At 38.2% G+C, this 72,089-nt stretch overlaps 3 protein-coding genes across 4 annotated transcripts; 2 read left to right on the plus strand and 1 right to left on the minus strand.

Annotated features, from left to right (window-relative positions):
• The first annotated feature begins 7,236 nt into the window (after positions 1–7,236).
• On the plus strand, positions 7,237–9,308 carry LOC141708818 (uncharacterized). Its single transcript, XM_074512999.1, has 3 exons — positions 7,237–7,374; positions 7,939–8,049; positions 8,841–9,308. Exons 1-3 carry the CDS (start codon positions 7,237–7,239, stop codon positions 9,306–9,308), a joined length of 717 nt encoding a protein of 238 aa, XP_074369100.1.
• A 14,198-nt stretch (positions 9,309–23,506) lies between these two features.
• LOC141710127 (leucine-rich repeat receptor protein kinase HPCA1-like) lies at positions 23,507–27,680 on the plus strand. Its single transcript, XM_074513152.1, has 14 exons — positions 23,507–23,591; positions 24,144–24,267; positions 24,375–24,446; positions 25,108–25,182; positions 25,308–25,379; positions 25,625–25,786; positions 25,898–25,972; positions 26,064–26,135; positions 26,232–26,303; positions 26,395–26,463; positions 26,553–26,627; positions 26,702–26,773; positions 26,872–27,006; positions 27,203–27,680. The coding sequence occupies exons 1-14, from the start codon at positions 23,507–23,509 to the stop codon at positions 27,678–27,680; spliced, it is 1,638 nt and encodes a 545-aa protein (XP_074369253.1).
• A 1,354-nt stretch (positions 27,681–29,034) lies between these two features.
• On the minus strand, positions 29,035–35,030 carry LOC141659810 (uncharacterized). Of its 2 annotated transcripts, none has more exons than XM_074466737.1 (5): positions 34,166–35,030; positions 32,108–33,134; positions 30,473–31,841; positions 30,296–30,364; positions 29,035–29,777 (listed from the first exon to the last, which is right to left on the minus strand). In XM_074466737.1, the coding sequence occupies exons 1-5, from the start codon at positions 34,773–34,775 to the stop codon at positions 29,178–29,180; spliced, it is 3,675 nt and encodes a 1,224-aa protein (XP_074322838.1). In that variant the 5' UTR covers positions 34,776–35,030; the 3' UTR covers positions 29,035–29,177. The 2 variants fall into 2 exon arrangements, with proteins under 2 accessions (XP_074322838.1, XP_074322844.1); XM_074466743.1 differs by having other exon boundaries at positions 30,296–30,361; positions 34,166–35,029.
• Positions 35,031–72,089: the final 37,059 nt, after the last annotated feature.

Raw genomic sequence — 72,089 nt, forward strand, 5'->3', positions numbered from 1 at the left:
ATGAAAAGAATGAGCTCATCCCTACTCGAACAGTTACAGGATGGAGAGTATGCATGGATTATAGGAAACTGAACAAAGCCACAAGAAAGGATCACTTTCCTCTTCCATTTATTGATCAAATGCTTGACAGATTGGCGGGACATGAGTATTTTTGTCTTCTGGATGGTTATTCCGGGTATAATCAGATTTGTATTGCACCAGAGGATCAGGAAAAGACTACCTTCACTTGTCCATTTGGCACATTTGTTTTTCGTAGAGTTTCGTTTGGGTTATGTGGCGCCCCGGCCACCTTTCAGAGATGTATGATGGCTATATTCTCTGACATGATTGGAAATAACGTCGAAGTGTTCATGGATGACTTCTCCGTCTTTGGACACTCATATGATGAATGTTTAAATAATCTGCGCGCCGTACTCAAAAGATGCGTAGAAACTAATTTGGTGCTTAATTGGGAGAAATGTCATTTTATGGTGCGTGAAGGCATTATCCTTGGGCATAAGGTCTCTAGCAAAGGTCTGGAGGTGGACAAGGCCAAGGTGGGAGTCATTGAAAATCTTCCCCCACCTAATTCGGTGAAAGGAATCCGTAGTTTTCTCGGTCATGCGGGTTTTTATCGGCGATTCATCAAGGACTTTTCAAAGATATCTAAGCCGTTGTGCAATTTACTTGAGAAATATGTGCCTTTCAAATTTGATGATGAATGTTTGGCAGCATTCGAGACTCTCAAGGAGAGTTTGATCACGGCACCAGTTATTACAGCACCAGATTGGACAGAACCGTTTGAGATGATGTGTGATGCGAGTGATTATGCGGTAGGTGCAGTTCTGGGACAGCGAAAGAAAAATCTCTTCCATGTGGTCTACTATGCGAGTAAGACTTTAAATGGGGCCCAATTAAACTACACCACTACTGAGAAGGAGCTTTTGGCTATAGTCTTTGGCTTTGAGAAATTTCGATCTTATCTGCTTGGTACGAAAGTGACAGTATTCACTGATCATGCAACTATTCACTATCTGGTTTCTAAGAAGGATTCGAAGCCGAGACTCATTCGTTGGGTGCTTTTACTTCAAGAATTTGAGTTAGAGATCAAAGATAGAAAAGGTACTGAGAATCAAGTAGCTGACCATCTCTCTAGATTGGAGAATCCCGATTCTACTTCACAAGATAGGAAGTTAATCAATGAATCTTTTCCAGATGAACAGTTGTTTGCAATTCAGGAGGAAGAACCATGGTTTGCAGATATTGTAAACTATCTTGTCAGCAATATAATGCCTCCTAATTTGACATCCGCGCAAAAGAAGAAGTTTCTGCATGAGGTGAAGTGGTATATGTGGGATGAACCATATTTGTTTAGACAGGGAGCTGACCAGATCATCAGGAGATGTATCCCGTTCTGTGAGACGGAGGGGATATTACTAGACTGCCATTCCACGGTTTATGGTGGACACTATGAAGGTGAGAAGACGGCAGCTCGTATTCTGCAAGCAGGTTTTTTCTGGCCTACCTTGTTCAAGGATGCTCATCAGTTTGTTTTAAGGTGTGATCGTTGCCAAAGAATGGGAAATTTGTCAAGGAAGGATGAGATGCCATTAAATGTGATGCTTGAAGTCGAGGTCTTTGATGTATGGGGAATCGATTTCATGGGGCCTTTTATCTCGTCTTGCAATAATCAGTTCATCTTGCTGGCAGTCGATTATGTCTCAAAATGGGTCGAAGTTAAAGCTTTACCGATAAATGATGCAAAGGCAGTGCTAAATTTTCTTCATAAGCAAATTTTCACAAAGTTTGGAACACCTCGGGTAATCATAAGTGATGAAGGATCGCATTTTTGCAACCGTAAGTTCACTTCTATGATGCAGCGTTATAATGTGAATCATCGAGTAGCTACTGCCTATCATCCGCAAACAAATGGTCAAGCGGAAGTGTCTAACAGAGAGATAAAGCGCATTCTAGAGAAGGTTGTTTGTCCGTCAAGGAAGGATTGGTCTTTAAAGCTCGATGAAGCTATTTGGGCTTACAGAACAGCATACAAAACTCCACTTGGGATGTCACCGTTTCAGTTGGTGTACGGTAAGGGATGTCATCTACCGGCGGAGCTTGAGCATAAGGCCTACTGGGCATTGAAGAAATTGAACCTGGATTTAGATGCAGCTGGTAAGAAAAGAATGCTTCAGCTTAATGAACTTGATGAATTTCGACTTCAAGCGTACGAGAATAACAAAATGTATAAGGAAAAGGTGAAGAGGTGGCACGATAGGAAGCTACATCCTAAGTTATTTGTGCCAGGGCAACAAGTTCTGTTATTCAACTCTCGGCTCCGACTTTTTCCTGGGAAGTTGAAATCAAGGTGGTCTGGACCTTTTATTGTCAAAACTGTGTTTCCACATGGAGCGGTGGAAATTTTTGAGAATGATTCGGACCAAGCATTCAAGGTTAACGGTCAGCGGTTGAAGCACTACTATGGGGACATGGCAAACCGAGAGGTGGTTAGTGCCATTTTGTTGACTATTTGAGAAAGATACGGAACGTCAAGCTAATGACGAAAAAAAAGCGCTGCGTGGGAGGCAACCCATGAATTGTTGTTACAGGAACCCTTAGAAGTTAATAACCTATCCAAAAACACAAAAAAATCAGAAAAAAGGGGCTGAAAATTTTTTTTTCCAGAGACCCTCTGCGCGCCCGCGCAGAAATGCTGAGCGGCCGCGCAGGGGTCGAGTTCCAGAAAAATTTTTTGCAGTTCAGAAAAAAAAAGAAAAAGAAAAAAGAAAACAAACAAAAACACAAAAAAAACCATTACAGCCCATAAACCCACGAATTTTTTTCCCTTTACCCCATGATTTTATCCCTCAACCCCACTCCTAATCTAATTTAACCTACTCCACACCCTATATATACATACACCTATCCTACATATCTCCCACAACTTCCTACACTTAAACCCTCTCATAAACATCAAAAATCAGTTCTTACACACTTTTATTCACAAATCAATGGCACCCAAGAGAGCACGCACTATTGACAGCAGCAGCACAGTTCCTACTGCTGATTCATCAAGGGGTACTGCTGCAAGGCCTCGGTTAACTGACAGAGCCGCGGAGGAGGAGTACACTAGGCTGTTGGGGAAGCCGATTCTGAAGGAGAGGGGGTTTTTACCATCAGGGAGGGATGGTGAGTTGTTGCCCATGATTGCAGAGAAGGGGTGGATAGCTTTTTGTGAGTCACCCGAAGCAGTACCGATGAGTGTTGTTCGCGAGTTCTACGCGAATGCGAAGGCTGAAAAGAATGGGTTTTCTGTAGTTCGTGGGCTGACGGTTGATTATCATCCTGCGGTGATTCGCCGTGTGATTGGACAGCGAGAGAGGAAGCCCGAGGAGGAGAACTGGAATGAAAAGACTGCTGAGGACTTTGACTTGGATTTGATTTGTGCGACTCTCTGTCGACCGGGCACAGTTTGGAACCGCAGTCCAGCCAATAATGAGTATCGTAACTTTCCGGCGATCGCCATGAACATGTATGCCCGTGCATGGAATGCATTTATATGTGCTAATATTTTGCCTTCTTCACATGCACACGAGGTTACAGTTGAGAGAGCACAGTTGTTGTGGGGAATTCTGAATGAGGAATACTATGTGGACCTTGGTGAGTTTATCTACCGAGGAATTCTGAAGTTTTTGAGGGGAGCAAAGCATATGAACATCCCTTATGCATCCACGGTTACAAAGCTATGCCGAGCAGTAGGAGTGAACTGGCCGGCTCATGAGCAGTTGCAGTTTCCAGCAGCTCCGATAGATTCTGGCACTCTGAATGGGATGCAGGAGTGGACCGGTGGTGAGCCTGAGGAGCATGGGCTGGGTTATCATCTTCCAGGAGGGCGTCCAGCACGAGGTGCTACTATGGCCAGGCCATGGCGTGGTGAGGCTAGTTCTTCGAGAGCTCAGGAGGGTGCTGGGATGGGTGATGCCCAGTATAGGAGGCTTTCACGGCGGATGGATGCCATGTATGAGACGCAGAGCAGGTTTGCTCAGGAGCTCACCCTTGCGTTAGGGACTGCTTTTCGAGGCCTTGGAGCTGATATCCAGTGGCCAGTTTTTGGTGAGGACTCTGCATACCCGCCGCCTGATACTCCACCCACTGAGGGTGATGATGATGACTCCGAGTAGGTATACCCTGTGTTCCTTTCTACTACCTTCACTGGGGACAGTGAAGATTTTAAGTTTGGGGGTGGTAGTTAAGGAATATTTTGTGTGTGTCATATAGCTGCATATTCATGATAGTTAGTTCATATAGTTGCATAATTTTTGCCATATAGTTTTTTTTATTTGTTTGTCATATCATATAGCTCATGCATATACCATGATCCCTTTTGCAATGATTTATCGACTGAATTGTGATATTGATGCGAGTGTAGTGATAGCATTAAAGTGATATTAAGTTGTGTAGGTTGATATGCATGCTAGAAGCACTTGTATTGTCACTAAGTCTTAGAGAATGCTTAAGGACTAGATTGTTGTTATGATCTGATTATTTTCGAGGATAATCTATTTATTATGCTTAGAATTTGATAATAGGTTCTTAGTGGTAAAGGCATGAAAAAGAAAAAAAAATGGAGTAAAAATGGAATTTGTTGCTAGTTGTGGCTAGGCGTCAAATGGCTAGTAGCCGGCTCGCATGTTATGCGAGTAGTCTAGGGTTGACCAAGATGGAGCGAAACGCACTTGCTCAGAAAAAAAAAAAATTGCATAATTGATCAAGAGTGGGCTCTTTGGTATTCGAGTTATTAAGTTCTTAGGGGACTTTGTGCCTAGTGACCTAAGGCTTTTAGAGTCTGGGATCCGCTAACCTAACGCTCGTTACATGGATACCATTGTATAAGTCTTTTGTGGACCTCACTCATTGCACGGTCAAATAAGCATTTGAGTTGTAAATAAAAAGCACGATTCCGTAGTAAGCTCCAGAGTTCTTGTAGTGTTGTATATCACTTTGTGCCTAGAATTTTTATTCTTTGTATAATCGTAGGATTGCCTTGAGGATAGTCTAGTTATAGTAATTGGTCTAGTTCCAAAGCATATCTGTTAAGCATTTGCACACACCACGTTTCTGGCGGTATGTCCGTTTGCATGAGTTTATTGATCTTTAGTGTCTAACTGCATTCGTTGAGACGTGACAATTTGGTTGGTTAATTGTAGTAAGGGGGATCATTGCATTTTCATATAGATTGCATTCATGCATATTTTTATTTGTTTTTGAGTCTGTGACGCTTGAGGACAAGCATCGATTTAAGTTTGGGGGTGTGATAAGTGGCATTTTATACCACTTAGAACGTCTTAAAATGACTTAAATTGGTGTCTTGAAATCAAGTATTTTGTGTATTTGATGCGTTTTTCTAGTGTTTATGCATTTCAGGGTATTAGTTGCATTTCGGAGGAGGAATCATCAAGAATAAGCCTTGGCATGTGTTCACCATTGCGAGAGGAAAAGAACGGACAGATTACGGCGAAAAAACGGAACAAACATGGAATTTTTCCAGAAGGGTCCTGCGCGCCCGCGCAGCAATGCTGAGCGGCCGCGCAGCAGCCTTGCGCGCCCGCGCAGAAATGCTGAGCGGCCGCGCAGGGTCGGGGAAAAAGATATATTATTTTAGACTTCTACTTCTGTTTGGCTTCCAACTTCTATGTAATCTGAGTTTTATGGGACTATTATATAAGTAGATTTGAGACGTTTTCATAGAGTATTAGGAAGGAGATTATGTTTTAGATTGTGTTTTGCAAGAAGCGAAGGAGATAAGGAAGAAGACCGATTTAGCACACAGCAACGAAGAAGAAGCATATATTCTTGTGATTCTTGTTTCGTTGTAATGTTGGATGCTAGTTTTCTTGCTTTGACTTATTTGCTCTTGTGACGTACTCTGTTTTAATATAATCAGTTTAGTTATTATTTTCTTGTGTTTGTTTATCATGATTATATATGAACCCATGATGGCGATAAGTTCTATTATGGGCTAATCGTGATCATGGGGTTGCAACGAATTTATTATGGAATTCTTTAGTTAATTGTTTAATACTTTAATATGTGATGATTGCATGATATCTAGTATTGGTTGTGCGTATTCGTCTTATGTGCGTCGCGAACATATAAGATAGGGTGTTAATCTCTTGTGAAGCGACGGTGGATCTTGAGATTTAGAACTTGCCATGCTAGCATAGGTTCATGTACGTTGTGCATGATTAGTGGGTAACTCTAACAGTTTTATTTGCCCTATGTAATCAAAAAGGAATAACTTGTGCTTAAATCGTTGTGTTGTCAATTTCTGTAAACATATAGGAACTCAACATAATTGATGACTATTCAACTTCTATCTTAATTGTGGATGTTTGGTAGAATGGTATTAGTACAATGAAAGTTGGCTTTTATCAGTTTCGTGTTATTCGATTAATATCATCACTGTCACATGCTAAAGGTAATAACAATGGCTATAGAAGGAAGTAATAATGAAGTTGTGATCTCATGAGTGTTTTATTATTGATAAATTGAAGTGTTATTTAAGTGGTTAATTAAGTAGTTAATTATAGTTAATATTTAATCAACAATTTTAAGTGTTATTATCTTAACATTGAGAAGTAGTCATACATTGGTGAGTGAGTTAAATTAGACAATAAATTAGTCTGAGTCTCTGAGGGAACGAACTAGAAAGTATTCTATATTACTTGCGAACGCGTATACTTGCGTGAATATTAGTGCGTGATTTCGCCCTAACAGGGACACAGAAGGTTTGGAAATCACGAAAGTGGGAGAATCTAGTGAGGCTCGGGCATACTTAGACCCGAGAATGCCCCCAATGGTTGAAAGGGTCGGGGCCGCAGAGGACACAATTTCAATCTTGGTGTACCCGACGGTTGAGCTCGGCCAGTTCGAGGTGATTATAAGCCAAGGACCGCAATCAAAGGCCAAGCCCTGACCGATTTTGTGCTGGAATTTCCTCCACATCAAGAAGTGGAGTAGGGAGCCCTTGTTGTTATACCTAGTGCATAAGAGGTCGGGTTGAAAAGCTAAAATAGTGCCCCATGGTGGAGCCTATTTGTGGATGGAGCCTCTAATGGGAATGGGGCAGGAGCTGGAATTGAGCTAATCAGCCTAGAGGCTCACAAGATCAGACGCACGACCCATCTGGTCTTCTATGCAACCAACAATAATGCTGAGTATGAGGCCCTGATCAATGGTCTCAAGCTAGCCTTGGAAATGAAGGTGGAGAATTTGAATGTGTTTAGTGACTCCATGATCGTGGTCTATCAGATAAACGGGGGGTATCAAGCTAAGGGGCCAAGAACAGAGCTTTACCTGAAGTGTGCGCAGAGGATAATTGAGAGATTCAACGAGGTGAGGCCGGAACTAATTCCGCGCGGGCAGAATGAAGGCGCGGACTAGCTGGCTAAGCTTGGCTCGCGCCGTGATGCCACATTGTTGGGGGTTGTGCCCATTGATATATAGAGGCAGCCTAGTGTGCCCGAGCACAAGGTGGGCAGCCTCAGTGATAACCTCGGCCCCACGTGGATGACATATATCTTAGCCTACATAAAAGAAGGATCACTCCCGGACGAAAAAAATGAGGCAAGAAGAATAAAGTACAAGGAAACCCGCTATGTGATATGCGATGGGGTCCTATACATAAGAGGGTTCAGTGTGCCCCTCCTCAAGTGCATAGATGGGGATGAATGCAATTATATCCTAAGGGAAGTACACGGGGGCATTTGTGGCAATCACTCGGGGGGTAGCTCTCTAGCTCAGAAAATCCTCCGTCAGGGTTACTATTGGCCAACGCTGAAAAAAGACGCCTTCGAATTCTCCCGAGCTTGTGATAAGTGTCAGCGATATGCCAATTATTACAACAGCCCTGTGGCCCCTCTCACATCCCTCATGAGCCCTTGGCCCTTCGCTATGTAGGGAATTGAACTGATTGGAGAACTTCCGAAGGCCAAGGGAGGTGTCAAGTATGCGGTTGTTGCTGTAGATTACTTCACTAAATGGGCAGAGGCCGAGCCTTTAGTAGACCCGGCAATTTTGGACACGACACGACTTACACGACACGAAACGACACGAAAATTTAGTGTTTGTGTTTGTATTTTTAGTACACGACACGAAAGTACACGAACACGAAAGTACACGGTCGACATTTAGTGTCGTTTTGTGTTTAACCTTCGAGTACACGACACGACACGAAGTATACGACATAAATAAATATTATCATTAAATTTTAATTTTTTTTATAAATATATGTAGAATTGAAATAAATGTATGCATATTTATTTTTAAAATATTATATGATTTCATTATATTGTCTAGAATTGAGATCTAAATATATATTTTTCATATATTTTATAATTTTTTTACCTAAAAATATAATATTTTAATTAATATTAATATTAAATTTAATATATATTAATATTCAATTAACACGACATACACGACACGAAACGACACGAAACGAAAGTACACGAACACGAATGTACACGAACGCTAAACATGTCGGTTTTGTGTTTGACATTTAAGTACACGAAACACGAAAATACACGACACGAAAGTATACGACACGAACGAATTGCCAGGTCTAGCCTTTAGCCACTATCACAGCAAAAAAGCTCATAGAATTTGTGCACAGGACCATTGTGTGCCGCTATGGCATCCCTTACAAGTTGATATCTGACAACGGGAAACAGTTCGATAGCAAGGAAATGCCGGAATTTTGTGAGCAGCTGGGGATTCAGAAGAGTTTCAGTGCATTTTGCCACCCCCAAAGCAACAGACAGACGGATGCTGTTAATAAAATCATTAAGCACACCTTGAAGGCAAAGCTTGAAGAGAAGAAAGGGACATGGCCGGAGGAGCTCGCCCAGGTCCTGTGGTCTTACAACACGACCCCCAGAACCACAACTGGAGAGACCCCCTTTTCTTTGGTGTATGGGTGTGAAGCTATGGTGCTCTTTGAAGTAGGGGCATGCTCTTTTCGGAGGGACAACTATGACTCAGAGGCAAATGAGGTCAACCATCGACTCTATTTGGACATGATCGAAGAAACTCGGGAAGATGCTCAGATCAGGATAGCAGCATATCAACAAAGGACAACTAGGCACTATAACAGTAAGGTTCGAGCCCATACTTTTAAGGTGGGAGATTTGGTTCTGCGCCGGGTCATGCTAAACACCAAGGTGGTGAGCCACAGAGTCTTTGGGGTAAATTGGGAAGGCCCCTATGATCGAAGAAACTCGGGAAGATGCTCAGATCAGGATAGCAGCATATCAACAAAGGACAACTAGGCACTATAACAGTAAGGTTCGAGCCCAGACTTTTAAGGTGGGAGATTTGGTTCTGCGCCGGGTCATGCCAAACACCAAGGTGGTGAGCCACGGAGTCTTTGGGGTAAATTGGGAAGGCCCCTACAAGATAAAATCAGTGCTCTGGGAGGGAACCTACCACCTCAATGATATGCAAGACAAGTTGATCCCGAGAGCCTGGAATGCGGAACACCTCCGCAAGTATTATCAGTAAAATTATTCTTCTCAGACTTAGTATTATCTTAAAATATTCCTAAGTCCCGGGGGGTAGTGCCATATAGGTACCTCCCTGAGACCACAAGCATGTACTCCTTTCACTTTCCATTATCTATGAATAAATGATTAATATATATTTGTGCCCTTGATATTTTAACTCCTGTTAATATATTAAAATACCTAGCAGGGGAGCCCATCCTTGGGAGCCCATGCGAGGACAAAATAGTTGTTTTATTAACATGATAAAATCATAAGTCAAGCCGGGCCCCGGCCCGCTTCACAACAAGTCTATGAAACGAGCTGGGCCCCGACCTGCTTGGAATAGTAATGAGCACAAAGCGGATTAAAGATGAAGATAAAACTATGAAAATAGTGAGAGGCGCCCACAAACCCCCTTAACTTACGTAAAAGTTAGAGACGGATGCGAGCCCATATTCTTGGGCTCGAAGGGCGATGGACATTTGCCGTATATGGTCAGGGTCGCATTATGCGAGGAGAGGACACAGGAACAGGATGCGAGCCCCTGGGCCCGGCTCGCTAATGCAAGTACACATGCAACACTTGTGAGTTAGTAATGGTGTGAGCCTGTTCTACTTAAAATATCATTTATTTTATTTGATTGAACAATGATGCGAGCTGATGAGCTCGGCTCGCTGGGAAGGTGTAACACCCGCCATACGCAGCCAGGGTTATGATAGCTTTTGGTCAGTAGGGGCATGGTAAGTTTACATAAAATTAAGAAAACTAGCTAGCACAACAAATACAAATGCGGGCACAAAAGACTTGGCATTTTATACAACATAAGTTATGCCCCAGGGAAGAATATTTCAAATACAAACGCGAGGCAAGAAGGGTGCCCGCTTACCCATTCAAATGTCTATTTTCAAAATAAAATTAAACTAAGGCTTATCAGCCTCTGCCTCCTTACGAGCTTCACCAGCCGCGACCCGGGCCTGCTCAGCTGCGAGCCGGGCCTCCTCAGCAATTTGAGCGTCCCTTTCCATCTCCAGCTTCAGCTTCTCAGCGTGCCTAACTGTACCCGTGCCCATAGCCGTCCAATCGAAGTCAGGAACCTTACCGATGAAGATTTTCATGAAGTTCCTGGCCCCTAGTGTAACACCCCAGTCCCACATCGAGGAGATTTGGGACTTCTGTTCAGTTTATAAGACAAAGTACTACTACTAAGTGCACCAACAAATCACGATCTTTTGGGGGCCTGTGGTGGGCTAGTCGTTACCCAAGTTGCCTGCATTTGGGACAGTAGGCTTCGACTTATTTCAGACTCGGAGTTGAGACTAGACCCGATTTTCGGAAAAGGTTCGGGATTTGACCCGGGTTGTCACATATGGTATCAGAGCCGACTCTCGAAAGCTTGATGCGTCAAGTTGCCGAAGGTGGGGACACGAAGGCTGGTGGTATTATCCCACAATGGCAAGAGGTCCGGAGGTGTGGACACGAAGCCAGCCGGTATTATCCCACAATGGCTAGAGAGGTACGATCTTGGTCCTATGAGCTGTCTGTTCGGGCCTGACGAGGACGTCAGGAGTTTAAGTGGGGGAGTTTGTCACACCCTAGTCCCACATCGAGGAGATTTGGGACTTCTGTTCAGTTTGTAAGATAAAGTACTACTACTAAGTGCACCAAAAAATCATGATCTTTTGGGGGCCTATGGTGGGCTAGTCGTTACCCAAGTTGCCTGCATTTGGGACAGTAGGCTTCGGCTTATTTCGAACTCGAAATCGTGACTTGACCCGGTTTTCGGAAAAGGTTCGGGATTTGACCCGAGTTGTCACACCCATGTTCCTGACATCAGCAAATGCGGCCTCGCGACCCGCGGTCAAGGCAGAAACTGACCCCTCCAACTCGAGCACCTTCTCCTCGAGGCCATCCTTCTCCTTTTTCCACGCATCCTCGGCCAGGTCATGAGCCTCCTTCTGATCCCTTAATGCCTTCTCATGAGCAGCATTCAGGTCAAGCATCTTCTGATTATAATTATTCACCAGCTTAACTTTCTCATCTCCGTGCTCGGTGACCTTGCTCTGAAGAGACTTGACCTTAGAGTCGAGCTTTATGTTGGTCTGGCTGAGGGCTCATATTTCTCGAGCCTTAGACAGCTGACAATAATACACATCAGCCGCGGCCCGAGTCAGCGCGTCGTTGTTTGCCTCAAGAGAAGAAGACCAATTCTTCACATCCTGGTCGCTGATGCGAGCTTGAGTGAGCCGGCCAAAAGTGGTCGCGCCCGTGTTGATAGAAGAAGAAGTGGGGAGAGGGGCATCAGATGGAGCAGCCTTTTTCGGGTCAGGCTCGCCATTTTTTCCCTCTTTGTGGCCTCAATGCCTTTTCAGCCGAGGATAAGGCCATGAGCTCCTGAGATGCTCAGTAAGAGTAGTCATGCGGGCTGGAGAATTAACCTGAGAGCGAGCCACTGTGGTCGCAGCCGTGGGCTAAAGTGGGCCCGAGGTCGCATCTTGCTCAACCTCTTCTATAAAGGGAATAAGGGAGATGGCCATTCTGAAAAAAAGACAATAAAGTGATACATTAGTCAAAACAAGGTACAATGAAGAGAAGAGATGTGAGCAGATAATAAATGCAGGAAATTAAAATGCAATGTAAAGTGAGATGCGTGTAGGAAATGTAAACATGCGAGCACACAAGCTCGCACATGCGGGCCCGATATTCTTACCCTTTCTGACTCTTTTATTAGACTTCTTCTTTTGAGGAGTCAGCCTCACTCCTTCCTTCAAAAACCCACACGCGACCAGGTTCGAGGTCGTTATGAGTTTTTAGATATCCCTGTCCGCCTTAGGAAGTCCTAGAAGGCTATCCACATTTATCTTTTCCTGTCCAGCAAGGACAGTGTGAGGCGGGGTGGCTGGAGATGAGTAAACAACATTTTTTTTAAAGAAATAACTATTGTGAAGGAAAGGAATGCGGCCAGGGAGAACTTACATGGATTATAATAGAAGTGAGTTTAGACTCGAGGCACCTGTTAGGTCCCAATATGTTTGTAGAAGGGGGGGTTGAATACAAACTATACCGTTTAATTGAATTTAATGCAGAATAAAAAAGTGAAACAAAATTCAAGTTAAATAAAACTATTATTAAACTTGAAAGGTGTTACAGCAACGGTAACGATTACAAGGGATTAATCTCAAATAGATTATCACAAATTTAGAATAAATTCGACATGAACTTTTTCTATTTTTGTAATAAAAAAGATCAAATGCTAGAAGCAATTTGAGATTAAGTTCTAGGGATTTTGATCCGCTAGATAGTTACACAAGAACAAGAGAATGATTTTTAGTGGTTTAGATTTAACTTTAATTACTAGAAATTATTGATCTTGAAGCAGTTGAGAGATGAAATACTTTCTGCGGCTGCGCTGTTTCTTTTTATTCTTGAAGTAGTTGAAGTCAGTTGAATGATCTGATGTTCTGTCTTTTATAATTCAATCAACATAACTGAATTGAACTGGTAAGACAATCTGAGAATTGGCATGACTTTCGGTGAGACAATCTGATTGAACTAGCAAGATAATCGGTGAGACACTCACTTGAACTAGAAAGACAATCGGTATGACAATTTTTTGAACTAGCAAGATACAATTCCACAGCTAGTAGAACTTTCGGTATGACAATCTCTTGAACTAGCATGACTTTCGGTATGACAATCTGATTGTCATACTAGTTCAATTGATTGTCATGCTGAATTAATATTGAATATAAATTCAAAATCAATTCTAAAAATTCATAATATTAATTCAGAATTAATTAATTCAATTAATCAATAAATTAATCTTTGCAGATATAATTCATTTTCTTAATTAAATTATATGACTTAATTAATTAATAGAGAATTAATACTACTCTTGACCATCAATCATTCTTATGAAAATCTTCTGAACATCACTGAAAATAATGAATCAATTTCACCACTTCAATGTTGACACTCGATGTACTGTCTGGTTCATGAGTGACTAACTTCTGTGACGTTTCTTCATGTCTTGACTTTGATAAATTGATTTTCTTCAGATTAAATCCCTGTAATTATCTGATACCCTGACAAGATCTCTGTCACTTGATTAAATCCACAATCTTGATTTATATCACTGAGGCTTGATCAATTTCTTGAACTTCTTCCAGTGAAGTAATTCCTCAAGTCTGTAGATGAACATTGTTTCTGAATCCTTTGACAGATGTTACTTTGTGAGATCTCTTTGACGGTAGATCCACTATTTACTTGTTACATTCTTACTTGAGTTGAGTTAAATCCTCGAATACACAAATAGGCTATGACATATTCCTTTCAATCTCCCCCTATTTGTTTGTTAGACAATAACAACAAATACCTAGAGGATAACTCAACTAACAAATAAGAAAAAGATGTAAACAGAAATTCAAAGTAAATAGCAGAAAGTTCTGGATTATATTTAACACTTTCCAGATTCCAAAAGAAATTGATGCTCCTCTAGACTGAACATATCTTCAAGTAGTTTCATCTTCTTTTGTACAACCACATTTCCTGTTGAGAAGCGCATATCTCTCTTGCTTCTCCCCCTATGAGAATCAACTGCTTAAAGGAGATCACCTTCGTTTACCACATCTCCCGTACAATAGGATCCGCAGATTAAAACCAACGGTACTCCCCTTTTGAAAAACAGCTTCTTCCCTTATGAAGAATAGTGATGAACCAAACCACTTCTTCTGATTACTAGGAAATCACCTTGTGTTTACCACCTCTCCCGAACAATAGGATCCGTAGTTACAAACAACAATGGTGTGGTGTAGTGTACATATGTAGGATCTTTTTCCTCCTCCCTGTTATTTCTCCCCCTTAGTTGAGGAATCCTCCAAACTATTACTTAAGCTTTTATCTCCCCCTTAGAGAAAGAATGTATGCCGTTGTTTGAAGGAGTTCTCATATTCCACTTGGTTGGAAAAGAAATAACAAGTAGTTTCTCTTTCTTCCTCACTGTGAGTGTGTGATTTTGTTTAGTGTACCTCACATGTGTTTCACTCTTCTCTCCACTCATGTTTACACTCATTCTCACAAGTGTATCACTCCTCTCATAGCTCCAAAATCCAGCTGTACCTGCAAGAAAAATCACTTTATCCATCCTTAAGGAGGTCACAGGTGGTGCAATGGAAGTTCGCAAATCCCCATCCTTGTTAAACTCATCAGATGAATCTGAGTCATAATCTACAAGTTGCTAATTTCCCTTTTAGGGTTCCAGATTTGAACTCTGGGAAGGTAAACAATGATCCAACGAATTTAGCATAAAGATCAAAGTTCCCTTCTAATGTCTGTGAAGACATTTCCTTGTGACTCATCAGGTAATATCTGAATCATTATCAATAAGTTGCCGATATACGCCTATGTCAGATCCACTATCTGCAGATGCATCCAGGGGATTTAAGCCTGGGGAGGTAGACACTGACCACTGACATATGACTATTGGATCAGTATCCTCTCCTAACACCTGTAAAGGCAATTGGTCCATTAAAGAACCTGAACAATCGAATATGGCCTTAAAATGGTCGAAACTCTTATTTCCGTCAACTCCTACTTTGTGTGTGTAACCTTTCCTTGTGCATCAAGAATTGTTTATGTTTGAGGTGGTGACAATACATCAGATACCCTGGTCGACAGGCAAATTTCAATAGACGTACCCTGTTGAGAGGATGAATCTAGTAACTGTTTTTGTGCATTTTCAACCATTACATCTTTTTGAGAAGATGTATTGGGGCTAGCAGTTGCCTCGATTTAAATACTACTCATCTTTGTAGGAGACATAACTGCTGGGTTGACTTTAGAACCTTCCTTATGTGGTGCACTCAGGCACTATCTCCCTCACACTCATTCATACTTCATTTTAGTGGTATGAGAGTGTTGGTTGGTTCTGTTTCTGTGTTTCTCTTTACAGTATGGGATAAAAGTTGTGGGTTTTCAACCTCATGACTGTCAATGAAAGAAAGCCATTGGAGACTGAACCTGTATCACTGAACATATGGCAATATAGAGATAAAATGTACTTAAGATCTATAATGAATGAAAATTATACATTTAATATTTTGAGAGAAATGATGTACAATAGTGATTTCAAAAGATTTTGATGAAATAAGAAATCACTAATGTAGAAAGAAGTTTGATTTTCTCCTAAAACTGTTCGAGTGCACAAGTCTGTTTGTAGACCAACATATAACATTATCATTATATCACTGCACATATAAAACAATATGTTTGTGCCTAGTGATAAGAGAGTTATTAATATAACGACTCTACTAGTTCATATTAAACTGTAACTTCAGTTAGAGTGTCATACCATGTCCTTGACGATTGCTTGAGCAGTACACTAGTTCATACCAACCTGAAGTGAGATTGTGAAGAAGAGATTGCATAGTCCAATAGATCTGCAACTGCAACGTCCATGAACTGTGGTGCATTGACTTCCTCTTTTGACTCACCAACCAGTAGTGCACTTGTACACATCTACTAGAGTCCAATTCCAAGTGTAATGTGTATTAGGTGCTTGATATGTCGTAATATCCTCAAGTCTCGTCACTGGTGCTATATGTTAGATATTGCTTCCTGATTTCATGTCAGCTACGAACAGATTTCCTTTCCGGATTCGTATCAAGGAGGGTTTTTCATTTTTTTTATGCAGGATTTGACACTTTAGCTTGTCGAATAAAACATAGAAGCCCTTGTCACAGAACTGACTGATACTAAGCAGATTGTGTTCAAGTCCGTGCACAATATACACATTTTCAATGATAACATTTCAAGCTTGCAAACAGCCATATCCCTCAATTAAACCTTTGCTGTTATCTCCAAAGGTAACCACTGGGCCAGCTTTCTCAACCACATTTGATAGTAGGGCTCTATCTCCGGTCATATGTCTTGAAGATCCGCTGTCAAGAATCCACACTACCGATTCCACCTGTTTACTGCCCTGCACTACAAATGGATTAGACCTTCTTCGAAACCCAAGCTTGGTTGGGTCCGGCATACTTTTAGAATTGGCCTTTGTCAGGCAAAACAACATTTTTAATTTTTATGTTCTCAACTTTCTCAATGACTGGACATTTAACCTTGTAAATAGCCTTAACAAATTTCTGTTTAGGCTTAGGCACACATGTCTCCTTTCTAGCCTTAGGAGGACTAGCAGTCTTAGACCTATCATGCTTCCTATTATTCACATGCTGACGATGAGTAGTCTTATCACTAGAAACATGCTTACCATTAAAATAAGCATACATCAAATTAAAAGCACATGACATACAATTAGGAACACCGCATACTTTATGAGAGGGATTAACAACAGGCAAAATATGCATGGTAGACATGGCATTTTTGTTATCCAACTCATGTGTGTCTGAGTTAGTCTTAGTTGCTTTCACAACTTTGACTGGAACTTTCGACACACTTGGCTTGTAAACAACCTTCTCATTAGCAAGATTTTAAGCACGTATTTCTTCTTGAATAATAGAGAAGGTTTCATCAAATGGTTCAACAATTATTCCTTTATAGAGGGGTTTATCAACACCTTTAAGCACATGTGGTACTTCCCTACCTTTAGCACATACATGAGGAGGGGAGTTTATGCCTAATTCTCCAATAATAACATTGTAATCAAAACCTATTCCAGATGTTTGATTAATAGCTTGCTTATTGTAGAACTCTTTAGCCTTCGAACAAGAATTAAAGTAAGCTTTAACCTTAGTCTCAAGACCGGTGATCTTGTCTTTGAGAATAGTTTCGAGTTGTCTATAACAGTTAACTCTATTCTCTAGAAAAGATACTCGTTCTTTTAACTTATCTTGATTAATGTGCACAAGTTTTAATTCATTGACCTTTTTCTCAAGGTCTTTGATCTGTTGAATTAACAGTTCATTATCACGACGAGCACAATCTAAGGAACCTCCTAGATGATTAACTAATTCAGCATCAGTAAATCTTACCTCTTTTCTTGACGATGAAGTATTTCCATCAACAGCCATAAGAGCAAGATTCCCATCTTCTTCATCTTCACTATCAGTATCATCCCAGCTTCTTCCCATTGCCAGGTAAGCCCTTTCAGATTTATTCTTCTGATTTGAATCATAAGAGTGCTTCCTTACTTGCTTTGGCTTCCTGCATTCTGTGGCAAAGTGTCCCAACTCATTGTAGTTAAATCATCGAATGGTGCTCCGATCAACCATCCCTGTTTTGTATCCACCACTGCTGGTGTTAGAGGATGAAGATCCACCTTTCTGGAATCTGTTGTAGTTGGACTTGTACTTGAACTTGGGATTTTTCTTGAATCTGACACTAGAGAATCTCTTGACAATATGGGCCATTGACTCATCTTCCAATTGCTCCAGCTCTTCCAAGGAGTAAAAATCATTACCAGATTGATTTGTAGTAGGAGGATCATATTCTGCTACTATCACGTTTTTCTCAGCCCTGGAAGACTGTACCATTATCTCTGACTGTTGAGATTGTTGTTGTTGTTGTTGACATTCAGCTACTAGAGCAGTAGACGTGCTGACCACTCTACCTTTCCCGTAGACTTCCTTCTGCTGAATCTGCCCCAACTCATAGGTTTTTAACACACCATAGAGCCTTTCCAAAGAAATCTCACTCAGATCTCTCGCTTCTCTTATGGCAGTGATTCTATGTTCAAGATGAGTTGGCAGTGTTAAAAGGAACTTTTTGTTGACCTCCCTGAATGAATAATATTTTCCATTTATGTTCAGGTTGTTGATCAATGCATTGTACCTCTCAAACACTTCATTAATTCCTTCTCCTGGATTGGATTTAAAATGTTCATACTCAGAGGTTAGGATCTCTATCTTGTTCTCCCTAACTTCCTTTGTGCCTTCATTAATCACCTCAATAGTTTCCCAGATGTGTTTGGAATTTTTACAGTTCATCACATGTCTGTTCATCAAGGGATCAAGGGAATCAACTAAAATTAATTGAAGGCTGACATCCAAGGAGGCTTCTTCCTTTTCAGCAGGAGTAAAATCCTCAGGCTCTTTTGCATAGGTTCTAGCTTTGGTAATTACAACATCATCTTTAATAACCTCTGGTTCAATAACCATCGGAATTTTTGGACCCTTCTTTAACACGTCCAGATATTTGGGATTTGCAACTTGTAAAAACAAGAGATTTTCTTCTTCCACATAATATAATTTTCTTTATCAAACAGTGGAATTTTAACGGTTCCAACTTTTTGTGAAGTCATTATGAATTTTTGTAGAAATAAAAATTCAAGGAGTTGAAAAATCACAAAAGTCTAGGATCTTGATTTGTTCGTTAATCAGAAGGCTCTGATACCAATTGTTAGGTCCCAATATGTTTGTAGAAGGGGGGTTGAATACAAACTATACCGTTTAATTGAATTTAATGCGGAATAAAAAAGTGAAATAAAATTCAAGTTAAATAAAACTATTATTAAACTTGAAAGGTGTTACAACAACGGTATCGATTACAAGGGATTAATCTCAAATAGATTATCACAAATTTAGAATAAATTCGACATGAACTTTTTCTATTTTTGCAATAAAAAAGATCAAATGCTAGCAGAAATTTGAGATTAAGTTCTAGGGATTTTGATCCGCTAGATAGTTACACAAGAACAAGAGAATAATTTCTAATGGTTTAGATTTAACTTTAATTACTAGAAATTATTGATCTTGAAGCAGTTGAGAGATGAAATGCTTTCTGCGGCTGCTCTGTTTCTTTTTGTTCTTGAAGTAGTTGAAGTCAGTTGAATGATCTGCTGCTTCTGTCTTTTATAATTCAATCAACAGAACTGAATTAAACTGGCAAGACAATCTGAGAATTGGCATGACTTTCGGTGAGACAATCTGATTGAACTAGCAAGACAATCGGTGAGACAATCACTTGAACTAGCAAGACAATCGGTATGACAATTTCTTGAACTAGCAAGACAATTCCACAGCTAGTAGAACTTTCGGTATGACAATCTCTTGAACTAGCATGACTTTCGGTATGACAATATGATTGTCATACTAGTTCAATTGATTGTCATGCTGAATTAATATTGAATATAAATTCAAATTCAATTCTGAAAATTCGTAATATTAATTCAGAATTAATTAATTCAATTAATCAACAAATTAATCTTTGCAGATATAATTTATTTTCTTAATTAAATTATATGACTTAATTAATTAATAGAGAATTAATACTACTCTTGAACGGCAATCATTCTTCTGAAAATCTTCTGAACATCACTGAAAATAATGAATCAATTCCACCACTTCAATGTTGACACTCGATGTACTGTCTGGTTCATGAGTGACTAACTTCCGTGACGTTTCTTCATGTCTTGACTTTGATAACTTGATTTTCTTCAGATTAAATCCCTGTAATTATCTGATATCCTGACAAGATCTCTGTCACTTGATTAAATCCACAATCTTAATTTATATCACCGAGGCTTGATCAATTTCTTGAACTTCTTCCAGTGAAGTAATTCCTTAAGTCTGTAGATGAACATTGTTTCTGAATCCTTTGACATATGTTACTTTGTGAGATCTCTTTGACGGTAGATCCACTATTTACTTGTTACATTCTTACTTGAGTTGAGTTAAATCCTCGAATACACAAATATGCTATGACATATGCCTTTCAGCACCTCGTGGATATAGAAGTAGGGACTCTTTCACTTCTCTGAATTGCTTGGCCCGTTGTGGATGAGGTTCTTCTTGTTGAAGCACGGCCAGACGGAGAGGTAGAAATATCTAAAGTCGTTGGGCGAATGCTTCAAGTTGAGGAAATAGCCCAGCTGCCTCGCGGTTAGAGGAGGGTACCCGCATTTATGGTGCATGATGTACAGTGCGAGGGCGGCCCGGTATCCATTCAGATTGATCTGAAAGGGTGCGAGCTGGTAGTACTCGCAAACATCCTTAATGAAGGGATGAAGGGGTGAGGAGATTCCTAGCCATAGTAGAAAGGTGGACAAAACCATGCGAGGCACCCCGCCTCTATTCTCCGAGTGGTTGAACCTATAACATCTCATGTGCGGCAAGGACAAGACAACATGACCCTCGAGCTGGAACTGCTCGATGTGCTCGGCCAAATGTTTCTGAGTAAGCGAGGTGGGAAGATCGCGGAAAGCGAGCACCTTTATCTCCTCGGCCGTAGTAGAACTCTCCTCCCCATCGGGGATGATCTGCTTTCTAAAAATAACTTCACCCTTAAGCTCGGGCTGGGCAGGAGGCATATAAGGCTCAGGAGAGGCCGCGGGGACATAGTTATAATTGCAGATCTTAAATTGGCTTGTAACATCTGCCACCTCCTCGCTCTGAGGGGAATCATAAGACCAATGTGAGCCGTCTTCTTCACCCTCGAGCCTCAAGATGGGATACTTTGCGGGAATATGCTCCTTTCCTTTCTTGGTGTCATAATATGCACTCCCCAGGTCGCTGTCAGTGGACTCTGAGTCGACATGAATGGGATCGAGGTCATTGGCTGCAGCTTGCCTAAGGCGGGCTGCCCTCTCTTCAACCATCTCTCTTAGAATCTCCTTGGCTCGTTCTTTGTCCAAAGGAGCGGGCTCACAGTTTAAGAGTTCCTCCACCCCGAGGGAGGCTGGTATCTCGGAAAGGTTCACAGGCCTGTTTCTCCAATCATAAATATTCTTCTCCCTGGTGTAGTCCTTAGGGTTAGGGTCAAGGTGAATATCCAGCGAACTGGAGCCACCTGCTCGCATCGAGTTCTCAACTCTAGCAATGTTCAGGGCCCCTTGAGGGGTGATAACAAAGCCGGGAGAAATGGGTTGGCTAAGACGGCCAGATAAGGAGGTCAACTCGCGTTGGAAGTCCTTCGAGCCTCGCTGCTCAGGTGGATATTGATTTAATGGAGACGGAGTAGCTAAAGAGCGAGTCGTGATGGCAGAGGAACGAGTCAGACTCGAGGAAGAGCGAGACGATCCGTAAGAGCGGGCTGAAGACGCACTCAACATCTGTAAAAGATGGTGAATATTAGTGTGTGACCCTAAAAGAAAGTAAAAACAGGTATGGGATTGCACCTAAGTGTCCTCACGTCTCACACGGGATCTCACCTAACTATCTAAGCGAGCAGACAGGCTCGCATCGCATTTCGTGATCGTGTGTGGGCTCGCATCGAACATGTGGTGTGTGCTCGCATGGTGCATATGAACAAACATGAATGGATATGAATGATTGAAGATCAAAGGGGTACCTGTAGGTGAAGTATATGATGATCCTGATGAATCTGTTCCCGGAGAATATCGCCGCCGGTAGACGGTCCTTGTGGTGATGATAGTTTTTGTCGTGGTAGATCCTTGAGCAAAATGAGCAGCAGTTCGATAAGTGTTCTTGGAAATGTGAGATATGAAGTGAAGATCTCACATATTTATAGGAGATAGGAGAGAGAAAGGGAGAAGGCCACGTGTCAGCATCTCAAAGGATGACACGTATCCCTACGCCAGCTGTTCTACAGCTGTCATGAGTTTAAAAATTCTTGACTGATGAAGGCACATGCGAGGTTAGATGGTGCGACCTCGTGGGCTCGCACCTGCGGGGCCATAAAAAGCTAATATTGGAAAAAATCCTAGCCTCAAGATTCGCCCAGGAATTTTGGGGGTAGTTGTTATGCCCGCTTTTGGTTATGGGCCCTAAACAGGTCCCTATGAGAATATTGAATAGCTGGACTCTCATATGTGAGCTAGAATCATGGATTAATGTGACATGGGCCAGCGCATGCGAGCTAGGCTCATGATGTGTGAGCTGGGCTCACAAGTGTAAGATGGTCTCACACTTGTCATCAGGATGCCCACATGCGAGCTGGGCTTAATTACCCACATGCGGGCTAAGCTCGGATGACTACACGCAGGCTGGGCTCAGATGCCTACACGCGGGCTGAACTCAGGTGCCCACACACGAGCTGAACCCATGAGCTCACATCTTATGAAAATAAAGGTAACATTCTATTTATTAATCAAAAAGGAAGGCGGTGCGGGCCGAGGTGACCAAGCCGGCCCGCATTAAAGGACTTTGTGTGCAACATGGAAAGTGACTCATAGATGACTGAGTTGCTCGTAGATTTCGGGGCCGACACGAGTTGTTCCTACAATTACGGGAAGAAATGCAGAGATGCCGCGAGATTGTAGGAAGCGTGTGGAGCCGGTCAAGATTTACGTGACTAATTGGCTGAAGGCCTGACTTTATTATGGGCTTGGGCTGCATGGGTTGAGGAACCCTAACCCTAGCCTATGTGATTTGTTACCCAAGAACTACGTGAGGCTTGATCCCTATAAATAGGGTACGTAGACACTTGTATGAGACATGAGTCGACACTTGGTAGAGAATAACAAAACCCTATTCTTTCTTAAGGAGTCAACATACAAGCTCAACCACCACCATACATAACCTTCCTCCGCCCTCAAACACCATCCTTGTTCTTTGTTCCGGCCAACGACCTCCAAATCACTGTTATACGAAATTCTCCCTATAACAGCTTAGATGAAGTTGTTATCATCGGGGTTAAATCATTTTTGAGATTATTCATTACCTACTAAATAATTTTTATAATTCCATAACTATATCATTTGCTTATGCCTTTCACGAACTTTTATGCTCGTACTTTTACCGCGTATCAAAACATTCGAGACAAAGATGGAATATAAAACAGTACTAAATAAGGGGACGCCAAGTACAAAAAACAAGAAAAATTTCGCTTAGATTGTTCACTTCAAAGTCTTTTTTTCATCACATGGAAGAACCGATGGACGGCAGAAGAGCTGGCTAGTAAAATATCCAACATTGTAAAATTCTTGTAATTTAGACGTCTGTATTTAAGAAATGGAAACTGTTTTCTAGTGATATGCTATAACAGAGAACAGGGGAGAGAGTTGAAGGCCGAGATTGAGGTGATATCTAAACATATGCTCATATTTTCAGGATTCTTGAGCATATATCTTCTGCATGGCAGCCATTTGGTCACTGTTTTTTCTTCTGGCTATCTTGTTCATGTTTGTTGATGTCTCCTCGCTTACTGATTCTCGCGATGGTAAGTAGTGAAGTAGGTGTGTTTTACTAGAAAAAGACTATTAGTTTGTGTTATGTAACCGGCTCATCTAAAATCGTAACTATAAGGTGTTGAGATGTTGAGAGGACTCAAATCCGAGTACCTCCCTGAATCGAGAATTAGTGAAGTAATAGGTTGTGTTTTACTAGAAAGGAGAGTGTTATTTTGTGTTAAGTAACGAGCTCATCTAATATCGTAATGGTAAGGTGTTGGGAGGACTCAAACTCGAGTCAGTTCCTAAATCGAGAATTAGTTAAGTAGGTTGTGTTTAACCAGAAAGAAGACTGTTAGCTTGTGTTAAGTAATCAACTCGTCTAAAAGTCAAACCCGAGCCCCTTGCTAAATCGAGCTCTGATATCTTAAGGTGTCAGAAAAAGGTTCCAACATGATCATATACTCTTCAACCATTTGTTTATACTTTGTACCGTTTGATTTTGTTTCTTGGAGGGTTTTCGTCCCAATTTATTGCTTGCTTTTTTGTCGTTACATTAGAATGAACTCTTATCTGATAGTAAAATGGGTTGGCGTGTGCAGTTGCAGTGCTAAGATCATTGAAGGATGAATGGAAAAACACACCCCCAAGCTGGGAAAACTCCGATGATCCTTGTGGTAAAGCATGGGATGGCATCTCCTGCTATAACTCCAGAGTGACTGGACTGTAAGTGTTGAACACATTTTTCTGTAATACCCCTTGTGGCTTATAAGTACCTGAACAACTACGTATATCGTTCATCTTTGTTCTCAAGTAGTCGGCAATGCCTGCAGGGTCTTAACAACTATGGGACTCGTGGGGGAACTGAGTGGTGCCATTGGGGAACTCAGTAAATTGACTTCTTTGTAAGTGTCTTTCTGTTTGAAACTCACTCACACATTTGTACCAATTGTTATTTGAACTCTAGTAAGTATCCGTTTTGAGTAAGGCCTCTTAGGCTCCGTTTGGTATTGCTGTTGCAGACAACAACAGTTTTTTGCTGTTGCAGACAACAACAGTTTTTTGCTGAAAAACTTTCAGAAAGGTGTTTGGTAAATTTTAAAAACTGCTGTCTGGAAAAACATTTTTGGTCTAAAAGTTGCCGTTAGCAAAAATATGGGGACATGCTTTTGGAAAAAACTGTTTTCAGCAGGAAGTAACTATCAGTTTCACCAACAAACCTTCTCAAAAATATTATTTTTATATATTATATCTCAAAATATGCATAAATTAAAAAAAATACCAAACAATCATCTAATTTTCCTCGTAGTACTTTTTTCACAAGCACTTTTTCTCACAGCACGGCAGTTTTCAACAACACTCCCAAACGGAGCCTTAGTCACTACTGAAGTCCTATCTTTCATAAAACTCATGGAAGAAAGTCCCCAGAGAATCCTGAAATCTGCAACAATTTCTTGATATTTGGAAAACATATAATACATCAATATGCATTCCTTTGATACTAGTTCTATATCATTAGGGAATTTGATAGATATACTAATAAGCACAATCATTGCTTTGTTGCAGGGATTTGTCATATAACAAAGGCTTAACAGGTTCCCTTCCTCCGCAGCTAGGCCTTTTAAAAAACCTCAGCACATTGTATGCGACACAACCTTCTTCTTTCAGCTGTCCTGACTTTTCAATCGTGATTGTGTGCTATTTATAATACTCTTATGCATATAAACGTAATTCACAACAGCATGACATTGTTCATACTTTTTCAGAATTTTAACGGGATGTGGTCTCAGTGGCGCTATTCCAACTGAACTGGGAAATCTTACAGAACTATTCTTCTTGTAAGAACTTCAACTTGTTTTATCACAACTATACTCATTTCATTCGCTGTGAATTTCACAATAGCGTGAACCTTACTGTCATGATCTGGTTTCGTACATAGACAAGAAAAATGGTATCCTCCAGAATCTGTAAATGAAAATGAGTGTTGCCAGATTCATGATTCTCACTTGTACTGACTTGAACTTCTATATACCTATATAAAAATTACCTCCTTGACTATAATTCAACTACGTCGCTTTGGCAGAGATCTCGGCTTTAACAACTTCACTGGGGTGATTCCTCGATCATTAGGTTATCTTTCCAAACTATACTGGTTAGGCCTGGCAAATAATCAGTTGACAGGATCTATCCCTCTTTCATCACTCACTACTCCAGGCTTGGACTCTCTTAAAAAGGCAAAGCACTTGTGAGTTGTAAACTCTGATCTTCGCGCAAGCTATATTTCCTTGTAGTAGACTATTATGCATAGTACAACATAGTCATTGTTCATTAACCTTAAATTATCCGATGTTTGTAGTCATCTCAATGACAACCTGCTTTCGGGGATAATTTCTTTTAAACTTTTCAGCCCTGAAATGGTGCTTATACAAGTGTAAGTTGTGACTCTATCCTAGATCAGCAGTTTCTATTTAATTTCTGCGTTTCTTGCTCTAAATGGTTCATGTCTAATTACGCAATGACAGGTTGTTAAATGGAAACCAGTTTTCAGGAAGCATTCCTGAAACAATTGGAAATGTTCAGACACTTGAAGTTCTGTAAGTTCACCAGCTTTTTGTTCTACAGGATGAGTTTCCACTTGTATTAATGAATGAGTTCCTAGTGATTTTGACACCTAATTCCTCCTCTGACAGACGTCTCGATAGGAATGCTCTAACTGGCAAAGTTCCACCAAATTTGATAAACCTCAGTAATCTCAATCAACTGTGAGTAATTCTTCAAATGCAATTTGAAGCTAACGTTCTCTTCAAGTACTAGATATGATGTGTTTTCTCATTCGCCTACATTATGTTGCAGCAACTTATCGCACAACAAACTATCTGGCCCTCTACCAAACCTGACTGGAATGAACTCACTCAATCACGTGTCTGTAACATATTTGCAGCAGAATCCAGATTTAGTGAAGTATGATGTTGTTCGCCTATTAGACTGATTCATATGCCTCGGTTATGCAGGGACTTGAGCAACAATTCCTTTGAACAATCAGAAGCTCCTGCATGGTTCTCGACGTTATCATCACTCACAACTCTGTGAGTACTCAACAGAATCAGAAGTAGGTTCTGAAATCTTGTAAAAATGTTAAATCCCTCTGCTAAATTTTCAGGGTGGTTGAAAATGGATCGCTTCAAGGAACAGTTCCATCTGAACTTTTTAATCTCCCACAGATTCAACAAGTGTAAGCCAATAAGTGCAATATATCCAAGCTGTTTTACTGATGCACTCGAATCACAGAGAATATTGAACCCTAGCTCTACTTGCCTATTCTTTTAACAGGGATCTGAAGAACAACCATTTTAGCGGAATGTTAAACTTAAGTGGCAGCATCAGCCAGCAGCTGGAGCTCATTGACTTGCAGAACAATTTCATATCCTATATCACGCTAGGTTCTGGATACAACAACACGTTGAAGTAAGCGAGCTTTTCTAATTCTTCAACTACATTCAATCTATTCTTTGGCTAAACTTCCCCGATAGCAACCTTTATATCACATCTTAACTCTATATTAAGCTCTAATATCCAAGTATCCAATCTCGGACATCTGTTATCTGTATCCTATTGTACATATACGAGTATATCTAAGCATTGTTAAGCTCTAATTCTATAGGTTAAGAGGAAATCCTATCTGCAATGGCACTCTGTCAAACATGGACTTCTGTAAGCTTCAAGAAGAAACTTCAAAGCCATACTCAACTAGCCTAGCAAATTGCGGGGACAAATCCTGTCTTTCTGAACAGAAGCTCAACCCGCAGAGCTGTGAATGTGCATATCCATACCAAGGGACATTATTCTTCAGAGCTCCCTCTTTCACAGATGTATCGAATGCTACTCTATTTCATTCTTTAGAAACGAGCCTATCGGTTAACTTCAACCTTTCTCCAGGCTCAGTTTCTTTAGACAATATATTCTTCAACAGCGAAGATTATCTTGAGGTGCACATTGGACTGTTTCCATCAGATGGAAATTTTTTCGATATGTCTGAGGTTCAGAGATTCGATTCTGCCCTTAGTAATCAAACTTACAAGCCTCCTAATGTTTTTGGTCCTTATTATTTCATAGCATCTGATTATAAATCTGGATTTTGAAGACTATTGTTTCCTGGTTTAGATACTCTGCCTCCTACAAAGTAGACTAGGCTTCAACCTTCTGCAACCTTTTTTTTTCTTTAAATATATTTGTATTGAATTAATGTTTACTCGAGTCTCTAAAAAATTTATTCGTGATTTTTTTTGCTTTGAACATTTTGAGCATGAAAGTTTCATCTTATGAATAACAAGAAAACAAATCTAACACAAAAATGTATCGGAACTATATATCATATATGCAGTTTAAAGATGATAATGATCCATTTCATTTCAAATTACTTGTCCATTTTTAATTTTTAGTTTCTACATATATTTTAAGGTGGATTGAACATATTAAAATATTTTTAATATTTACAAAAAGATTTTTTTTTAAATAATTAATGATAATATGTGTTCAATGAGTGCACGATTAATTTTAAGCAGAGGAAGTACTAATTTCGACTCATTAGTTGGGGAAATAAATAATTAAACGGTTTTTTTATTGTATGCTCATGAACACATGATAAGTACGAAAATTTATAGTTTTGGTCCAATTCGATTGATGAAGCCTTTTTAAATGCAGGGAATCCACCGCTATTGTAAAAAAGGAATTAATCAAAATGTACTAAATTTATAAATTTTCGCGATTATCATGTGCTCATGGCACGTAATAGAAAATTCGATAATCATATACTTCAATACTGCACACTGACCAGATAAAATTTGGATATTAACAATAAATTTCTTTGGCATTATAAAAAAACCTTAAGAATATATATTTGATGATAAAAAATAAAAATTCAAAAGCTACCATTTTAGGGTATAAAGAGACGACACAACCCTAATTCTACACTACTCGATCTATATTTTAGTTCAGACTCAACCAGTGAGAACCACATTGACAACTACTAACTCAACAAGTATGGAAGTCAAATTGAAGTACACTATAAACAGATAGAGATTGGTGTGTCGAGCAACAATACAGTTCCACAAATATTTTTTTTGGGTTGATCCTGGGTGACTAGAAATCTACTAGGGGTAACAAAAAGGTTAAGCTTAATATAATTGTCGATGCTTTCCAACCAGGGATAACAAAAAAGAAAAGAGAAGAAAACCAAAGCTTTCCGAGCTCATGCATGTTCTAATCTAAATGGGTATCGTAGTGTTGTAGCAGCAAACAAGGTCGATACTTTTTCTAAAAAGATCAAGATAGAAAACATACTCACAAAAGTGCACAAGTGAGATCTATTCAAAAGAATCCTTTCCCTTCTATAGTATGCTATTCATAAGATCTCTTGTCACTGCAAACAGATAAGAATGCCTATGAAAGCACATCAGTTACTTCATATTCAATATAGAAAGATTGACATAAATAAGCAGCAAAAACAGCTCAATCATTAGAAAAGAGCACGATAGTTTTATTAATTGAACAGCAAGGCACATATGATACCATACCATAGAGCAGATGATTTAACTACGAATGGGATTTTAAGAAGCTTAAGGAAAAATAAAATTGTCTCAATGTGTACTTTCAGGTGAATGATGTATCCGACTTAAATTTACTGACCCAGACTCAACCGACTCTGGCATCATTGCCTCATCAGACACATCAGACAAAAGCATAGTACCACATTTAGTTTCAGTCAACTTGTGGTCATTGTCAGCACAATGACCGACTACAGGACTGCTAGATGGCATCTCTTCAATTTTAGGAAGCAAAGGAGGGCTGGATGGTTCTACGTTTTGCAGGGAGGTGGATATATTCTCCTGCCTGGATACTGGATCCACCTCCATTTCCGTTATGTTCGCCATTTTAGGCTTCCCCTCTGATCCCACCATATTGTCAATAGGAGATGTCTCATCCAACTTCTTGCAAGCAAATTGGCTTGCCTCCGAATCCCTTGGCAAGTCAATATGCTCCTTACGATCTAAGACTGCATCTTCTGTTCCTTGCCCATCACAAAATGAAACAAGCGCTCCTGAATTACCCTCAGTCAATGCAGCTTTCTCATTATCCAAACCCGGGACCTTGAGGTACTCCGAATTGGGAGTTTGCACACACTCTCCATTTGCAGCTCTAGTTTCTCCTTTCTGCTTCTCATAAAGAGACATTGCTTTCTGAAAGTTCAGAGCAGCTATAAGAACTAAATAAAAGTAAAATGATGATAGTGCATAAATTTTGTATAATCAAGATACATATTCTGCATGCTCTTACTCATTAGACACACACACATACTATTCTTTATATTAAACTAGAACATATAGCATCCATGTATATTACTACCACTATTAACAAGAGTCATAAAACAGATCCTCCAACATTTTTAGAAGGATCAATAAACTAAATCCACTCAATGACTTTAAAGTATGCAAATGTTGCATTAGCAACATATAAATGTTGCTTAAAAACTGTATGTGACATGGAAGTTGAAAGACTGAAAGTATTGAGCACGTCCAAACAATGTTAAACTTATCAAAAAACCAAGTAACATACAAACAATGCACTTCTGCGACGAGCACAAATACTGTAGCTAGAAACATGAAATTTATTATCTATTATACAAATTATCAAAATTGACGTCTAGGATATATACAAACATCTCATTAGTTAATAAATACTTGAAGTAAGCATGTACCTGAAAAACAGAATTATTTATAGCAGAACTCATAATCTGATCAGAGACTTTGACGTCTAAAGCTTCCTGCTATAAGAGAAATAAGAATCAGAAAAGTAATCTGGCAAAAAAAAAGGAATAAAAAAGATACTGAAGAGAATTTAATACAATTCAAGTTTCAGAATAACTACACTTTACCTCCACGCATAAAATCTTGAAATCTTCCTCAATTGCAAGTGTGTTATGGTCAAAGTCCAATAAGCTAGTCAACTTGTGGTACAACTCAGGTTCAGTAAGATCTGTTGAGATATCAAGCCTGGACAAATAAACATTGTATTCATGAATATCACCCTTCATCGACATCTGCAAATTCTCGCGACTCTCCAATGAAAGATTCTCTGGAGTGTTCAAAGTCACAGGAAGAGCATCAAAAGACTGCACATCAAGGCTATCAGCTTTAACAATTGTCTGATTTTGTTCATTCTGTGCTTGCTGTCCAGACACAACATCATCACCTTTCGAATGTTTCAAATCCTCTTTCTGAGTAGATGTCAAGTCTGTGCTCAACCCACTATTCGGCCCTTTCCACAAGTCTCCACTTGTGTCCCATGCTCGATTGCCCATCTGAGTCCTATTTTGGTCCCAATCTACTCTCCCGTAACTACGATTATCGTCACTGAATACTGAGCTATTTGCATCCCATCCGTGAGGGGCAGAGTCATCTACTGAATTCCGCCAACCAAGTTGACGCCCATGGCCAGGGAATCGATCCGCATCTGACATATGATAAGGAAGGTTGTGGTTCATATCCATTGGAGGTCTAACACCAAACATAGGTGGAGAAGGAAACTGTTGCATTACAGCATGAAAACCTGCAGGAGGTGGACCATGCGGAAAAGGTATGTAACCATTGGCCACTGGGGAAGGCCAGTTTGGGATACCTTTCCAAGCATTTCCTTGGGATCTTCCCATATTAGAATCACTGCCTCTCCTATGACGATTGTTGAACCTACCTCTATTATCATCTTCCGAAGGGCCAAAAGCTGAAGGACTGTCTACACCTGTCCTGAACGGAGGTGGAGGAGGTAATATGGATCTAGAATTGCTAGAGAAGTTTCTGGTGAAAGGAGAAGATGCAGATGATTTATCTCCATCTGCTTGGGAATACTCATCAATAGCATGTGTGTGCATAGGCAACTCTCGACCTCCTTTTCCTTCCCTCCCAGAATAGTCCCTTGGACCACCACTTCTTTGACCAGATTCTTCTTTATCAATAGACCGCCTAACATCAGTTCTATTCAGATGTCTCCTATCATTACTTGTTGATGATGGGGATTTATCCACTGTACGTAAGGGTGAGTCTCGGGCATCTGATCGCAAGCGTCTATCAGCCGAAGATTCATTGAACTGGCTATCATCCTTTTGAACGGATTTTTCCAATAACCGAGATGAAAGCACCTTCTCATTCTGTTTAGTGCCATTATACTCTCTTCCAGAGCTTCCATTCTGCCGCATCCTCTCTTCATAACCATAGTCTCTGTACTTGGATTCTTCAAGCTTCGAAACCCTACAATCATTTATAGAACAGCCAACAACTGTTAAGGCAACTTTGGGTAGTTCATATAAAATAATAATAATATTATTTGCATATTTAAAAGGTATCAGTTCAACTACATAATTTGTGATGTTTCTGTTTATGCACTATGAATACATACGATAGCAGTGTTGACAAAAGGAACAAAAGTTTAAAAGCATCATCACCAGATAATCTAGTCTACTGTGGAGCATCATATACAAAGTATTCACAAAGTTACTAGTATAAAACAAACATACCTGTAATGATCTCTAGCAGCATGAGTGCTGGAACTAGGAGAACTTCTTCGACGGCTGTGATTCAATGCTACATCTGTATCTACATTCCGAAAATTAGATCTTCCTCTCTCTGTCACCAAGTCAACTTTATTGCTTCCAGATCTCTTCTCGGTATCAAACTGTTGCTCTTTTGTACTTTGAGGCCTAATATCATTATGATCCTCTTTATCAGTTGCCTTCCTATTCCCCCTGTCGTCTTTATATCTGGAACCTCTATCTTCGTAAGGGGGACTGATATCATGATTGCTTGACTTCCTATAGTGATGATCAGAAGTATTACTTTCATCCCTCAAACGCTTCATTTCAGAATCACTAATTCGATCTCTAGAGCTGTGCTCGTCCCTGTACTTGACATCTCGAGATCTCTTGTCTCTGTCACTATCGTTTCTATGCTTCACATCCCTGCGCTTACTGTCTCTGTCAGCATTTTCACGATGCTTTTCTTCCTTGTGCCTGTTATCTTTGTTGAGATCTTCCCTGTACCTATCATCTCTGTGCCTGTCATCTTTGCCACCGTCTTCATGATACTTATCCTCCCTATGCCTAGTATTTCTTTCACCATCTTCACGATATTTTTCATCCTTGTGTCTTTTATCACGATCGCCATCTTCACGATAATTGTCATCACAGTTTATGTTGTCACGGTCAGTTTCTTCACGATATTTAGCATCCCTGTATCTACTGTCTTTCTCTCCCTCTTCTCTATATTTGGCATCCTTGTATCTACCATCCTTGCCATCCTCTCGATATTTATCTTCCTTGTGCCTGCTGTATTTTTCACCATCTTCATTGTATTTATCCCCATGCCTCTCATCCTTAGACCACACATCCTTGGAGCGCTCTCCCTTTGAGGAACGCTTTTCATCATAATCTCTTGCATCATCTACATATTTATCCTTGTCACTAGAACCATCAATTCTCCTCCTTATTCTTTTCTCCAGTTCCTTCTCCAGCTCCGGGTTTCGAATCTGATCTTGTGCAGGACCTTCTGTAAAAGAATTTAAGACAAAAGATGGATACTTATTAACTAAATAAACTGTAAAATAAGCGTCTTGAAGTGATTCGGAATAAAGCTGGGATTATAGATGGAAACACAATTTAAAACTAGATGTAGTAGTCGGTTGCCTCGTATTGTGTTTATAGAAAAATATCAGTAAACAGCTTTTAACTGGCATTAATTGTGGAACCCTTTTAACTTCATAGCAAAACTTCCTCAGGTTCATTGTAATAAATATTGGTTTCAACATTTAATACATGGTAAATTATTCTAGAATCCTCTTAAGTTGAGGTCATATACCCCTTCACCAAAGTATACTGCATCCTCTCTTCACTGAGCTATATGATTTTCATTTAGTAATCCTTAATAAAAGATATAATTAAATACATAGCACAGTGATCCAACCTCAAAATGTTTGGTGCATAATGTCTTATAAATGAGGATACAGTGTCAAAAGCAATTGCAACATGGTTAGTCAGCTCATTAGAAGAAAACTAAACCCTCAACAATTCTATGCCATATGCCAAATATAACCCAAACTATAAAACGTTAAACCAGCAGCCTTACAAAGGTACAAAACCCTCTAGTCCACTCGATCACTTGTGTACCATGTAATTCCAAATTTCAAATTTTCTTTAAAGAAACTACTAGAACTTCATGCATCTCATTTATTTACATATATATAAAAACTCCTAAAACATTTAACATCATCACAAGAATCAGTATATTATTCCAACAATCCTCTATTTACCCTGTCACAGTAAAACGGATTGCTACCTGCTTCTCAAATTTATATGAAGTTCTTATAATAACTTAATGTGAAGTTTTTACAACAAGTAAAAATGGAAATCATACAAAACCATTTATGACATGAACATCTAAATTGCATTTCACATAAGCAAATAAGCATTCTTAAATCATAACAATCAACACACATATATATACCAAGAGCATGTATTAAACTAAAAAAAACAACCCCGCAATTACGAATATCAAAATTACACAATGTATCAAACTCATACCAATATTCTCTCTTCCACGCTTCCCATGTCGTTCCTCACTCACATCAACCGAATGCTTCCTAGCCAATTCCACGTCCTCCACCACCACTTTCTCCTTCTCCACCCTTTCTTTCTCCTTATACTCCTTCCTCCCATGCTCCTTCTCGCCTTTACGTCTCCCACTCTTACTCTCCTCCTCCACAACCTCCTCCTTAACACTCTCATGTCTCCTCCCACTCTTACTCCTCGAAACCTCAACCGACACTTTCTCAATTCTCTCCCTCTCCCTCTCCTTCTCCTTCACTCTCGAACTCGACAAACTCTCACTCTTCTCGACCAACACATCATTCTCATCACCGCCATTCCACCTATCACTCCCTCCACCTTCTCCTCCTCCCTTCTCCTTCCGCCTTTTCGACACGACAACAACCTCCTCCACCAATTCACCGTTTCCATGACTCAAAACATCTTTCACCGACACTTTCCGCTTCTCTCCCGCCACCAAATCCTTCGAAACCCTAACCGAAACCTCATCTCTCCCATTCTTCTTCAAATCTTCCTCCGAATCCGAGTAATCTCTCACTTCTCTCAAACTATGCTTCCTCGATTTCGTTCGCGAACTTCGAGGCATCTTCAAACCCTAATTAATCCCCGCCGTCAATCCTCAATTCAAAATCTCGACTTTTTGATACTTTTCGATACTCAAACCCTAATTCAATTCGCCGCCGTCAAATTCACCGGAAACCTAACGTCAATCGGAGAGATCACGATTCCGGCGATCCAGAAACCGACCTCTGTGTGTGTATGTATAGGTGTATGTATAGATACAGAGAGAGAGAGAGAGATGAGAATCGGAGGCGATTGGTGATATGTGTGTGTGTCTCTGCTGCTAAATTAAAATTAAAACCAATGTAAATCTCGTATTAGTTTGAAATGACGTTATTGCCCTTGGGTTTTTGAGATAATTACTCATCTGGGGGCTTGACTTTTAATTGGCCTTCAGAAGGTATCTCTTATTCGAGTAGAGGCACCATAGGCTTTAGGGTAATTTAAATGAATATTTTTAATAGTTAATTTTTAATGTACTGTATTTGTTTAAATATTATTATTTCTTTGAATTGATTATTCATAGGATTTACACTATGATAAAATGGTAATTTTTCAAAAAAAGTATTATAAATTTTTTGAAATGGTAAAATAATATATGGGTTGTAAAAAGATTCATTGGTAATCCGTGTAAAACACGATCATGGTCCGATTTGGATTACAACTATTTTGAATTTTTGAATGCACGCGGTTGTGGTATTTGTTTGCACGCGGTTGTGCTCCAATTTAAATTATTTTTTTTGAATTTTTGATGCACGCGGTTATAATGTTTATTTACACGCGAATATGTTTCAATTTATATTATTAGTTTTGAATTTTTGTTTCACAAGGTTTCGGTTTGATATCTGCATTAACATTTTTAGAAAATCGAAAAATCTTGTCAGGAAAGATTTGTCGTTGGAACATTATAATTTTTTGATTTTTTTTATTTTATAAAATTGAAAATTTAGATACTATTTTGTCTATTAATTCTTTAGACACTTGTCATTAGGGATAGTCATTAGGGATAGTTATTCTCCTAACCCCGGTCATTAGATTTAAATAAATGTCATTATGCACAAAATACCTTATAACAAATAGAAAACAAACTAAGAGTTTCTTCAATTTTGGTGGGCTTGGTTGGAGTTTTCTCTTCTTCATACATGATTGTTTTGGATCTTTACTGTATATGTGTTAACAGATTGGCTCTGATACCACTTGTTAAGTCACATACACTGTAGAAGGGGGTTGAATACAGTGTAAACTACAATCAATCGAATTAAGAACACAAGTATGAAACTCAGAATAATCTTATTAATAAAACAGTATTACAATGGAACCATTCTCTCTCAGTGATGAACAAATTTCATGAGAGCTGCTAGGTTTACAATGAATAATATTCTCGATTATGATAACACTTATAGTGTAAACCCTATGTTGTGTTTATATAGATACACAGTTACAAGATAAACTTCTAATTGATATCGAACATAAGTCTGCTTCCTAAAATATATCAATTAGTTATCTTTTCCTCCAAGTATTCTATTCTTCATATAATTCTTCTCCATGCATATCTCTTCTTGTGTTTGCCTTAATCTTCTTTCCTTCAATCAGCCGCCTTCTTATCTGAACGTCTTCAAGTCCTGATATTATCTCCTGATAAATATCTTCTGATATCTTAAGTTCTGATAACTTAAGTTCTGATATCTTAAGTTTCTGACTTCAGTATAAGTCCTGATTTCTAGTTAAGTCATGATTTGTCCAGTTAGTTAGGATCTGAAAACTAAACACAAATCATTATTAGACATGACATCACAAATATATCTAACAAGCACAGTAATCCTCATTGGATTGAATAGTCACAGAACATTCAAATCACTATTAGAGTATAAAGATCCACATCAGATAACAATCAACATTTAATGTATTTCAATTTAAGCACAAATTACATGAAGATAAGACAATCTGTAAACACTGATCATAAAGTCTGATGCATGAGAACAAAAACTAAGCAGATTTAGAGAAAGAACCTGAAACAATTCCAAGTTCATTTACCAGTCTTGTAAAAGTAGCTTCACACAGTGGTTTTGTGAAGATATCTGCTAGTTGTTGATCTGTTGGAACAAAATGCAATTCCACTGTACCTTCCATCACATGTTCCATTATGAAATGGTACCTTATGCTGATGTGCTTTGTCATTGAGTGTTGAACTGGATTACCTGTCATAGCAATAGCACTTTGATTATCACAGTAAATAGGTATTTTAGAAAATTCTAACCCATAATCCAGTAATTGATTTTTCATCCAAAGAATCTGTGCACAACAGCTTCCTACAACAATATATTTTGCTTCTGCAGTTGATGTGGAAATTGATTTATGTTTCTTGCTAAACCAAGAAGCCAATCTGCCTCCAAGAAATTGGCAGCTTCCACTTGTGCTTTTCCTGTCTATTTTGCATCCTGCAAAATCTGCATATGAGTAACCTATTAGCTTAAAATCTGATTCTCTAGGATACCACAATCCTAGATCAGTCGTACCCTTGAGGTACTTGAAAATTCTTTTCACAACTATTAGATGATGTTCTCTTGGATCAGCTTGAAATCTTGCACAAAGACAGATAGCATACATGATATCGGGTCTACTTGCAGTTAAATAGAGTAAAGAGTCAATCATACCTCTGTAGTTAGTAATATCTACTGATGAACCAGTATCTTTATCTAACTTGGTTGCAGTGGCCATAGGAGTGGATGCAGTTGAACTGTCTTGCATTCCAAATTTCTTGAGTAAATTTCTGGTGTACTTGGATTGACAGATAAAAGTACCTTCTTCATTTTGCTTGACTTGAAGTCCCAGAAAATAACTAAGTTCTCCCATTATACTCATTTGATATCTTGATTGCATTAGCTTTACAAACCTTTCACAGAGTTTGACATTTGTAGAACCAAATATGATATCATCAACATATATCTGTACCAAAAGTAAGTCCTTTCCATGGTTGAGGTAGAACAGTGTTTTATCAATTGTACCTCTGTGAAATCCACTTTCCAGAAGAAATTGAGCTAAAGTCTCATACCATGCTCTTGGAGCTTGCTTAAGGCCATAAAGTGCTTTGTCAAGCCTGTAGACATGATTTGGAAATTTTGAATCTACAAAGCCTGGAGGTTGTTCCACATAAACCTCTTCTTCCAATTCTCCATTGAGAAAAACACTTTTCACATCCATTTGAAAGACTTTAAACTTTTTGTGAGCAGCATAAGCCAAAAAGATTCTTATGGCTTCCAATCTAGCAACTGGTGCAAATGTTTCATCATAATTAATACCCTCATGTTGAGAGTAGCCTTTAGCAACCAGCCTTACTTTGTTCCTTGTAATTATGCCATCACTGTCAGTTTTGTTTCTGAACACCCACTTTGTGCCAACAACTGATCTGTTCTTTGGTCTTGGTACTAGGGTCCAGACTTTATTTCTTTCAAATTCATTTAACTCTTCCTGCATTGCTTGCATCCAATCAATATCTTGAAGAGCTTCTTCCACTTTCTTTGGTTCAGTCTGACATAGAAAATAATGATAGATACATTCATTTGATGTTGCAGTTCTAGTTCTGACACCTGCTTTAGGATCTCCAATTATTAAGTCATGTGTATGTGATTTGGTCCACTTCCTTGCAGATGGAAGTTGATTTCTAGAACTGGATCCTCCCTCATGATCCATGCTGTCTCTATCAGCATTTTCTGATGCTCCCCATGTAGTTATGCTCTCTGAAACTATAGAATTTGAGTTGGATCCTTCAGGATTTGAAGAATCAGAGTTTCCAGAATTATCAGAATTTGGCTCATCAGAATTTGATGAATCAGAACTTGAAGAGCCAGTGACAGGTTCTGATGCTTTTTGAGAGTCTTGAGTTGTGGTAGGATCTTCAGCTTGCTCCCCCTGGATAGGTGCATTTTCCTTTGGAGTTGTTACCACAGTTTCAATGACATCAGAATTTAACCCGTCAGAACTTACAGGATCAGAGTTTAAGTCATCAGAATTTACAGAATCATAATTTAAATCTTCATTTTCAAATATCAGTTGATCATGATCATTGAAATCTTCAAGTCCAGTAATCTTCTTATCATCAAAAGATACATTGATAGATTCCATGAAAACCCTTGTTCTTAAATTGTAGACTTTGAAGGCTTTTGTGGAAAGTAGATATCCAACAAAAATTCCTTCATCAGCTTTTAGATCAAATTTTGACAGTTGTTCAGGATGAGTCTTAAGAATAAAACACTTACATCAAAATACATGAAAGTATTTCAAATTTGGCTTCTTTTTCTTCACCATCTCATAAGGTGTTTTTCCATGCTTGTTTATGAGTGTAGCATTCTGTGTAAAACAAGCAGTCTGCACAGCTTCAGCCCAAAAGTAGGTTGGTAGCTTTACTTCATCAAGCATTGTTCGTGCAGCTTCAATGAGAGTCATATTCTTTCTTTCTACAACTCCATTTTGCTGTGGAGTTCCAGGTGCAAAAAATTCCTGTTTGATTCCATGCTCTTTGCAGAACTCTTCCATAATTGAATTCTTGAACTCAGTGCCATTATCACTTCTTATAATTTTAACAGAATCTTTGACCAACTTATCCAGCTGTCTGATATGATCAATTATAGTAGATGCAGTTTCATTCTTCTTGTGCAAGAAATACATCCATGAGTATCTTGTGAACTCATCCACTATAATCATAACATATTTCTTCTTTACAATTGACATGACATTGACTGGACCAAATAGATCAACATGTAGTAGGTGATAAGGCTCAAGAATTGAGGATTCAGTTTTGCTCTTGAATGAAGATTTTCTTTGTTTTGCCTTTTGACATGAATTACAAAGGCCATCAGGAGCAAATACTGATTTTGGCAGTCCTCTCACAAGATCTTTCTTTACAAGCTCATTTATGTTGTTGAAATTTAAATGAGAGAGTCTTTTGTGCCAATTCCAGCTTTCTTCAATTGATGCTCTACTCAACAGACAGATTGCAGAACCATCAGAACTTGTTGAAAAACTGGCTTCATAAATGTTACTATGCATGTTGCTCCTTTGATCCATCTCAAGTTCATAAGTCTTGAGCATACCATAAGTTTCATCAAGAGTAGTTTCAGTAAGGTCATAGTTGTCTCTTATGGTAGTAGACTTCAAATCCCAATTTTCAGGAAGAGCTCAAAGGAATTTTAGATTTGAATCTTCAAGATCATATTCCTTGTCCACCAGTGACAGATCATTCAAGAGTTTGACAAACCTGTCATATAAGTCAGTTAATGACTCATCAGCTTTTGAGTCAAAGTGCTCATACTTTTGAGTGAGTATAGTCCTCATGTTCTTCTTGATTGCATCAGTTCCCTGACATCTTGTCTCCAAAGCATTCTATATCTCCTTTGCAGTTTTGTAATTAATTACCCTGTTTGACATGACATTATCAATGGCACTATGCAACAAATGCCTTACCCTTGCATCCTTGGCAAAAGATGAGATGTCTTCAGTTGTGTACTCACCTTTCTCCTTTGGTATGGTCTTTGCTGGTTGATCATCAACTATAACAGAGAGCTTGGTAGGCTTATGTGGTCCTTTATTAATTCTGTCAAGGTATTCTGGATCTGTAGCTTCCAGAAACATAGCCATCTTCACTTTCCATATGGGATACTCAGAAGGTCTCAGTATGAGAACCCTAATAGTCTCATATCGACTATGGGTTTGAGTCTTTTGAGTTTCTTCAGTTTTGGTGGGCTTGGTTGGAGTTTGTGCTTCTTCAGACGTGATTGTTTGCATCTTTACTGTATGTGTGTTAACAGTAAAGCTCCGATACCAATTGTTAGGTCACACAACACTGTAGAAGGGGGTTGAATACAGTGTTTATACAATCAAATTGATTTAACACAAGTGTGTAACAAAGATCAAGTATATTGAATAAACTCTGTTACAATAAGAACTGTTGTTCTCTCTCAGTGATGAACAAATATCACTAAGAGCTGTTAGGTTACAATGTATAATCTTCTCGATAATGATAACACATATAGTGTAAACCTTAAGTCTGTGTTTATATAGTACACAGTTACAAGATAACTTCTAATTAATATGGAATACAATTTTGTCTCCTAAAATATATCTATCAGATATCTTCTACAAGTCTTCTAGTCTTCTAACTCTTTCCATGCATATCTTCTTTTATTTTAGTCTCGATCTTCTACTGTAAATCAGCTTCCTTCCTTAACTGTAAATCTTCCTGCACTTAAGTTCTGATATGACCTTAAGTTCTAATATTAAGTTCTGACTTCCAGTAAGTCCTGATTTCAGTAAGTCCTGATATGTCCTATTGTTAAGTTCTAAAAACTAAACACAAATCATATTAGACATGACATCTCAAATATATCTAACACATGTATATGTATCGAGATGTCAAATAAATACCCAATTTGTCCATAAATGGACTGAATTTGATTCCAATTTATTGAATAAATCAAAATAAAATCATAATAAATTTGCCAAAAGTATTTTACCAAAATAATTTAAAGTTCCGAGTTATCTATAAGTCTAAAAAGATGCTTGTAGAGAACTCTTTAAGTTAACACTACTAGAGAACTCTACAATGACTTATCGATAAGTCATAATAATGCTTATCGAGAAGTCACTCGAGAAGTCAGTAAATTGACTTATCGAGAACTCACTCGAGAAGTCTTAAAATGACTTGTCGATAAGTCAGTTAGACTTATCAAGAACTCGGATCTCTATATACTTTTGATCAGTTTAGGTCTACCTTGTGTTAAGTTTACATATTTTAAGATGTAAATTAACAACTTAGCAGTTTACTTAGAATTTGAAAAATTTCAAGTTAAATTTTTTGTTTTTGAAATATTGTAAGTCATATGTCATAGCCTATTTGTATATTCGAGGATTCAACTCAACTCAAATAAGAATGTAATAAGTAAATAGTGGATCGACCGTCAAAGAGATCTCGCAAAGTAATATCTGTCAAAGGATTCAGAAACAAGGTTCATCTACAGACTTGAGGAGTTAATTCACTGGAAGAAGTTCAAGAATTTGATCATGCCTCAGTGATATAAATCAAGATCGTGGATTTAATCAAATGACAGAGATCTCGTCAGAGTATCATTAATTACAAGGATTTAATCTGAAGAAAATCAAAGCGTCAAAGTCAAGACATGAAGAAACGTCACGGAAGTTAGTCACTCATGAACCAGACAGTACATCGAGTGTCAACATTGAAGTGGTGGAATTGATTCATAATTTTCAGTGATTTTCAGAAGATCTGCAGAAGGATGGGTGCTGTTGAAGACTAGAATTAATTCTCTATTAATTAATTAAGTCATCTAATTTAATTAAGAAAATAAATTATATCTGCGAAGAATAATTTATTTATTAATTGAATTAATTGATTAATTAATTCTGAATTAATTTTAGGAATTTTCAGAATTTAAATTGGATTAAAATCTGCATTAAATCAACAAGACAATTGAAAATGAACTAGCATGACAATCAGGATTGTCATACCGATTGTCATGCTAGGCCATTTTCAATAGTCTCACCGAAAGTTACACTAGAAGAAGGATTGTCTTGCTAGTTCATTCTGATTGTCATGCTAGTTCATTCTGATTGTCATGCTAGTTCATTCTGATTGTCATGCTAGTTCATTCAGATTGTCTTGCTAGTTCAATCCATTGTCCTACCGAAAGTCTTGCCAGCTATAGGATTGTCATGCCAATTCAATTCTATTCGGCTGTTGATTAAAAAGAAGCAGAGGAGCAGCATCTCAATTATCCAGAGAAAAGAAGTCAAGAACATACAGAGAGAAAAAGCAGCCAAATATTTCATCTTATCTGCTAATTCAAAGATCAAATTTCTAGCTTGTAAAGTTAAATCCAATCAACTAGAAATCATTCTCTTGTTCTTGTTTAACAATCTAGCGGATCAAAATCCCTAGAACTTAATCTCAAATCGCGTTTAGCATTTGATTCTAATTATTGCAAAAATAGAAAAAGTTCATGTCGAATTTATTCTAGATTTGTGATAATTGATTTGAGATTAATACCTTGTAATCGATACAGTTGTTGTAACACCTTTCAAGTTTAATAATATTTTTATTTAACTTGAATTTTGTTTCACATTTTTTATTCCGCATTTAATTCGATTATTCGGTGCTGTTTGTATTCAACCCCCCCTTCTACAAACACATTGGGACCTAACAAATATAAATATGCAGAGATTTCTGAAATATTTATAATTCATATTTCAGCTAATTTCCAATTAAATCAAATTAATTTTGATTTACTAGAAATTAATTTGCTGCAACACATTAGCTGAGTTCTTACCTTAGGATGAAGAATTAATCATTCCAATTTCACCTACAAGTCTAGTGAAAGTTGTTTCATCCAAAGGTTTAGTAAAAATGTCAGCTAATTATTTTTCTATTGGAACAAAAATAAGCTCAATGGTACCATTTGTAGCATGTTCTCTGATAAAATGGTACCTTACATCAATGTGCTTTGTTCTAGAATGATTAACTTGATTTGCCACTATAGATATAGCACCAGTATTGTCACACATAATTGGAATTTTGTGTAACACTAGGCCAAAGTTCATTAGCGGATTTCTAATTCAAAGCACTTGAGCACAACAACTTCCTGCAGCTATATATTCAGCTTCTCCTGTAGAAGTTGACACGGATTGTTGTTTCTTGCTATACCAGGATACAAGTCTTTGTCTAAGAAACTGACAACTTCCTCTAGTGCTCTTCCTGTCAACCCTGCATCCAGTAAAATTTGCATTTGTGTAGCCAACAGCTTCAAAACCGGTTCCCTTAGGATACCACAATCCCAAGTTTGGAGTCCCCTTCAAGTATCTAAAAATCCTCTTTACAGCCATCAAATGTGATTATTTTGGATTGGCTTGAAATCTTGCACATAGACATGTTACAAACATGATGTCTGGTCTACTTGCAGTTAAGTAAAGTAATGAACCAATCATTTCTCTATAGCTTGAAATATCTACACTCTTTCCTTTCCTATCTTCATCCAACTTTGTTGCTCTAGACATAGGTGTAGAAGCAGGTGAACAATCAACCATACCAAACTTTTTTAATAAATCCTTGACATACTTAGTTTGGCTGATAAAAATCCCATCACTTCTTTGACTAACTTGAAGTCCAAGAAAGTAACTTAATTCCCCCATCATGCTCATTTCATATTCACTCTGCATAAGCTTAGAAAATCTTTGGCAAAGCTTCTTATTTCTAGAACCAAAGATAATGTCATCCATATATATCTGAACTAGGATCATATCATCACAATGATTTTTGTAGAAGAGAGTCTTGTCTATGGCACCTCTAGTAAAACCATGTTTAAGTAGGAATTATGAAAATATATCATACCAAGCTCTAGGTGCCTTCTTTAGTCCATATAGAGCCTTGAGTAACTTGTACACAAAATTTGGAAATTCTGGATTTTCAAAGCCAGGTGGCTGTTACACATACACTTCTTCTTCTAATTTACCATTAGGAAGGCACTTTTAACATCCATTTGATACACTTTGAAATTTGAATGTGCAGCAAATGCTAGAAAGATTCTTATTGCTTTAAGTCTTGCAACTAGAGCAAAAGTTTCATCATAATCAATTCCTTCCTCCTATAAGTAGCCTTTTGCAACTAACCTTACTTTGTTCCTAGTAACTACACCATTTTCATCCATCTTGCTCCTGAACACCCATTTTATTTCAATTACACTTTTATTCTTTGGTGCAGGAACTAGCTCCCAAACTTTGTTTCTTTCAAACTGATTAAACTCCTCCTGCATTGCAGATATCCAATCAGGATCCATTAGAGCTTCTTCAGTTTTCTTAGGCTCTACTTGAGACAGAAAACATGCATGTAGGCACTCATTAGCAGTTGCACTTCTAGTTCTCACACCAGCATTAAGATCACCAATAATTGCTTCTCTAGTGTGAATTCTATCCCACTTCCTTGTGTGAGTTTGTTGACTTGTGCCTTCATCATTTGTATGACTTGTAGATCCTTCTTCTCTTTCTCCCCCTGAGTTTGTGCTATCAAATTTAGGTGTTTGAGATGAACTTCCATTCCCATAATTTTCCTGTTCAGTAGTCTCTTCATTCAACATCTGTTATACATTGACTTCATCTTCACCATCAGAATCACTATCAATATTGAGGTTTTCAAATACAAGGGCTTCATTTTCATCAAGGCATTTCAAGCCTGGACACTGTTAGGGCGAAAACACGCGCTAATAACACACGCAAGTATACGCGTTCGCAGGTAATATAGAATACTTTCTAGTTCGTTCCCACAGAGACTCAGACTAATTATGTTCAATTAAACTCACTCACCAATGTATGATTACTTCTCAATATTAAGAAAATAACACTTAGAATTGATTAACTAATTATTAACTATAATTAACTACTATAATTAACCACTTAATTACACTCGAATTAACAATATTAAAACACTCATGAGAACACAACTTCATTACTACTTCCTTCAATAACCATTGTTATTACCCTTAGCATGTAACAGTGATGATATTAATCGAATAACACGAAACTGATAAAAGCCAACTTTCATTGTACTAATACCATTCTACCAAACATCCACAATTAAGATAGAAGTTGAATAGGCATCAATTATGTTGAGTCCCTATATGTCTACAGAAATTGACAACATAATGATTTAAGCACAAGTTATTCATTTTGATTACACAGGGTGAATAAAACGGTTAGAGTTACCCGCTAATCATGCATATTCATACATGAACCTATGCTAGCATGACAAGTTCTAAATCTCAAGATCCACCGTCGCTTCACAAGAGATTAACACCCTATCTTATATGTTCGCGACGCACATAAGACGAATACACACAACCAACACTAGATATCATACAATCATCACACACTAAGGTATTAAACAACTAACTAAAGAATTCCATAGTAAATCCGTTAAGACCCCATGATCACGATAGCCCATGATAGCACTCATCGTCATCATGGGTTCATATGAAAACATGATAAATAAACACAAGAGAATAATAACTAAAGCTACTTATATTTAACCAGAGTACGTCACAAGAGTAAATAGGTTCAAACTAAGAAAACTAGCATCCAGCGTTACAACGAAATAAAGAATACAAGAAAATATGCTTCCTCTTCGTTGCAGTGTGCAAAAACGGTCTTCTTCCTTATCTCCTTCGCTCCTCGATTAATCCAACGATCCAACCTTTTTGAAACGTCTCTGAAATCTACTTATATAGGAGTCCCATAAAACCCAGATAACTCAGAAGTTGGAAGCCAAACAGAAATAGAAGTCTAAAATAATAAATCTGAATTTACGACCCTGCGCGGCCGCTCAGCTTTCCTGAGCGGGCGCTCAGCTTCTTGCGCGGCCGCTCAGCAGAGCTGAGCGGGCGCTCAGACCCCTTCTGGAAAATTGATTTGTTTTGCTCCGTTTCTTCGCTGTAATCTGCTCCTATCTTCCCATTTGCAATGCTAAACACATGCCAAGGCTTATTATTGATGAATTCTCTCCTGAAATGCAACTAATACCCTGAAATGAACAAACACTAGAAAAATGCATCAAATACACAAAATACTTGATTTCAAGACACCAATTAAGCTATTATAAGACGTTCTAAGTGGTATAAAATGCCACTTATCACACCCCCAAACTTAAATCGATGCTTGTCCTCAAGCGTCACAGACTCAAAAATAAAATAAAAACATGCATGAATGCAATCTATATGAAATGCAGTGATCCCCCTTACTACGACCAAACCAACCAACTTACGACATCTCAACAAATGCAATTAGGTGAATAAAGATCAATCGAATCATACAAACTAACATACAGCCAGAAATGTGGTGTGTGCAAATGCTTAACAGATATGCTTTGAAACTAGATCAATTATCATGACTCAACTATCATCAAGGCAATCGCATGATTATACAAAGAATAAAAATTCTAGGAACAAAGTGACTTATAACACTTCAAGATTATAGAGCTTATTACGGAATCATGCTTTTATTCAAATGCTTATTTGACCGTGCAATGAGTGAGTTCCACAAAAGACTTATACAATGTCATCCATGTAGCGAGCGTTAGGTTAGCGGATCCCAGACTTTAAAAGCCTTAGGTCACTAGGCACAAAGTCCCCTAAGAACTTAATAACTCGAATACCAAAGAGCCCACTCTTGATCAATTATGCATACTCTTTATTTTTTTTTCTCTTTTTCTAATTTTTTTTCCTTTTCTCTTTTTTTTCAACTTTTTGAGCAAGTGCGTTTCGCTCCATCTTGCTCAACCATAGACTACTCGCATAAACATACGAGCCAGCTACTAGCCATTTGACGCCTAGCCACAATTAGCAATGAATTCCATTTTTCACTCCATTTTTTTTTCTTTTCATGCCTTTTATCACTAAGAACCTATTATAAAATTCTAAGCATAATCAATAGATTAACCTCGATAACCATCAAACTATAACAACAATTTAGTCCTTAAGCATTCTCTAAGACTTAGTGAAATTACAAGTGTTTCTAGCATGCATATCACCCTATACAACTCAACATCACCTTAACGCTATCACTACACTCGCATCAACATCACAAATCAATTGGTAAATTAGCCCAAAAGGGATCATGATAAATGCATGAGCTACATGACATGATAAACAAATAAAGCTAAAAATAATAATAATAAAAAACTATATGGCAAAAATTGTGCAATTATATGAACTAAACTATCATGAACATACAACTATATGATACACACACAAAATATTCCTTAACTACCACCCCCAAACTTAAAATCTTCACTGTCCCCAGTGAAGGTAGTAGAAAGGAACACAGGGTATACCTATTTGGAGAGATCATCATCATCATCACCCTCAGAGGGTGGTGTATCAGGAGGCGGATATGCAGAGTCCTCACCAAAAACTGGCCACTGGATGTCAGCTCCAAGGCCTCGAAAAGCAGTCCCTAGCACAAGGGTGAGCTCCTGAGCAAACATGCTCTGTGTCTCGTACATAGCATCCATCCTCCTCGAAATCCTCCTATACTGGGCATCAGCCATCCCAGCACCCTCCTGAGCTCTAGAAGAACCAGCCTTATCTCGCCTTGGCCTCGTCATGGTAGCACCTCGTGCTGGACGCCCTCCTGGAAAACGATAACCCAGCCTATGCTCCTCGGGCTCACCACCGGTCCACTCCTGCATCGCATGCAGAGTCCCGGAATCAATAGGAGCGGTCGGAAACTGCAACTGCTCATGAGACGACCACTAAACTCCCACCGCTCGGCAAAGCTTGGTAACCGTAGATGCATAAGGGATGTTCATGTGCTTAGCTCCCCTTAAAAACTTCAGAATTCCTTGGTAGATGAACTCACCAAGGTCCACATAGTACTCCTCATTCAAAATTCGGCCTTCGCGTTCGCATAAAACTCGCGAACCACGCTCATCGGCACTGCTTCAGGAGACTCACAAAAAACTATCCACCCCTTCTCAGCAATCATAAGCAACAACTCACCATCCCTCCCCGATGGTAAAAACCCCCTCTCTTTCAAAATCGGCTTACCCAGAAGCCTAGTATACTCCTCCTCAGCAGCCCTATCATTCAAACGAGGCCTCACAGCAGTACCCCTCGAGGAATCAGCAGTAGGGACAGTGCTGCTGCTATCGATAGTCCTTGATCTCTTGGGTGTCATCGAAACTGAGTAGAAGTGTTAAAGATTTGTGTTTTTGTGTTTGGGAGAGAGTTTAAGGTTTGAAAGTGTATGGGGAATATGTGGGATAAGTGTATGTATATATAGGGTAGGGATTAGGGTAAAAATTGATTAGGAGTGGGTTTGAGGGTTAAAATCATGGGGTAATGGGGAAATAGGTCATGGGTAATGGGCTGTGTTTTTATTTTTTTTGTTTTTCAGCTTTTTTTTGGTTTTATTCGGACTAAAAAAAAATTCTTCTAGTCGACCCCTGAGCGGTCACTCAACAGAGCTGAGCGGGCGCTCAGGGGGCTTCTGGAATTTTTTTTTCCAGGCTTCGTTTTTCTAATTTTTGTGTGGTTTTGGATATGTTATTAACTTCTAAGGGTTCCTGTAACAACAAATCATGGGTTGCCTCCCACGAAGCGCTTCTTTTTCGTCATTAGCTCGACGTTGCGTACCTTCCTCAAGTTGACAATAAAATGGCACTAACCACTTCCCGCTTTGCCGTGTCCCCATAGTAGTGCTTCAAACGCTGACCATTAACCTTGAATGTTTGGTCCGGATCATTCTCAAAAATCTCCACCGCTCCATGTGGAAACACAGTTTTAACAATAAAAGGTCCCGACCACCTTGATTTCAACTTCCCAGGAAAAAGTCGGAGACGAGAGTTGAATAAGAGAACTTGTTGCCCCGGTACGAATAACTTAGGATGTAGCTTCCTATCGTGCCACCTCTTCAATTTTTCCTTGTACATTTTGTTGTTCTCGTACGCTTGGAGTCAAAATTTATCAAGTTCATTAAGCTGAAGCATTCGCTTCTTTCCAGCTACATCTAGACCCAAGTTCAACTTCTTCAATACCCAATAAGCCTTATGCTCAAGCTCCGCAGGTAAATGACATCCCTTACCATACACAAGTTGAAACGGGGACATCCCAAGTGGAGTCTTATATGCTGTTCTGTAAGCCCAAACAGCTTCATCGAGCTTTAAAGACCAATCCTTCCTTGATGGATAAACAACCTTCTCTAAAATGCGCTTGATTTCTATGTTAGACACTTCCACTTGACCATTTATTTTCGGATGATAGGCAGTAGCAACTCGATGGTTCACATTGTAGCGCTGCATCATAGAAGTAAACTTACGGTTGCAGAAATGCGACCCTTCATCACTTATGATTACTCGTGGCGTTCCAAACCTTGTGAAAATCTGCTTATGAAGAAAATTCAACACTGCCTTTGCATCATTAGTCGGTAGAGCTTTGACTTCTACCCATTTTGAGACATAATCGACTGCCAGCAAAATGTACTGATTATTGCAGGACGAGATAAAAGGCCCCATGAAATTGATTCCCCAAACGTCAAAGACCTCGACTTCAAGCATCACATTTAACGGCATCTCATCCTTTCTCGTAAGATTTCCCACTCTTTGGCAACGATCACACCTTAAAACGAACTGATGAGCATCCTTAAACAAAGTAGGCCAGAAAAAACCTGCTTGCAGAATACGAGCTGCCGTCTTCTCACCACCATAGTGTCCACCATAAACTGTGGAGTGGCAGTCTCGTAATATCCCCTCCGTCTCACAGAATGGGATACATCTCCTGATGATCTAGTCAGCTCTCTGTCTAAACAAATACGGTTCATCCCATATATACCACTTCACCTCATGCATAAACTTCTTCTTTTGAGCTGTGGTCAAATTAGGAGGCATTATATTGCTGACAAGATAATTCACAATATCTGCGAACCATGGCTCCTCCTCCTGAACTGCGAATAACTGCTCATCCGGAAAAGATTCGTTGATCAATGTCTTATCATGTGAAGTAGACTCAGGATTCCCCAATCTAGAGAGATGGTCAGCTACTTGATTCTCAGTACCTTTTCGATCCTTGATCTCTAACTCAAATTCCTGTAGCAAGAGCACCCAACGAATGAATCTCGGCTTCGAATCCTTCTTGGAAACCAATTAGCGAATGGCCGCATGATCAGTGAATACTGTCACCTTTGTCCCAAGCAAATAAGATCGAAATTTTTTGAAACCAAACACTATCGCCAAGAGCTCCTTTTCAGTAGTGGTGTAGTTCATTTGGGCCCCATTTAAGGTCTTGCTAGCATAGTAGAACACATGAAAGAGATTATTCTTGCACTGCCCAAGAACTGCACCCACCGCATAATCACTCACATCACACATCATCTCAAAAGGCTCTGTCCAATCAGGTGTTGTACTAACTGGTGCAGTTATCAAATTCTTCTTAAGAGTCTCGAATGCCGTTAAGCAGTCATCATCAAATTTGAAAGGCACATCCTTCTCAAGCAGGTTGCACAGTGGCTTATATATCTTCGAAAAGTCCTTGATGAAATGCCGATAAAAACCCGCATGACCAAGAAAACTACGGATTTCTTTCACAGAAATAGGTGGTGGAAGATTTTCAATGACTCCCACCTTGGCTTTGTCCACCTCAAGACCCTTGTTAGAGACCTTATGCCCAAGAATAATGCCTTCACGCACCATAAAATGACATTTTTCCCAATTGAGCACCAAATTAGTTTCCACGCACCTTTTGAGTACTGCACGAAGATTATTCAAACATTCATCATACGAATGTCCAAAGACGGAGAAGTCGTCCATGAACACCTCGACATTATTTCCAATCATGTCAGATAATATAGCTATCATACATCTCCGAAAAGTGGCCGGTGTGCCACATAATCCAAACGAAACTCTGCGAAAAGCAAACGTGCCAAATGGACAAGTGAAGGTAGTCTTTTCTTGATCCTCTGGTGCAATACAAATCGGATTATACCCTGAATAGCCATCCAGAAGACAATAATACTCATGATCGGCCAACCTGTCAAGCATCTGATCAATAAATGGAAGCGGGAAGTGATCCTTCCTTGTGGCCTTATTCAACTTTCTGTAATCCATGCATACACTCCATCCTGTGACTGTTCGAGTGGGGATGAGCTCGTTCTTCTCATTTGCTACCACAGTAATACCTCCTTTCTTAGGTACACATTGCACGGGGCTCACCCAAGAACTGTCAGAAATAGGATAAATGATTCCTGCATCAAGCCACTTCAGAATTTCTTTCTTCACCACTTCTTTCATGATAGGATTAAGTCTGCGCTGTTGCTCAACAGTCGACTTACTACCCTCCTCTAGAAGAATCTTATGCATGCAATATGAAGGGCTGATCCCTTTGATGTCTGCTATAGTCCATCCGATAGCCGATTTGAATTCTCTCAAAATCCTTAAGAGCTTGTCCTCCTCACTACCTGAAAGGTCAGATGCAATAATAACAGGTAAAGTAGATGCATCACCTAAAAAAACATACCTCAAGTGTTCAGGCAATGGCTTAAGCTGCAGGGTAGGTGCTTCTTCAATAGATGGTTTGAGCTTTCCTTCGGCATTTTTTAGGTTAGAAGTACCAAGAGATTCAAACGATATGTCTAGCTTTCGCCTCCAGGGAGAAGCATTAAGATATTGTAGTTGCTCATTGTCATCCTCATCGTCACTGTCAAAATCCCCCACTAAGGCCTTCTCTAATGCATCAAACATTAGCATATGATCAAGTTCTGAAGTAACCGCATAATCAATCAAATCCACTTTTAAGCACTCCTCATCTTCTGTAGGGAATTTCATTGCTTTGAATACATTGAATGTCACATCCTGATCCTGCACCCGCATTGTAAGTTCACCTCTCTGCACATCTGTCAAAGTACGGCCAGTAGCCAAGAAAGGTCTTCCCAAGATTATGGGAATCTTCTTATCTTCCTTGAAATCCAAAATAACAAAGTCTGCAGGAAAGAAGAGCTTATCCACCTTTACTATCACATCCTCCACTATGCCTCTTGGGTAAGTAATAGAATGATCAGCCAATTGTAGAGACATATAGGTGGGTTTTGGATCAGGCAAGTTTAACTTTTTGAAGATCTACAATGGCATCAGATTAATGCTTGCTCCCAAATCACAAAGGCACTTATCGAAAGACAACTTGCCAATAGTGCAAGGAATGGTGAAGCTACCTGGATCTTTAAGCTTTGGAGGTAACTTTTGCTGCAGCACAGCACTGTATTCTTCCGTTAGAGCAACGGTCTCAAGGTCATCCAGTTTCACCTTCCTTGAAAGAATACTCTTCATGAATCTCGCATAACTAGGCATTTGCTCCAAAGCCTCAGCGAAAGGTATATTGATGTGAAGTTTCTTGAACACCTCCAGAAACTTGCCGAACTACTTATCCAGCTTTTGTTGTTGCAATCTCTTAGGGAAAGGTGGTGGAGGATAGAGCTGTTTCTCCCCTGTATTACCCTCAGGCAGAGTGTGTTCGACAGTAGTCTTCCTTGATTCCGCCGCTTTCTCCTTTTCCTTAGCGTCTTCATCACCAGCTTCAGCTTCTCCTTCTTTTGCTTTCTCAGCATCAGCAACTTTCCCAGACCTTAAGGTAATAGCCTTGACTTGCTCTTTAGCTTCCTTCCTGCCTGGCACTTCAGTGTCATTGGGAAGTGTGCCAGGTTGACGATTGAGTACTGCATTGGCTATTTGACCGATTTGATTTTCCAAGGTCTTGATAGAAACCGCCTAACTTTTGTACAACAGCTTAAGTTCCTCAAAATCAGCACTAGTGGGTGTAGTTGCACCTCCATGTTGAGGATATGATTTCCTTTGAGCATAATGTTGCAGTTGCTGGAATCCAGGTGGATTGAACTGTTTACTCATGCCTTGCTGATATGGTTGCTGAATAGCATTTTGATTATTACTCCAGCTGAAATTTGGATGATTTCTGGTGTTAGGATGATAAGTAGCTGGCACAGGCTGTTGTTGTCGCGGATAATTGTTCACGTACTGAACAGATTCGTTAACAAGAGGCTGTTGTTGTCGCGTCGCCAAAAACTTGTTAGGGCGAAAACACGCGCTAATAACACACGCAAGTATACGCGTTCGCGGGTAATATAGAATACTTTCTAGTTCGTTCCCATAGAGACTCTGACTAATTATGTTCAATTAAACTCACTCACCAATGTACGATTACTTCTCAATGTTAAGAAAATAACACTTAGAATTGATTAACTAATTATTAACTACAATTAACTACTATAATTAACCACTTAATTAACACTCAAATTAACAATATTAAAACACTCATGAGATCACAACTTCATTACTACTTCCTTCAATAGCCATTGTTATTACCCTTAGCATGTAACAATGATGATATTAATCGAATAACACGAAACTGATAAAAGCCAACTTTCATTGTACTAATACCATTCTGCCAAACATCCACAATTAAGATAGAAGTTGAATAGGCATCAATTATGTTGAGTCCCTGTATGTCTACAGAAATTGACAACATAACGATTTAAGCACAAGTTATTCCTTTTGATTACACAGGGCGAATAAAACGGTTAGAGTTACCCACTAATCATGCATATTCATGCATGAACCTATGCTAGCATGGCAAGTTCTAAATCTCAAGATCCACCGTCGCTTCACAAGAGATTAACACCCTATCTTATATGTCCGCGACGCACATAAGACGAATACGCACAACCAACACTAGATATCATACAATCATCACACACTATGGTATTAAACAACTAACTAAAGAATTCCATAGTAAATCCGTTACGACCCCATGATCACGATTAGCCCATGATAGCACTCATCGTCATCATGGGTTCATATGAAAACATGATAAATAAACACAAGAGAATAATAACTAAAGCTACTTATATTAAATCAGAGTACGTCACAAGAGTAAATAGGTTCAAAGTAAGAAAACTAGCATCCAACGTTACAACAAAATAAAGAATCACAAGAAAATATGCTTCCTCTTCGTTGCAGTGTGCTAAAACGGTCTTCTTCCTTATCTCCTTCGCTCCTCGATTAATTCAACGATCCAACCTTTTTGAAACGTCTCTGAAATCTACTTATATAGGAGTCCCATAAAACCCAGATAACTCAGAAGTTGGAAGCCAAACAGAAATAGAAGTCTAAAATAATAAATCTGAATTTACGACCCTGCGCGGCCGCTCAGCTTTCCTGAGCGGGCGCTCAGACCCCTTCTGGAAAATTGATCAGTTTTGCTCCGTTTCTTCGCTGTAATCTGCTCCTATCTTCCCACTTGCAATGCTAAACACATGTCAAGGCTTATTATTGATGAATTCTCTCCCGAAATGCAACTAATACCCTGAAATACACAAACACTAGAAAAACGCATTAAATACACAAAATACTTGATTTCAAGACACCAATTTAAGCTATTATAAGAGGTTCTAAGTGGTATAAAATGCCACTTATCAGACACTTGTCATCATCAAAAGTCATAATTGTGCTTTCTATAATCTTCTTTTGATCAATCACATAGACCTTGTAGGCATTCCTCTCCAATGAATATCCCAGAAAAATTGCTTCAAAAACCTTTGAGTCAAATTTTCCCACATATTTAGAGTTGTCTTTTAAAATGTAACACTTGCTTCTAAACACATGAAATTACTTTACAATAGGCTTTTTCTTAGATATGATTGAGTAAGGTAATTTGCCATGGGCCTTGTTAATAAGATATCTGTTTTGAGTATAGCATGCAGTGTTAACAGCTTTCTCCCAGAAACTTGTTGGCAACTTGGCATCTTGCATCATTGTTCTAGCAGCTTCAACTAATGTTCTGTTCTTTCTTTCAACTACTCCATTTTGTTGAGGTGTTCTAGCAGCTGAGAATTCTTGAACAATGCCTTTTCTTTTTCAGAATTCTCTCAATGTTGCATTCCTGAATTCTGTTCCATTATCACTTCTCAATCTCTTTACACAATTATGATCTTCAGCCTGTTTTTCTATCTTCTTGATGTGCTCAATTATGATGAGTGGAGTCTCATCTTTAGAGTGCATGAATTCTACCCAAGTGTATCTTGAGAAATCATCCACCATTACAACTGCATATTTATTCTTTGAAATTGATAAGACATTTACTGGACCAAACAAGTCCATATGAATAAGCTGCAATAATGCACTTATAGAATTCACAATTTTTGACTTGTGACTTGATCTTTTCATTTTTCCTTTCTGACAAGCTTCACAGACTTCAACTTGAGCAAACTACATATTAGGCATGTCTCTTACTAACTCCTTTTTGACTAAGGTATTAATTGCCTTGAAATTCAAGTGAGACAACTTTTTATGCTATAGCTTGTTTTGTTCTTTTGATGCCTTAGTGTAAAAGCAACAAATACCATCCTTATTTGTTGAGTCCAAGTCTGCAAGAAACAAGCTTCCTTTTCTTGCTCCTTTCAGAGGAACTTCACCAGTTTTCTTGCTGATAAAAATGCATTCTTCTTTGTTGAATAAAACTTCAAAACCTTTGTCTGCAAATTGGATAACACTAAGAAGATTCACTTCAAGACTAGCTACTAGTGCTACATCGTCAATGGCAATATTTCCAGAAATAATCTTGCCATATCCCATTGTGAATCCTTTGCTGTTGTCTCCAAAGGTCACCAAAGGGCCAGCATTCTCCTCAAATTGTGATAGCATGGCCTTATCACATGTCATATGTCTGGAACATCCACTGTCTATGATCCATATGACCTTCTTCATTTTTCCCTGCACACAATGAGTTTTAAGTGTGTTTAGCAACCCAAGCAGTGTTGGACACTTTCTTCTTGTTAACTGATTTAGCAAAAGTAGAATGAGTTGTTTCAGATAAAATATAATTCATTGACTGTTGTGCATTTTCCCTATCTGCTGTAGACCCAATTTTTGTTTCTTTGAGGTCTACTCTCAACTTGTGACAACTTTTCATCACCTTCAAGTTGTAAGGGATGTAATCAAACTTGTCACAGAATGAGTAGGGATCATTTGCATCTGCTTCATTATATTTACAGGCTCCTTCAGTTGGCTTGCTAACAACTTTTTTACAAAGGTGAGTTAAGTGATTCACAGAGCCACATTTCTCACATATCTTTCTTGGGCATCTGCAACATAAGCAAAATTGTTGCTTTTATTTATCCCGATTTTCCCATTTCTATTTTTCTTCTTCTTTCTTGCATCTTCAGTTTTGGTTTCTTTGACAGGTGTCTTGGAACCTTGGTTGTCCATGAGATTCTCTTCAGTTTTGGGATATTGGGTTGCTTCTGTATTTTTCTTCTCATTGTCTTCATCAGCAATTTATTGCTTGATAATCAACTCTTCTTCACTGAAGTTAACTTCACATGCCTTAAACAGAGGTGAGTCAACCTTTTTCAGGATTGTTGGAACATTTTCATTTTTTATTGCTTTTCCTGTGCCACCTCTATTTTTCTTCTTGTTGTTCAAGGCATCATAGCCAAAACCAATAGAAATATTTGCACATGGCTTATTTTTCTCATGGTATTGTCCAACTAACTCAGATGCATTCTTGAAGGACTTCAACTTAACCTCATTCTTTTCCAGCTTCTCCCTTAACATTGCTTCAATCTCACTTGCACACTTGAGCTTGTTCTTCAGATATGCATTCTCTTGTCTTATAGCTTCAAGCTCTACCAACAACAATTCAGCTTCTTATTTCTCATTTTCAAGCTTCTCATTTATCTTTGTCAGTCTTCTAACTTCTCATTAGCAGCAACCATACTTGTATGAATATAAAACATTTATGTTCTCATCTTCTCTATAGTTGGTACCTGTGATTTTGATGAGTATGACTCTCCTTGCTCCAAGGCCATTAGTGCATAATTTCCAACTTCCTCATCTTCATCATTATCAGAATCATCCCAACTTTTTCCCTCTGTAATATAAGCTTTGCTTTGTTGTTTCTTCGGAAGAGCTTCATACTTTGCTTCCAGTTCAACATAAGTTTTGTCTTTCTTTGCTTTCTTGGGTTTCCTGCATTCTGTAGCAAAATGGACTAATTCATCACAGTTGAAGCACCTTATCTTTGATCTGTCAACATATCCAGTTTTGTAACCATTTTTGCTATCAGATGTGTACTTCCCTTTTTCTTTTCCAGCTGCTGTCTTTGTTGAATGAATGTCCTTTACCCTTGAAGAATCTTGGCTTCTTTACTCTAATGTTAGAGAACTTTATTGCCAGATATGCCATTGACTGATCAAGCTCATCAAGTTCATCAAGGGTGTAGAAATCATCTTCTTGTAATTCCAGAATGACTTGTTCCTGTGATTCATTATTTCTTTGCTCATTTGCTGAGGCAACTGGAGTCTGGGAACTTGGCTCATCATTAGAGGTCTGGATTTCATTGACAATTAGAGCACTTGAACCATCCACAATATGCCTTTGACTAGTTCTTAATAATTTCCTTTGAATCATCTCTAATTCATATGTTTTTAGAATTCCATATAGAACTTCCAGTGTTATTCTGCTCAAGTCTATCCCTTCTCTGATTACTGAATTTTTCTGTTCCAAATGATCAGGGAGTGTAAGTAAAAATTTCAAGTTCACTTCTTTAGCTTTATAGTATTTTTCATGGAGCTGCAAATCATTTATCAACTTATTAAACCTTTCAAACACATCAGTGATACTTTCTTTTGGCTTAGCCATGAAACCCTCATACTGTGAAATCAGTATCCTTCTTTGATTAAATCTAACTTCCTCAGTTCCCTCACAGAGTATTTCAATCTTTTCTCAGATCTGCTTGGCAGTGTCAAATTTTACAATATTGTTGTACATTACATTGTCAAGTGACTCTATCAATATCAGCTGCAAGCCGCTATCCAGGGAAATTTTTTCTTTCTCAGGCTCAGTGTACTTAGAAGGATCTTTTGGAGCATAATGAGCTGGAATGACCATATCACCATCTGTTGATTCCTCAACTCTAACCATCGGAGTGAAGGGCCCATTCTTGAGAATCTAAATGTAGAGTGGATTGGCCATCCTGATAAATAGCAACATTTTCTTTTTCCAAAGAGTGTAGTTAGCTTTGTCAAAAGTAGGAATTTTGATGCTACTGATTTTATGTGTATTCATTATTCCAAGATCTTGAATCTGTTTACTTTCAGATTTTGCTCTGATACCACTTGTTAGGTAATGAATTACACACAGAGGGGGGTGAATGTGTTTTTATATTTTTATGCTTTTCTTGAAGTATTTATGGCTTGAACAAAGTAAATCAAATCTTACAGTGAAATGTGTTAATACTAAAATTAAACAAGCAATAACAGTGAACACAGATCTTTCAAAACTCACTTAATTTTATATAAAAATTAAGAATGTTTTGCTACAAAATTTCTAAGCTCTTTGTTGATAAAGAGCTTAGCTTCTTCCTTGAGAGAATACAAGAATTTCCTGATCTAATTGTTACAGCTAACAAAGGACCAGTGTTAACTTTATATGATAGTTAACTACTGGTTTACACAGTGTATAATAAGAGATGCTATTCAATTTAGTAAACTGTCACTTATTTCCATTTTAGGAAAACTGTATCTTCCATTTTTGGCTTAGAATATATTTTCATATTGTGTTAACTTTGATCTTCCTTTGTCAGTTAATCTTCACCCTTGATCTTGCACACTCTTCAAGCTACTTTTTGTAGACTTGTCAATCCAACTGGTTGGATTGTTTGTTGATTGTTAATCTTGAATATTGAACTAGTCTGCAATTTATACTTTGAGATTTTACCCCGAGATCTCCAGTTAGGCATATAGAGAACTTGACATCTCGATAAGTATATTGGCTTATCGAGATCTCTAATCACTCTATTGTTGTTTTGACTTGTAGTGGTCTATGAGTTCTCTATAAGAGAATTTAGCTTGTCGAGATCTCTCCGTTTTATGTCTTCACTTTGGCTTATAGACATCTCTGAGTTCTCTAGTGAGTTTTGACTTGTCGATAACTCAGAGTTCTCTAGTGAATTTTGACTTGTCGATAACTCAGAATTCTCTAATGAATTTTGACTTGTCGATATCTCGGAGTTCTCTAATGAATTTTGACTTGTCGATAACTCTGAGTTCTCTAGTAAAGAAATGACCTGTCGATATCTCCAACCTTCATATCTTCAATTTGACTTGTCGATATCTCTGAGTTCTCTAGTAGCTTTCCTGAGTTCTCTATAAGTCATTCTGGAGTTCTCGAATGACTTCTCTATAACACTAAATTTGTGACTTTTAGAGATTTTGACTTAGAATATTTTTCTCAAAACAGATTTATTCAACTCCAAGCTTCTTCATAATTCTTCTGAGGCATGATCTTCTTGATCTTCTTCTAGATAGAATTCTTAAACTTGATACTGTTTACAGAAAAAGACTCCATTCTGCTCTTTGATATTTTTACAGACTTTAAATGTTATAATACAAAATACAAACTAAGATTATAATACAACTTACTTAGGGTTGTCAATTTGACTTAGTCTTGTTATTGTACAGGCATGTCTTGCACAACAGTGTCTCTATTGAAAAGAGCACTCTCCCTGGTGCACCTTTTAAAGAGTATGCACCAACACTTGAACACATTCAAGTGTATGAAAGAAGGAATAAGGATGACGCACACACACAAAGAGCACATCTTTTGAAGCTCCCTCATCTATTCAGGGGGAGCTACCAACACTCAATCCTGAAATTACAAATCTAATCTCTAAAATTTCTTCTTCATACAATCAAACACTTGAATCTAACTCTCACGTGTTATCAAAATCAAGTGACATGGTTCATGAAACTATGCTCACCACCCAGGAACCACATCCAGTTGATGAGAGGCTACACTCTGAGGTAGACCTTGATGACACCAACACAAACACAGGGGTTTCATCAGTTTTTACTGAAGACCCTGTGTATCTACTCAAGCACCTTCATCTGCTAAGCAATCTTCACAAATTGATAGGTTTGAGGGTAGTACTCCTGATGGAGAGCTATCTTAATCCTCTCTAATTCAATTGGAGGTTCCTCATGAAGGGACAACTCCTCTCAAAACACTAGTTGAAATTTCTTAACAATTAAAGCTAGGAGTCCAATTGCCAATGAGTTTGTTATAGGGGAGGCAAGTCTAGCACATTCAAGTGCCAGCTCTTTGCAAGAAGAGCAAGGGTTTGAGGAATCCCCTCCAATTTAATTGGAGGTTCCCACAAGTGGTGAACAATACACTGTCATAACCACAGTTGCAACTGTGAGTCAACTGATGGCCTCTGTCACATGTATTGTTATTGAACCCCAACCATCCACCTCAAACCCTGCAGACATTCCTTCTATATGAAACCCCTCTCAACCACCATCACACCTTATCTCTCAATGGCTTCAAGGTGCCCAAGTTCAACTCATTACAATGAATGATCTTTTGGTTGATTAACTTTCTGGCCTTGCTAACATCACACAACAGCTTCTTACCATAGACATGTCCAATCAGGACTATTAAGCAATCTTGTTGTCTTATAAAACTGATACTGAAGAGAAGCAACAAAATATTATGAATGAAGTCGAGGAGGATGGAAGTGTTGATGTTTGGTTAAGCAAGGACTTCAATTTGAACATGGATGAGGTCTTAGAAAGATTTAGGGAAGAATATGTCACCATTCTGGGGAGCAATTCCAAGGCTCTCACGCCACAGAAAATCTATGATGTTGTGACAAAAGTCTACAAAGCTCAACTTAAAGCTTTTCATCTCATAAGTAAAGCAGTCCAACAGACTTTGGACAGCCATCAAGACAAGATAAGAAGGGTGGTGAAAGACAATCTTGATGATCTTGTCCCTACTCAAGTTCAAATCAAGACAAGTTTAAGTCTTTTGATGACCAAATGGAAAGGTTTGACATGACTAGCATGGACCAAAGCATAAAGACTCTCAAATAATCTTTTGTAGCTTTGCATGAAGTTGTCCAGAATCACATTACCAGTAACAATGACACAAGGGTCAAACTGGATCAACTTCATCAAGCTAGATATGAACCATCTGCTATTTTAATGCAAGGGATCAGAGACATTTCAAGCTACATTTGGTATTCCTACTTCAAGTTTTCACCAACCAATATCAACATCCACAAACTTGCAAATTCAAGCTCTTCAATCTCAAGTCTCCACCTTACAGTCTTCAAATAATTCATTAACAACTCAAGTCTCTCTACTCACAGCTCTGGTACAAAGTCAACATGCTTACATCAAAACAATGGTGGACTCTCATAAGCATCTACAAATCCAAAATTCAGTAGCTTTGGGAGTTATCATGGGTACTCTAAACATTCAATTGCATGCACTTCCAGAAGCTGTTAGGCCTGAAATCCCCACACCTCTCATCTTTTCTACTAACAAGACTAAGGGGGAGATAGAGGCTAGGTTGCTGAGATCATCTGTCCAAGCTCAAAAAGGTAAATCCAAGGAAACTGAACAACAAGTTGATGTTGGAATGGAGAGGCTACTAAAAGCAGCCGAGGGACTTAGTCTAAGCAGAGAATTTGATGAATTGCTAAAGGCTCTCAGGGCTTCTCTAAACAATAACTTTTTTACATATAAAAAGGCCCTGGACAAGACAAGTGATTTTCTAAGGGTGATCATGGTAATGGTGGATGGATTTCAAGAAAAAAGAATAGTTGTCAACATAAATGACTCTGGGGTGGATAGGTGTATGCATGTGTCCCTTAACTATCTCATAACAAGAAGGGCATCTGAATTAGACATTCTGATCAACAAAGTCAACAAAGTGATTCAAGAAGACACTCTCTTGCTATATGTATTGAAGAAGGCTCAAGTAGCTGTTTTTCCAGAAGCAAATCTACAACCAAGCAAGGGAGTGGCATACATCTATCCAACCCTATGAATAAACTCTGATAAAAGATCAACAAGATCATGACTCAGAAAAAAAGTAAAGAAGTTTGGAGTTGAATAAATCTGTTTTAGGAAAAAATTTCTAAGTCAAGATATCTACAAGTCACAGATCAAGTCATATAGAGAAGTCATTTGAGAACTCCAGAATGACTTATCGAGAAGTCCAAAATGGCTTATAAAGAACTCAGAGATATCGATAAGTCAAATGAAGATATGAAGATTAGAGATATTGACAAGTCATATCTGCATATAGAGAACTCAGAACTATCAATAAGTCAAAATGAAGATATGAAGATTGGAGATTCGACAAGTCAATTTCTCATTAGAGATCTCAGAGATATCGACAAGTCAAAATACATATAGAGATCTCAGAGATATCGACAAGACATTTCTACATGCAGAGATTTGGAGACCTCGACAAGTCAAGTTCACTTATAGAGATCTCAGAGATATCGACAAGTCATTTCTACATGCAGAGATTTAGAAACCTCGTCAAGTCAAAACACTTCTAGAGAACTCAGAGATCTCGATAAGCCATTATACTTATCGAGATGTTAGTTCTCTATACAACTAACTGGACATCTCGATATAAACCTCAAGTACAAAATGCATACAAGTTAAAGATTCAAGATTATCAATCAACAAACGATCTAATCACTCAGATTGAAAAGTGTACAAAAGCAGCTTGAAGAGTGCAAGATCAAGGGCCAAGATTAACTGACAAAGGAAAGTCATAGACCTACACGATTTGCAAAGATTCACTAAGCCAGAAAGGGAAAGCTTTAGAGATAACTTAAAGTAGGGTATAGTACATCGTATTGTATGCTGTGTAAACTGTCTTTACTAATCTATAAAGTAAACACTGGTCCTTTGCTTTTAAATATAACAAACAGATCTAGATTTTCTAGTACTCTCTCAAGATAGAAGCTGAGTTCTTTACTTACAAAGAACCCAGAAATTTGTAGCAAGACATACTTAATTTTAATATAAAGTTAAGTGAGTTTTAAAAATACTGTGTTTGTTGTGCATGCTTTATTAATTTATGTTAAACACAATATCTGTATAAATTAGATTGTTTTGTTCACCATATCCAAATAAGTTTAAAAAGCCTAAAAATCAAGAAAACACATTCACCCCCCTCTGTGTTGCACTCAATATCTAACATTCCTGCTAATGGATTATCAATATGATTACCTTGTGTGTGGGATAAGTCTATGTACAAATTGGTTGAGAAATTCATAGGTTGTAAATGGATTTGATGCAAACTGTCAAATTTATCGGATGATTCATTTTTCCATGTGATCAATGTTTATTATAAATTATACGTAATTCTTAATTTTAAAAATTATATATAAATTATCTTAATGATCGGTTCAATTTATTTTGATTTGGTCCCGACTAGGGCTGGGCAAAATTGAACCGTAACCGAAAAACCGAACCGAACCGTGCTAATTCGGTTTGATTTGGTCCTAATTTTTTCAGAATTTCAATCTATTCCGTCCAGACCGAATAGACCGAAATAAAATTCGGTTCAGTTCATTTTTTTAACAAATATTTTGGTCTGGACCGAATAGACAGAATAGACGAAATCATAGATACTATAATTTCATATTATATACATTTTACATATAACTTAAAATTTTTAATCATAATCTTTAATTTTTAATTGTATTTAGACTATTAGAACTCTACATATCACATTACTTTAATTATATTTTAAATTTTATAATTTGCGATTTAATTTTTAATACAATTTTTTAAAAAAAAATTCGGTTTGTTCGGACTTAACCAAATTATTTTGGTTCGATACGGTCCATAATATAACTTCGGTCCGGTTCGGTCCAAGAAAAAATGACCATTCAGTTTTTTGGTATATTCGGTGTTGTTAGGAATATGTTGTGAACTTGATGACAAATTAAACAAAACACCTTGATAGATTTAACTTAGTGAATTTTTTAGTACTCGACGGATGATCAAATATAGTCCCGACGGATGACAATTTGACATCCACCGGGTGAGTAGGTTATGTAACAAATAAGTAGTGTAGCACATTTCTGCAAACAACTTTGTGTAGATTCTGTAGGAGTATATGAGTCATGTTGACTACTAGTGGATATGCATAATAGGTTGATTAATTGTAAATATAAGATGTCTTGTAATTTTGTATAAGTGAAATGGAGTCAAGTGACAAATAGCTACCCGACGGATGATCAACAAAGCTACTCGACGGATGATCAACAAAGCTACCCGACGGATGACAAACATGTACGTACAGATGATCAAATTCAAATATCTGTTGACAGTGACAACACAGTCACATGCGTTGGGTGTTTGCAAAAGGAATATGGCAATCTGTTAAGCAGGAATTTGAGAACAAAGAAGCATTACCATTACCATACAATTGTGAAGTTATTCAAAGATGCTGGAATAGAGTAGTGAAGTCGCATGGAGTTAGACTAGATATGTTTTTTTTATCTTGTCTTATTGTCATGTAAACTTGGTGATATATAAACCAAGTGTAGCTAGTAGAACATTCAACTAAGCAAACACATTTCAAAGAGAGATAGAAAAAGTTGTACTTGTCAATAATTTCTCTGTAGTTTTTTTGTTCTACTTGTAAGCAGCTGTGAGCTATTCAAACTTCACAGGGTTCTCATTCGATATATATATATATATATATATGGTTGATACTTTCAAATCCACCAGCAAGTTTTAAAAGCTTGTGTTTTTATTACTTTGTGTTTTGATTTATATAACTACTTCATTCAGCAATCTGCAAATCAAACTCTTATATATTTATCGAGTTAGAACTGTTTTAAAATCTTGAAAAGTAGCCAGAATTACATTCAACCCCCTTCTGTAATTCTTGTTGTATTTTTAGGGAATAACAATTGGTATCAGAGCAAGCTCTTGAAGTACAAAGAGTGTAAAGATCACAACAAACAACAAGATGAACAAGAAGGATGTTGGAGTCAAAATTCCATTTATGGATAAAGATTATTATCACCACTGGAAGGTGAAAATGCACCTACATCTTTTGTCCCAAGATGAGGCCTATGTGGATTTCATAGAGGGAGGTCCTCATGTACCAATGAGAGCTGCAACTGGCAATGAACCATCTGTTCCCAAACCTAGGCATGAATGGTCAGATCCTGATATTGAGCAAGTCAGGAAAGATAAGAAGGCCATGAATATTTTGTTTAAAGCATTTGATGGTGATATGTTTGATAACATCATTAACTGTAAAACAACCAAGGAGGTTTGGGACACAATCCAAATTATTTGTGATGGTACTGAGCAAGGGAGAACAAGATGCAGCTGTTGATTCAACAATATGAGAATTTCCACTGTGAAGAAAGTGAGCCTCTCACTGATATTTTTAGTATATTTCAAAAGCTACTACATGCTCTGAAGTTGCATGGAAGAGTTTATCAAACAAAAGACTCTAACCTCAAGTTCCTTAGATCTCTTCCAAAAGAGTGGAAGCCAATGACAGTCTCATTGAGAAATTCTCAGGATTACAAGGAGTTCACCTTGGAGAGACCGTATGACATCCTAAAAACTGATGAGCTTGAAATAGAGCAAGACGAGAGGATGGAAAAAGGGAGGAATAAAAAGGGTCCATAGCACTGGTTGCTGAGTTAGAGAAGGAGAATTAGATGAAGGTAGAAGCTGTTGAGTCTACATCAAAGATCTGTGAAAGCAAGGGTAAAGGGCTGGTAGCTGAAAATGAAGATCACTTTAGCCAAGATGACATGGATGATATTGATGAGCATCTAGCATTCATATCCAGAAGATTTTCCAAGCTCAAATTCAAAAAGAATTTTGGAGCAGCCAAGCCAAGTAGAAACATGGTGGATAAATCCAAATTCAAATGTTTCAAATATGGCTTGGCAGGGCATTTTGCCAATGAGTGTAGAAAGTCAGATTCTAGCAAGAAGAAGTTTGAGCCTGTTGATTATAAACAGAAATATTTTGAGTTGCTCAAGCAAAAGGAAAGGGCTTTCATTACACAAGAAAATGATTGGGCAGCTGATGGATTGGATGAAGATGAAGAAACAAGCTATGTCAATATAGCCCTGATGGCCAAGTCTGATGAAACAGAAACAAGTTCTTCAAGTAATCAGGTAATCACCACTAACCTAGCACATTTATCCAAAGCTGAGTGTAATGATGCCATAAATGACATGTCAACAGAGTTATATCACTTGCGTGTTACACTTAAGTCTCTCACTAAGGAAATGCTAAAATTAAAGAAAATAATTTATTTTTAAGTGAGAGGAATAATGTGCTAGAGTCTCAGTTTATTGAATTTGAAAAATTGAGAATTGAATGTAAGATTGCTAAGGATGAATTAACTGAGTCCTTGAAGAAAGAAGAGATTTTAAAGAAGCAACTTGAACGAGAACAGAAAGTGATTAAAGCGTGGAAATCTTCCAGAGATGTCCATGCTCAAATCACTAAATTTCAAGGTATTGAGTCCTTTTGTGATACAGCCTGGAAGAAGAGTAAGGAGAAGTTGGAATCCAATTTAGTTGAAGGATTGTTGACAGATATAGACTCGACGGATGATGAAATCATCCGTCGGATAATCAAAAGGATTATCCGTATTATCCGTCGAGTGACAAAGAGCCACATCCATCGGCTGTAATTAAACCAGTTAGCAAAGCTAAGCTAGCTAAGTTAAATGAGAAATATGGCTCAATTTCTAAGAACTTTATTCCAGGAGAATCAAGTCAAGTCAGGAAGGAAAAGAAAGTCAATGTTGGTCATCTGTCCATCAAGCAATTGAATGACATATTAGAAAAGATTGAGGTTAAAACAGAAGCTAAAAAGAAAAACAATAGAAATGGGAAAGTAGGAATTAACAAACATAACAACTACACACCTAATAAATATGCACCAAGAAATATCTGTGTTAAGTGTGGTAGTGTTAATCACTTGTCTATTAATTATAAACTTGCCATGCCTACTCCTATGTATGCACCTCCCTCTTTTCCCAACATGACTGCCATGCCTATGAATTCTATGTTTGCTCAGAATATGAATGCACAATTTGCTAATATGCCATTTGCACCTAATCCTTATTATGCTGCATTTAGTATGCCTCAAATGCCATTTAGCATGCCTTACTTGAATAACATATTTGCAAATAGAATGCCTTTTCCTGTAAATCAAAATGTGCATGATAATTATGTTCTAATGACTGGTTTCAAAGGTCCAACTCAGATGACTAAGGATGAATCAGAAATCCCCAAGTCAAATGAGATCAAACCTAAGAAACCAAAGAAGAAAGCTAACAAGGCAGGACCCAAGGAAACTTGATTTGATTTTGATGTGTGCAGGGAAATAGAAAGAATATTTGGTATCTGGATAGTGGTTGCTCAAGGTACATGACTGGAGATTCTACCCTGCTCACTGAGTTCAAGGAAATAGTTGGCCCAAGTATTACTTTTGGAGATGACAACAAGAGTTATACTGTGGGATATGGCTTGATTTCAAAAGACAATGTCATTATTGAAGAGGTTGCCCTAGTGGATGGTCTCAAGCACAATTTGTTGAGTATCGCCCAGCTTTGTGATAAGGGCAATTCAGTGACCTTCAATTCAGAAGCCTGTGTTGTGGCAAACAAAAGAAGCAACAAAGTGATTCTCACTGGAGTGAGAAAAGGAAATGTGTATCTAACTGACTTCAACTCATCTAATGCAGAATCTGTCACTTGTCTTCTTTGTAAAGCAAGTTAAGATGAAAGTTGGCTATGGCACAAGAAGCTGTCCCATATAAACTTCAAGACTATGAATGAGCTTGTCAAGAAATAACTAGTTAGAGATATTCCTCAAATGGAGTTTACTAAGGATGGATTGTATGATGCCTTCCAGAAAGGAAAGCAGATCAAAACATCATTCAGAAAGAAGCTTGATTCAATAATTGAAGAACCTTTACAATTATTACACATGGATTTGTTTGGACCAGTCAATGTGTTGTCCATCTCAAGGAAAATATTTTGCCTAGTAATTGTGGATGATTTCTCAAAGTTCTCTTGGACATATTTCCTAAAGTCTAAAGATAAAGCTAGTGAAATCATCATCAATCACATAAGCCAAGTCAACAATCATCCTGATTTCAAAGTAAGAAGAATCAGTAGTGACAATGGAACTGAGTTCAAAAATTCTTTGATGAGATCATTTTGTGAAGAGAATGGGATTATGCATGATTTCTCTGCAACAAGAACTCCACAACAAAATGGAGTAGTAGAAAGGAAAAACAAATCTCTTATTGAAGCTGCAAGGACAATGCTTGAAGAATCAAAGTTACCAATATATTTTTGGGCTGAAGCTATGAATACTACCTGCTACACTCGGAATATCTCTTTGGTTAATCAAGCAAAGTGCATGACACCCTACCAATTGTTCAAAAATAGGAAGCCAACTCTAAATTTTCTTCTTGTCTTTGGCTGCAAATGTTATATCTTAAGGAATCAAACTGATCAACATGGGAAGTTTGATGCTAAAGCAGATGAATGAATTTTTGTTGGATATGCTGTGGGAAAGGCATATAGAGTCTACAATTTAAGAACCAATATTATTATGGAATCAGTACATGTTGTATTTGATGACAAAAAGATTGAAGAATTGCAAGATGGAGATTACCATGAAAGCCTCAAGTTTGATAATATGGAGATGGTTAGCGATGATAATGATGATGATAGTGATCAAGAAATAGTGAATAAGGATAATGCAGAAAAATCTACAACAAATGAAACATATAATTCAACATCTGTCGAGTTATAAAATGCTTCATCCGTCGGGAGACAATCTGCTTTATCCGTCGGGAGACAATCTGCCTTATCCGTCGGGAGACAATCAACTTCATCCATAAGGACACAAAGTGCATCATCCGTCGGAGCATTAAGAGAAGCTGAAAGTCAGAATAGATCACCTACAGAAAGTTCCCCTTTCTCAAATCAAAGATTCAAAAACTCAGGGGGAGTTTCATATAATCAAAACTCAGTCACACATAAAGACAATAATGAGGCATCTTCATCTAGAGCTAATCTACCTCAACAAAGAAAATGGACTAAAGATCACCCTTTTGAGCTCATCATTGGTGATGCACCTTCTAGAGTTCAAATAAGGAGAGCAACTCAAGAAGAATGTCTATATAGCAACTTCCTATCTAAGGAAGAACCAAAGAAGGTAAAAGAAGCTTTGATGGATCCTGATTGGATTTTAGCTATGCAGGAGGAGCTAAACCAATTTGAAAGAAACAAGGTATGGAAGCTGGTACCCAAACCTAATGGAAAGAATCCAATTGACACCAAGTGGGTATTCAGAAACAAGATGGATGAAAATGGCATAGTGATCAGGAACAAAGCTAAATTGGTTGCTAAGGGCTACTGCCAACAAGAAGGAATAGATTTTCATGAAACCTTTGCTCCTGTTGTAAGACTTGAAGCCATCAGAATTTTCTTAGCCTATGCAACCCATGCCAATTTCAAGGTCTATCAAATGGATGTCAAAAGTGCCTTTCTGAATGGAGATTTGGAGGAAGAAGTCTATGTCAGTCAACCTCCTGGTTTTGAAGATCCAAATTTTCCAGGATATATCTACTATCTTTTGAAAGCACTTTATGGACTGAAGCAAGCACCTAGAGCCTGGTATGACACTTTATCAAAGTTTCTTTTGGAAAATCACTTCACAAGAGGTACTGTTGATAAAACCTTATTCAATAGAAATGTTAATGGCTCTAGTATACTTGTTCATATCTATGTAGATGATATTATATTTGGCTCTACAGATGAAAAACTTTACAAAAAGTTTGCCAAATTGATGCAAAGTAAGTATGAAATGAGCATGATGGGAGAACTAACTTACTTTCTTGGTTTACAAGTTAAGCAAGTTAGTGATGGAATATTCATTAGTCAAACTAAATATATTCATGATCTTTTAAAGAAGTTTGAACTAATGGATTGCACATCTGCAAAAACTCCCATGGCCACTGCAACTAAGCTTGAATTAAACACTACTGAAAAGTCTGTGGATTTTTCAAGCTATAGGAGCATGGTTGGCTCACTTCTGTACTTGACATCTTGTAGACCAAATGTAATATTTGCTACTTGTCTTTGTGCTAGATTTTAGGTCGCTCCTAGAGAATCTCACTTAGTAGCTATTAAGAAAATTTTCAGATATCTCAAGGGAACACCAAAACTTGGCATTTGGTACCCTGGAGATTCTGGTTTTGATCTAACTGGTTATTCAGATGCGGATTATGTAGGTTGTAAAATAGACAGAAAAAGTACAATAGGAACCTGTCAATTTATAGGGAACAAGCTTGTGTCCTGGTTCAGTAAAAAACAAAATTCAGTTTCTACCTCTACAGCTGAAGCTGAATATATTGTTGCTGGTAGTTGCTGTGCACAGATTTTGTGGATGAAAAACCAATTGTTGGACTATGGTCTACAAATGGATAAAATTCCCATTTTCTGTGATAACACAAGTGCAATTGCCATCACTGAAAATCCAGTACAACATTCAAGAACAAAGCACATAGACATCAAGTACCACTTTATTAGGGAATATGTGATGAATGGTACTGTGGAACTTCATTTTGTTCCAAGTGAAAAGCAGCTTGCAGATATATTTAACAAGCCACTTGATGAATCCACCTTTTCAAGGTTGGTAAGTGAGTTAGGTATGCTTAATTATTCTTGAATTATTTCAAATATTTTTGTAAGTTTTAATGCAGCTAGAAACTTAATTGATTTTTCTGTTTTAGATAAAATTTTGGCTGTCAAAATTTACATCCCAACGGATGTTCATTATCCATCGAGTTTGATCATCTGTCGGAATATTATTTGTTAATGAAAATTAATTACTTTTCTAGATTATTTTATAACCCGACGGATAATTGATTTATCCTCATCCGTCGAATTATCTCAATCTTAGCCGTTAAAACTCTGAACACTATCCATCGGGTATACTTATAGTTTGTAAGTATAACACGACGGATAAGTGGCAGAATTTTTACAGTTTATTTATTTTTAAACGGCTATTTTGGGATATTTTGATTGGTTACTTTACTTCACTTTATTATTTTTGACAGTTTACTTCTGAGATAGTATAAAAGCAGAATTCATTTTATTCTACACTTTTATCATTTTCAAATCAATTGCTCTAACTCCCTTTCTTCTCCAAAGCAAATATTCTCTCTGCAAATTTCTTATTTTTTAACAATGGTACCAGTAGTCAAAATCATGTCTCAATCTGGATATATCTATGAAAAGAACAACTTTGCAGCACTTGTGAATATGGAGATTCCTCAGTCTGGAGACTTTAACAAGATGATGGATTTCGTGAAGAGCTGTAAACTCAGTTATGCTATGCTGGAATCACCCACAATCTACTGTGAAGTTGTGGAGGAGATATGGACAACTGCCGTGTACAACTCAACTGACAAGACCATAACTTTCACTCTCAAAGGTAAGCGGTTTTGCATTAATAGTGACATTGTCAAAGCATACTTTAGAATTCCAGATAACACTGCAACTGTTTCACACACAGACAGTGATATAGTTAACATGCTAAATTCCATGGGCTATGCACTTTCTACTTCTAAGTTAAGTAAAATTAGGAGGTTAGGTCTTAGAAAGGAATGGAGCTATCTGTGTGATATGGTAACTAAAGTATTTTCTGGTACAATTAGCAATTTTGACTATGTTCACATCTTCATGCTTAACATGTACATGCTAGTTACTGATAAATACTTTAATTTCAGTGACTTGGTCTTGTTTGAGTTAGGTTATAAGTTAGGAGAACTTAATAAGAGGGGTAAAAGTGTCTATTATGCTAGATTTTTTTATGATACTTGCTAACCATCTTAT

The sequence above is a fragment of the Apium graveolens genome, chromosome 1 (assembly GCF_009905375.1).
Source record: "Apium graveolens cultivar Ventura chromosome 1, ASM990537v1, whole genome shotgun sequence".
NCBI lineage: Eukaryota > Viridiplantae > Streptophyta > Magnoliopsida > Apiales > Apiaceae > Apium > Apium graveolens.

Coding starts and splice junctions, on each gene's coding strand:
- LOC141708818 (XM_074512999.1), top strand. CDS start 7,237: ATGAAGGTGGAGAATTTGAATGTGTTTAGTGACTCCATGATCGTGGTC. Junction 7,375..7,938: donor TAATTGAGAGATTCAACGAG/GTGAGGCCGGAA, acceptor TTCGCTATGTAG/GGAATTGAACTGATTGGAGA. Junction 8,050..8,840: donor CCGAGCCTTTAGTAGACCCG/GCAATTTTGGAC, acceptor CACACCTTGAAG/GCAAAGCTTGAAGAGAAGAA.
- LOC141710127 (XM_074513152.1), top strand. CDS start 23,507: ATGGCAGCCATTTGGTCACTGTTTTTTCTTCTGGCTATCTTGTTCATG. Junction 25,183..25,307: donor TTAAAAAACCTCAGCACATT/GTATGCGACACA, acceptor ATACTTTTTCAG/AATTTTAACGGGATGTGGTC. Junction 26,136..26,231: donor GTTCAGACACTTGAAGTTCT/GTAAGTTCACCA, acceptor CTCCTCTGACAG/ACGTCTCGATAGGAATGCTC.
- LOC141659810 (XM_074466737.1), bottom strand. CDS start 34,775: ATGCCTCGAAGTTCGCGAACGAAATCGAGGAAGCATAGTTTGAGAGAA. Junction 33,135..34,165: donor GCGTGGAAGAGAGAATATTG/GTATGAGTTTGA, acceptor ATTCTTTTACAG/AAGGTCCTGCACAAGATCAG. Junction 30,365..30,472: donor TCAAGATTTTATGCGTGGAG/GTAAAGTGTAGT, acceptor TTTCTCTTATAG/CAGGAAGCTTTAGACGTCAA.